The following is a 72,089-nucleotide window of genomic DNA, read 5'->3' as shown; positions in this document are numbered from 1 at the left end:
CAGAAGTTGTTAAATTCTAATACTAGAATTTACAACACAGAAGTTGTTAAATTCTAATACTAGAATTTATTATGATTAAGTTTATTATTATGTAGTATAATTGCTTTAATTGAAGAAGGTTTTGTTCTTAATTATATTATAAAGATAAAGTATCAACATGAAGGAGGAAAAACAAGTTTGCTAAATATCTACCATGCTAGGCATTATGTTTGGTGTATTATTCAAGAAATATAAATATCCTTGGGGCACCTGTGTGGCTCAGTCAATTAAGCGTCTGACTCGTGGTTTCAGCTCAGGTCATGATCTTATGGGTTGTGAAACTGAGCCCCTGGTCAGGATCCACGATCAGTGGGGAGTCTGTTTAAGTTTCTCTCTCTCTTTCCCTCTGCCCCTCCCCCTAGTCACACGTGCTCTCTCTCTCTCTCAAAATAAATAAGTAAAAATATTTTTTTAAAAAAGAAATATAAATATCCTCATTTCTTATTAGATTATGACCATACAATTAATGCCATGGTAACCATTAAATCTAATGCCACAAATTCCTTGTCATGCAGGAACTCAAGCCCCATGAAAAATGCTGCTTCAAGTTCCCAATAGATATTGTGGAAATATCCAAGGAGTGTCTTTGTTATGTTTATAAATTAGCCTTGGCCCTACCTAACATGGGAAAAATCATTGCCATCTCTACCGAGCTAAGATTCTGCTGAGCAAAGGTTCTGCACACCTGGAAATCTACAACTATAACTGTAATTTAAGCTACAGATTTGCCAATGCCAATGGGGTGGAAAGTCCTGTCATTAGCCTTCCCTGACCATTAATGCACTTGACCCTTATAGCAAACAAGATAAAAAAGAAGTCTCTTACACAAGAAGTCTTGAACCTGGGAAAATTTCTGGTTTACGTGTAGGCCCTGTCAAACCAGATGACGTAGAGGGGCACCAAGATGGCCACATTCAGGTGTGAGCCCTTTAACTGCAACTGGAAACTTTACGTCCTTCTGACCTATTGGCTTTCTAGCTTAGTCTAGCTCATTATAAGAGAATTATTTCTTGTAACTGTGAAGGTCCGGGACATTCCATATCATATAAAAACTTATTTCTTTACCAACTTCTTAGCCCCACATCAGTCCACCAACATCTGCATGTATATTTTAATCAACTCTATGAGTGAACACCCTTTTCCTTCCTTTACAAGCCACCATATAAATCATGAAAAAGAAAGAATTGATCTCTGCTTAAGAAGCTTGGGGAGAACTTTAGGGAAGAATATTACCTAAGCAAACATATCAAATGTATCTGTATCTCAAATCTCATTTAAGCATGACTTTTCCAATTTTATTATCATAATAAACTTATTTCTAGGGCTACTATAATTAATATTTTAAAGATAATGAAATTGAAGTCAGAAAACTGTAAATCATGTGTTCATAGTTACATCATTTGAGACTTAAGATTCTAAGGCCTATGTAAGTTCAATGCCTATGTTTAATTTTATTACATTAGAAAATTAGAACATTGTATGTACCATTCATCCATCCATACATACACACATGTTACATACACACATACATATAAAATTAAGCACATATCATTATTATTACTAGATAATTTAGGGAGCACTGAGATTGTCTGCTCCCTATCCCCTGATATTCCTGTGTGTTTTGGAGAGAGAGAGAGAGTGTGTGTGTGTATCTATTTCCGTAGCTGTGTGTGCTCATTTGCAGCAAGGTAAGATGAGAGAGGGAGAGGGTGCCAAGGAAGTGATGCTAATTCTTCAGGGAAGAGGAGAGAGCATACAGAATGACAAAGTGGCTCACTGCTATTCTTAGCACCTCTGACCCTCTCCCCACAGCCTAATTACATTATGCAGGAGTTCAAGTTAATGCCTGAATGCTTCTTCTCTGAAAGCTTTAACCTGAAAGCATGTTACCATGCTACACACACCTAGCATCAACAATTGATTTTTTTAAAGGTGCTTGGCCTATTTTTAAATGCACAATGTGTACTATAATAACATTTTTCCTAAAATATGAATTTTTCCTAAAATCAAATTCTTAAGAGAGCAAATAAAAAAGAATAAAGTGTCTGAGATATATTCAAATTCAAGGGAGCTATCAGGTTATCAGCAAGACTTGTACAAATGTCTTCATTGAATCCTCAGCAGCACAATACAAACTTGCACAGGGCTCACATGATGTCATGATGTGCAGAACCCAAGTTATAATAACTGCTAAGGAGGTATGTTACTTGTGGGTCAGGGGCAGTATTTGTCATAATATTATGCCACATGTTTTTGAATAGTCGAGTGCTAGACTGACTCCACATAGCTAGGCTTTGACAGGCTCAGAATCCAAGCATTCCAGTGGATAATGTGATTCCCATGGACAAATAACATAAGCCCTTCTTCCTTTCAAATCTTTAGCAAGTAGACTCCATCACTCAGAGAACCAGTGACCTCCGGGTCAAAACTGGCAACAGTGTTGTCAAACCTATTAACATATTACCACCATTTTTTCCTTTCAAGACGCTCGGTTGTAAAGAAGACTTTCACCTTTGGACAGCTCTTTCTCCCAGTGGTCTTCAATCTTACAATTCCTACAATTATACATGACCTCAGAAATATGAACAGAACTTTATCTGTCCCCAAGATATTTTTCCTATGTATGCTTCTTCATTAAAAATAAAATAGAACATGAGGGGAGGAGCAAGATGGCGGAGGAGTAGGCGACCTAAACTTCGTCTGGTCCCAGGAATTCAGCTAGATAGGGATCAAATCATACTGAACACCTACGAACTCAACAGGAGATCGAAGAAAAGAATAGCAGCAACTCTCTGAACAGAAAAGCAACCACTTTCTGGAAGGTATGACGTGCAGAGAAGTGAATCTGAGGCGATATTCGGGAGGATAGATGGCAGGAGACGGGGCCTCCGTCGGCCGCTTCTGGCAAGTGATAGAGCAGCAGAGCACAAAATCGGAACTTTTAGAGTCTGCTTCACTGAGGGATGTCATTCCAGTGGCTAACTGGGGGGGAAACCCTCGCTGGGACAGTGTGGTCTCAGGACCCTCGGGGTCACAGAAAGACCGGGGGTGCCTGAGTGTGGCAGAGCTCCTGGGTGTTGGAGTGGGGAAGCCAGCTGCAGAGATGGAGCCGAGGAGCAGGCTCTCAGCTCGGGGTTGCCAAAAACCATGATCCGCAGCACAGTCGGGCCACTGCTCTTCCAGCAGGGACCCAACAAGTGGCAGATCAGGGTAGACTCCCCTTCCTCCCCCGGGAGGAGTGGCTCGGGAGTGCACTGCAGGAATCTGCTGGGTTTGGAGACTCCACAGGGGGTTGGGTGCCAGAGATAGAAACACTAGGTCACTGGCCGGGTGAGCACAGAGTGCAGCCAGAGATGGGGAGATGGGAGTGATTGACTGCTTTTCTCTAGGGGCTCACTGAGGAGTGGGGCCCCAAGCTCTCAGCTCCTCCAGCACGGAGATTGGGAGGCCGCCATTTTCACTCTCGTCCTCCAAAGCTGTTCGGAAAGCTTGCAGGGAACAAAAGCTCCCGAGAGCAAACCCGAGTGGATTACTAAGCCTGGACCGGCAAGGGCGGGGCAATTCCACCTCCAGCAAAGACATTTGAGAACCATGGCAACAGGCCCCTCCCCCAGAAGATCAGCAAGAACAGCCAGCCAACACCAAGTTTGCTGATCAATGAGAATGGCAGAAGGCCAGCACTAAGGGAATATAGCACAGAGAATTCATGGCTTTTTTCCCCATGACTCTTTAGTATTTCAAAATTAATTTTTTTAATTTTCTTTTTTTTCTTTTTCTTTTTTCTTTTGATTTTTTCTTTTTCCCTTTTTCAACCAACGTCTTATCAATCCCTGTTTTAAAAATCTTTTTTATTTTTCATTTTTAGAATCATATACTAACCCTTCATAGAAGTTAACCTTATTTTTGGTAAATATATATAGGTTGTTCTCTCTTTAAAATTTTGGGATACAGTTTCTTCTAACAGAACAAAATACACCCTAAATCACTAGTGTATGGCTTTGTCCTAGTCTCCTGCCTGATCACATTCTCTCCCTTTTTTTTTTTAATTTCTCTTCTTTCTTTTTTCAACCAACTTCTTATCTTATCAATTCCTTTTATAAAATCTTTTAAATTTTTATCATTACAGTCATATTCCATCCTTTCATTGTATTTACCATTATTTTTGTACATATATAAGCTTTTTTTTCTTTAAAATTTTGGGAGGCAGTTTCTTCTAACAGACCAAAATATGCCCAAAATCTAGTGTGTGGCACTGATCTATTCACCAGCCTCATGATATTTGATCATATTCTTTTTTTTTTTATCTTTTTCTTTTCCTTTTTTTTCTTTTTTCTTTCTTTCCCTTTCTTTTCCCCCAGTTTCAGGTCTCTTCTGATTTGTTTGTTGTATATTTTTCTGGGGTCATCGTTACCCTGTTAGCATTTTGTTCTCTCATTCATCTATTCTCCTCTGGACAAAATGACAAGACAGAAAAAATCACCTCAACAAATAGAACAAGAGGCAGTACCAACAGCCAGGGACCTAATCAATATGTACATTAGTAAGATGTTGGAACTAGAGTTCAGAATGATGATTATAAAAATACTAGCTGGACTTGAAAAAAGCATGGAAGGTATTAGAGAAACCCTTTCTGGAGAAATAAAAGAACTAAAATCTAACCAAGTAGAAATCAAAAAGCTATTAATGAGGAGCAATCAAAAATGGAGGATTTAACTGCTAGGATAAATGAGGCAGAAGAGAGAATTAGTGATATAGAAGATCAAATGATGGAAAATAAAGAAGCTGAGAAAAAGAAAGATAAACAACTACTGGATCATGAGGGCAGAATTGGAGAGATAAGTGATACCATAAGATGAAACAATATTAGAATAATTGGGATCCCAGAAGAAGAAGAAAGAGAGAGAGGGGCAGAAGGTATATTGGAGCAAATTATAGCAAAGAACTTTCCTAATTTGGGGAAGGAAACAGGCATCAAAATCCAGGAGGCACAGAGAACCCCCCTCAAAATCAATAAAAATAGGTCAACACCCCAACATCTAATAGTAAAACTTACAAGTTTCAGAGACAAAGAGAAAATGCTGAAAGCAGCTAGGGACAAGAGGTCTGTAACTTACAATGATAGAAACATTAGATTGGCAACAGACCTATCCACAGAGACCTGGCAGGCCAGAAAGGACTGGCATGATATATTCAGAGCACTAAATGAGAAAAATATGCAGCCAAGAATACTATATCCAGCTAAGCTGTCACTGAAAATAGAAGGAGAAATAAAAAGCTTCCAGGACAAAAAAAAAAACTAAAGGAATTTGCAAACATGAAACCAGCCCTACAAGAACTATTGAAATGGGTCCTCTAAGCAAAGAGAGAGCCTAAAAGTAACATAGACCAGAGAGGAACACAGACAATATAGTAACAGTCACCTTACAAGCAATACAATGGAACTAAATTCTTATCTTTCAATAGTTACCCTGAACGTAAATGGGCTAAATGCCCCAATCAAAATACAAAGGGTACCAGATTGGATAAAAAAACAAGACCCATTGATATGCTGTCTGCAAGAGACTCATTTTAGACCCAAAGACACCTCCAGATTGAAAGTGAGGGGTAGGAAAACCATTTATCATGCTAATGGATACCAAAAGAAAACTGGGGTGGCAACCCTTATATGAGACAAATTATATTTTAAACCAAAGACTATAGTAAGAGATGAGGAAGGACACTATATCATACTTAAAGGGTTTATCCAACAAGAAGATCTAACAATTGTAAATATCTATGCCCCTAACATGGGAGCAGCCAATTATATAAGCCAATTAATAACAAAAGCAAAGAAACACATTGACAACAATACAATAATAGTAGGGGACTTTAACACCCCCCTCACTGAAATGGACAGATCATCTAAGCAAAATATCAACAAGGAAATAAAGACGTTAAATGACACACTGGACCAAATGGACTTCACAGATATCTTCAGAACATTCCATCCCAAAGCAACAGAATACACATTCTTCTCTAGTGCCCATGGAACACTCTCCAGAATGGATCATATTCTAGGTCACAAATCAGGTCTCAACCAGTACCAAAAGATGGGATCATTCCCTGCATATTTTCAGACCACAATGCTTTGAAACTAGAACTCAATCACAAGAGGAAAGACAGAAAGAACTCAAATACATGGAGGCTAAAGAGCATCCTACTAAAGAATCAATGGGTCAACCAGGAAATTAAAGAAGAATTTAAAAAATTCATGGAAACCAATGAAAATGAAAACACAACTGTTCAAAATCTTTGGGATGCAGCAAAGTCCTAAGAAGAAAGGATATAGCAATACAAGCTTTTCTCAAGAAACAAGAAAGGTCTCAAACACACAACCTAACCCTACACCTAAAGGAGCTGGAGAAAAAACAGCAAATAAAGCCTAAACCCAGCAGGAGAAGAGAAATAATAAAGATCAGAGCAGAAATCAATAAAATAGAAACCAAAAGAACAGTAGAGCAGATCAACGAAACTAAGAGCTGGTTCTTTGAAAGAATTAATAAGATTGATAAACCCCTGGCCAGACTTATCAAAAAGAAAAGAGAAATGACCCAAATCAACAAAATCATGAATGAAAGAGGAGAGATCACAACCAACACCAAAGAAATACAAACAGTTATAAGAACATATTATGAGCAACTATATGCAGGCAAATTAGATAATCTGGAAGAAATGGATGCATTCTCAGAGATGTATCAACTACCAAAACTGAACCAGGAAGAAATAGAAAACCAGAACAGACCTATAACCACTAAGGAATTTGAAGCAGTCATCAAAAATCTCCCAAAAAACAAGAGCCCAGGGCCAGATGGCTTCCCAGGGGATTTCTACCAAACATTTAAAGAAGAATTAATACCTATTCTTCTGAAACTGTTCCAAAAAATAGAAATGGAAGGAAAACTTCCAAACTCGTTTTATGAGGCCAGCATTACCTTGATCCCAAAATCAGACAAAGACCCCATCAAAAAGGAGAATTACAGAACAATATCCCTGATGAACATGGACGCAAAAATTCTCACCAAAATACTAGCCAATAGGATCCAACAGTACATTAAAAGAATTATTCACCACGACCAAGTGGGATTTATTCCTGGGCTGCAAGGTTGGTTCAACATCTGCAAATCAATCAATGTGATACAATACATTAATAAAAGAAAGAACAAGAACCATATGTTCCTCTCAATAGATGCAGAAAAAGCATTTTACAAAGTATAGCACCCTTTCTTGATCAAAACTCTTCAGAGTATAAGGATAGAGGGTACATAACTCAATATCATGAAAGCCATCTATGAAAAACCCACAGTGAATATCATCCTCATGGGGAAAAACTGAGAGCTTCCCCCTAAGGTCAGGAACACGGCAGGGATGTCCACTATCACCACTGCTATTCAACATAGTACTAGAAGTCCTAGCCACAGCAATCAGGCAACGAAAAGAAATAAAAGGCATCCGAATCAGCAAAGAAGTCAAACTCTCACTCTTGGCAGATGATATGATACTCTATGTGGAAAACCCAAAAGACTCCACCCCAAAACTGCCAGAACTCATACTGGAATTCAGTAAAGTGGCAGGATATAAACTCAATGCACAGAAATCAGTGGCATTCCTATACACCAACAACAAGACAGAAGAAAGAAATTACGGAGTCAATCCCAGTTACAATTGCACCCAAAACCATAGGATACCTAGGAATAAATCTAACCAAAGAGGCAAAGAATCTGTACTCAGAAAACTATAAAATACTCATGAAAGAAATTGAAGAAGACACAAAGAAATGGAAAAACGTTCCATCCTCATTGATTGGAAGAACAAGTATTGTGAAGATGTCAATGCTACCTAGAGCAATCTACAAATTTAATGCAATCCTTATCAAAATACCACCAACTTTTTTCAAAGAAATGGAGTAAATAATCCTAAAATTTGTATGGAACCAGAAAAGACCCCGAATAGCCAGGGGAATGTTGAAAAAGAAAAGCAAAGCTGGCGGCGTCACAATTCTGGACTTCCAGCTCTATTACAAAGCTGTCATCATCAAGACAGTATGGTATTGGCACAAAAACAGACACATAGATCAATGGAAAAGAATCGAGAGCCCAGAATTGGACCCTCAACTCTATGGTCAACTAATCTTCGACAAAGCAGGAAAGAACGTCCAATGGAAAAAAGACAGTCTCTTCAACAAATGGTGTTGGGAAAATTGGACAGCCACATGCAGAAGAATGAAACTGGACCATTTCCTTATACCACACACAAAAATAGACTCCAAATGGTTGAAAGACCTAAATGTGAGACAGGAGTCCATTAAAATCCTGAAGGAGAACACAGGCAGCAACCTCTTTGACATCAGCTGCAGCAACTTCTTCCTAGAAACATCACCAAAGGCAAAGGAAGCAAGAGCAAAAATGAACTATTGGGACTTCATCAAGATAAAAAGCTTTTGCACAGCAAAAGAAACAGTCAACAAAACCAAAAGACAACCAACAGAATGGGAGAAGATATTTGCAAATGACATATCAGATAAAGGGCTAGTATCCAAAATCTATAAAGAATTTATCAAAGTCAACACCCAAAGAACAAATGATGCAATGAAGAAATGGGCAGAAGACATGAACAGACATTTCTGCAAAGAAGATATCCAAATGGCCAACAGACACATGAAAAACTGCTCAACATCGCTCAGCATCAGGGAAATCCAAATCAAAACTTCAATGAGATACCACCTCACATCAGTCAGAATGGCTAAAATTAACAAGTCAGGAAACAACAGATGTTGGCGGGGATGTGGAGAAAGTGGAACCCTCCTACACTGTTGGTGGGAATGCAAGCTGGTGCAGCCACTCTGGAAAACAGTATGGAGGTTCCTCAAAAAGTTGAAAATAGAGCTACCATAGGACCCAGCAATTGCACTACTGAGTATTTACCCCAAAGCTACAAATGTAGGGATCCGAAGGGGTATGTGCACCCCAATGTTTATAGCAGCAATGTCCACAATAGCCAAACTATGGAAAGAGCCAAGATGTCCATCAACAGATGAATGGATAAAGAAGATGTATATATATATATATATACAATGGAATATTATTCAGCCATCAAAAGGAATGAAATCTTGCCATTTGCAATGATGTGGATGGAACTGGAGGGTATTATGCTGAGCGTGGTAAGTCAATCAGAGAAAAACATGTATCATATGACCTCACTGATATGGGGAATTCTTTTTTTTTTTTTTAAGATTTTATTTATTTATTTGACAGAGAGAGAGATAGTGAGAGCAGGAACACAAGCAGGGGGAGTGGGAGAGGGAGAAGCAGGCTTCCTGCCGAGCAGGGAGCCCAATGTGGGACTCGATCCCAGGACCCTGGGATCATGACCTGAGCTGAAGGCAGACGCTTAACGACTGAGCCACCCAGGTGCCCCGATATGGGGAATTCTTAATATCAAGAAACAAACTGACGGTTGCTGGAATGGTGAGGGGTGGGAGGGATGGGGTGGCTGGGTGATAGACATTGGGGAGGGTATGTGCTATGGTGAGCGCTGTGAATTGTGTAAGACTGTTGAACCACAGATCTGTACCTCTGAAACAAATAATACATTTAATGTTAAAAAAAAAAAAGAAGAAGAAGACATTAGGAAGGAAAAAATGAAGGGGGGGATATCAGAGGGGGAGACGAACCATGAGAGACTATGGACTCTGAGAAACAAACTGAGGGTTCTAGAGGGGAGGGGGTGGGGGGATGGGTTAGCCTGGTGATGGTATTAAAGAGGGCACATTCTGCATGGAGCACTGGGTGTTATACGCAAACAATGAATCATGGAACACTACATCAAAAACTAATGATGTGATGTATAGTGATTAAGATAACATAAAAAAAAAGTAAAAAATTAAATAAGGTAAAATAGAACATTAAACAATTTTTAAAAAACTAATTATGTCTCCCAGTAATTACAAACAATATTGATTTTGTTATACTGATCAAAAAAAAAAAAAGAAAAAGAAAAAACTTAACTGAAAAAAAATCATGTCTGTAGTCAAAAGAAATTATGTTTTTAATTTGTATATGCTTTATCTGTTATTTAAAGAGAAATGTCCTTCCAAATAAAAATAAATGCCACACCTTGTGAGTTTTTCTAATCTTCTATTCCTTTGCTTTTTTATGAAAGGAGGGTACTGGTGACATAATATATACTTTAAAGTAGCGAATTCAAATCACCAAGAAACCTGTTGAAATGCTGTCCTGGTGTGAGCCCTGATAATTTGCATGATGTCACACTCTTGGTCCAAGGATCATACTTTAAGTAGTGAAGTTCTAATCAATAGTATAGAAATTGCACTTGCTCCAAACAGTATCTGTCAGATAATAAATATATGTAATTGAGGTATCTAGTTAACAGAGTTGTTCTTAAGAAATACAAAACATAAAATCTTACATTGATGAACAGTTGCATTATATCATGGATTTATGAAAAGAGTAGTGAAAACTCTACTTATTTAATTCATTCATTCATTTAATAAATCCTTATATAATATGTATATAATTACATAATGCTTATATAATATAGTACTATATCAACCTTACATAATAATTTATGCTTATGTAAGGCCCTCTTCAATACACTTTATGGTTATAAATCTCTTTTTTTTTTTTTAGATTTTTTTATTTATTCATTTGAGACACAGAGATACAGAGAGAGAGAGAGAGGGAGAGAGCATGAGCAGGGAGAGAGGCAGAGGGAGAGGGAGAAGCAGGCTCCCCGCTCAGCAGGAAGCCCGATGCGGGGCTCGATCCCAGGACGCTGGGATCATGACCTGAGCCGAAGGCAGACGCTTAACCATCTGAGCCACCCAGGCGCCCCAATCTCTTTTCTTCCTTATAATAACCCTACAAGTTAGGCACTATTTTTATCCTCACTTTACTAGTGAGGAAACTAAGATATAGAGCAGTCAAGTGACTTATTTAACGTCACAACCTATTAACTGTAGCATCTCATGCCACATGCTGCAAAAATATTTTTAGATTTTCTTTATAAGAGTGACAATCCCACTATGCTAAAGTTTTCTAACTTCATTAACTAAAAAACATATTCAACTATATTCATATTCAAATTCAAATATATTCATATTCAACTTTTTTTTTATTTAGTACTTAATATGTGCCTCGTACTGTGCAAGTTTTTTTTCCCCTCTTAATTTTCTTAATAACCTTATGAGATATATAGTGTTATCACTAGTTTGCAGTTAAAGTGGAAAAGACCAAAACGAGTACAGTGACGATGTAAGTTATAAGTTATTGACAGCACCACGTTCATGTCTACAGAATTCACGCAGGCTTCTTTTCTTAATGTATGTTATGTTGCCCCCTAAGTAAAAATCACCCAAGAATTCTAGAAAATAATACAAAAAATAATAGAGTTTCTCCTAGGAAAAGTGAAAATTTCTTTAAATATAATGTATGTTAACATTTTGTATCTTCCAGAATTTAATTGATATTTTAACTTACACTAGTTAAACAGTACATACTTCAATGCCCAATAATTAATTCATTGATGCTTTTCTTAAAAGATAACAATTATTTTCTGTTACTTATAAAAGATTTTAAAAATAACTTGAAGATAAAGATATTTCAAATTATTAATAAAGTGGTTTGTAAATACCTCAACTACTCTTAAATTTAACGAAATTAAGCCATGTGGAGTTAAATGGATGTTTTCTTTTTTAGGGCACTATTTTGAATGCTCTTGATATTTAGTTACTAAAATCCAGTAATATATAGCTGAATTCCTTATTAGTGATTTAAAGCTTTCTGAGAATTTTGAGAAGGAAGAGACACCAGGAAAAAGCAACTAAAGAAAACTGATTTTCTTTAGTTGGTTGTAATAGAAATAAAACTGTATTCATACACAGACAAGGTAAGAGGGGACAAAATCCTGGGGAGGCCAGAGTCATTGATGGATCAGCCAGAATGGAGAGGTACAGATGCTAAATGTCTTTTACACCGGGATGGTATTACTGGAGACAAACTAATCTACAACTGTCAGTCAAAGACATAACCTTCACACTCACATTTTGCAAGTTATCAGGACCACATCCTCCTAATAACGGGCATGCTTGCCCATGGAAAGGTACTGGGAGTGACACCTGACTTAAAAGGTTAATCCACATTCTAAAATAAATGTCTCATGCTGACATTATAAACAATGAATGGTTTCAAGTGTTACTTTTCCCTTTTTTATACTTTATTACCCAACATAAATGCTGGATTTTTATCTCATTCATTCATTTCCTTTCCTCCTCTCTCCTCCCTGTCCTTGCTACTTCTTTTTCTTTTCCCTTTTCTTCTCTTTCACCTTCCCCCAGGTCCCAGGGCTGGGACCAGGATTAGACCAAGACAGGAGGACACCCAAGCAGACTCATTATTTTAGAGCTTCTGCAAACAGATGAACTGTGTATATTTTCCCAACATTTCTGGGTGGGTCTTAGGAACAATTGATTTTCTCTATATATAAATTCAAACCCTTTTTATTTGGTGTAGCCCTTATACAGGTTGTCTCCCTCTGTCTTGGCTCCTCCCAAACAAAGCTTCCCTTCTTAAGAACAGTGACAATTGATAGAGATTTACCTATACTATTAGAGAGCTTGAAGAGGGAATTGACTAACAAAACACATAATTTTGTTTCTAAAAAAAAATCCATTAGTGTCTAGACATTCTCAGCCTCCAGGCAGCAAGCTTCTGCTTTCTCTTTCTCCTCCAGCACTCAGCCTCTGGGCTCCCCATTCTTTCAAATCTTAAGAGGAATGGTGGAATATTCTAGGTCAGATTAATTTATTTTGCAATACTCATTTGAGAACTGTGTACAAGACTATTTCTCTAATTACTGTACCCATTGGATTAAATGAATATGTATTTGTATAAATATAGATATCAATCCAAGTAAATGGAAATCTCATATTGAGTAATAAATATTACATTTCTTAAACTGTTTTGTAATTAGCAAGATGAAGTCCCTTCTACTGGCATCAGTGAGTCCTATTCTTATGCCAAATGATCTTGGATTTCTGCTACTTTTTGAGGGAGGCCTGAGAAAAAAAAGGAAAGTACTCTATCACTTTTCAATGTTTGCTCTTCTTTTAAAAAGTTTTATTTATTTAAGTAATCTCTACACCTCACACAGGGCTCAAACTCATGACCCTGAGATCGAGAGTTGCACACTTTTCTGACTGAGCCAGCCAAGTGCCCCTCAGTGTTTGCTCTTTTTTTACAACAAGAAAGACTCTGGTTTGCAAATCCTAGTAAGCACTTTAAGCAATTGTGTGATAGAGGTATGGGACAGTGGATGGACAGAGTCACAATTATCTAGTTATATAGGCAAAGTATAGCTCCTACTATTGTTTAAATTAATATTTTTAACTATACATTCTTACCAATTTAATTTCCAATTGTTAATTTTCTGGTCATGAATTTTGCTCATTTATATATTGTGACATTAATAATTTTCTTATCTAAGTGAATAAAACATGTATTCAATGCATAATTTTAACCTCTTTTATAGTACTTGCTACTCATCTATATTCTCATCCATTGATTGTATTTGTTTTGATTCTTTTTTCAATATATAAGTTTTTATGATTTTATAGAATTAATTCATATCTTTGTGAATAATTCTATAATTTCTAAGTTAATATAGAAAGTCAATTTAGGTTTGAAAAATTAATACTGATAAATATTCAATTGTATTATGAGGAATAAGTGAGATTGTGTACATGTGCCTGGTATCAGTGAATTGCTTACCTCTACATACACACTTCATTGTTTTGCTTTGTGAAACTTGAACCAGGCTCTGCAAACACTTCTCCTTTGCAAGATGACACAGTGCTAAGTGTCATCAATAGAAGGGACCCTACAGGAGAAAGAGTCTTCTCTTTCTTCTGTTGTGCTTCCTCTTTTCTTGCTCCTATGTCATAGACACCAGCAGTAAGTGTACCAGAAACCCAGTGGTTATCACCCTCCAGCAAATTTTTTTACCAGTCACTGTCCCTGGTTCCAGGTTCCAACAAGTGTTTTACTGACATTTTGTTGTCCATTTTGTCTACAATTAGAGATGGTCAGAAGTAGAGTTCTACGTTGATTCATTGGCAGTTATTAACTGGCTGGCTCGATGATCTGAGACTTAGAAGAAATGGGATTAGAATACTGGTAACAAGGAAGTCAAGAAAACATATGTGGATAGAAATCTCAGACTGGGCACAATCTATGAAGATACGTGTGCCTATGTTGTAAATGCCTACCAAAGGGCATCTACCTCAGAGGGAGCTCTTAGTAATCAGGTAAAAAAATAGCAAGCTCCATGGGTGTCCATCAGCCTCTTTCTCCAGCCATCCCAGCACTTGCTCAGTGAACACATGAAGAAAAGTGACTTTGGGGCCATGGCCTCAACAACATAGACTTACCATTGCCAAAACTGACCTGGCTAACACTAATGCTCACTGCCTAATCTCTATAGAAGAGACCAACTAAACTCCAGTATGGTACCAGTTAATCGATGAGATATTCCCCTTTAAGTACCAAGTTGTTAAAGATTTAAAGCTGTGAATGTAAGCAGGTTGGCAAATCTGGAGAAATAAGTTCTAATTCTTCCTGCCAGTGGTTGTGTATGTTGGTATAATTTTCTGGTGGTCAATTAGGAAAAGAGCCTCCTTTTCTAATGATCTAAGGATCTTCTTTCAACAACATACAGAGGCAGATTAGCTGTGAAGCTAATGATATTGAAACTTCACAGCCTCACACTGTCCTGAAACCCTTCCAAGATTGGGAGGGCCTTAACAAGGTATTAACATGGTCAAATGGTTTTGAAAATTTGAGAAAAAGATATTTTATATTCTTATTCATTCCATTAAAAATGCCCACCACACAAAACTGTATCAGCTAAGGCCTCACAAAACTGGATCTGACCTGAAAGTATATTCTTATTAAAAGAAGAAAAATTAGAAGAAAAGAAAGGAAGGAAGGAAGGAAGGAAGGAAGGAAGGAAGGAAGGAAGGAAGGAAGGAAGGAAGGAAGGAAAGAAGGAAGGAAGGAAAGAGGGGTGCCTGGGTGGCTCAGTCGATTAAGCATCCCACTCTTGATTTCAGCTCAGGTCATGATCTCAAGGTTGTGAGATCAAACCCTGTGTTGGGCTACACGCTGGGTGTGGTGCCTTCTTAAGATTCTCTCTCTCTCTTTCTCCCTTTGCCCCTCTCCCCTCCCAAAAAAATAAAATAAAAGATAAAGATTAAGTCAGAAATTCCTCAATGCAATTATGTTTAGTAGATCATTTTAATGCACACTTGAGAAGGTTGTAGGGCTTTCTGAAAACATTAAATGTCGTTTTCTTTTATTTAGCTTATTTTTATATCAGTTTTACTATATGAGCATTCATTCTTTGATTCATGTGACCCCTTCCCTAAAATTCATTGAGACTAATCCTACATGGGCTAAGTTAAAAAAAATATCAATATATAAGAGATAACCAGATATCTTGAATTTATATGAAGATTCATCCTTTTCTATGAAGAAATAGATAGAGGATTTCTCTAAAAATCCAGAATGTTAACAGCATCAGTATTCATGGAGGCACATATGATGAGAGCATAAGGATGTTTTGACTTCTGTTGAAGAATGACATTAACTACATCCATAAAAACAGAATTAATTTACCACAAATGAGTTTATAAATACCATGGAAAATCAATCTTGCCATTCTAAATGCCTACAGAATCTGAAAGTCTTATGGAATGTCAGGCACTACTAATGTATAAAATAATTTTAATGCTAGCATACAATTTTATAAAATGTTTGATCACATTGTCTTATAAATATTCATAAAAATATCTCCTGAGTTTACCAAAATATCAGTGGTTTCTTATTTACAGCAGGTAACATGAAGCTAAATTGGAAGTGCCAATGCAGTCAGAACTACCCTTTGGGAAGAGCGAGTGAAAACAGCTTCTTTTGGAGGAATGTTCCTCCATGTTGCAGAGGTCTAGAACCCAGAAGAGTACTGGCTCTTCCCTTATTTCATGTAGACTTCTCAAGCTACAGACTGGCTTTGTGAACTCCTTCTTTTTTCTTTTTCCTTCTAGACGGCACTGGATTTCCTTTTAACTAATTGTACTGGTATAGTAATAATAATAAAAATAATAATAATAAAAGTGTACATATCTTTTTGAATTAGTGTATTCATTTTCTTTGGGTAAATACCCAGAAGTGGAATTACTGAATCATATATTATTTCTACTTTTAATTTTTTGAGGAACAGCCATGGAGAGGGGATGGGCAAAATAGTGAAAGGGAGTGGGAGATACATACCTCCACTCGTGGCATAAATAAGTCACAGAATAAAAAGCACAGAATAAGGAATATAGTCAATGGTATTGTAATAGTGTTGTGTGGTGGTTGATGGTAGCTACCCTTGCAGTAAGCATAACATAATGTATAGACTTGTGGAATCATTATGTCATATACCTAAAATTAATGTAACATTGTGTGTCAACTATATTCAAAATAGCAATAATAATAATAATAATAATAATAGGATCAGAGGGAAAAAAGGTGATTTACACTAGAACCTATAGCTTTTCAGAAATAGCTTTAAATACAACCATAATATCATACAAATAGCAGGCAGTGTTCCCATTTTTAAAAAGCATGGATTGTATCCCATAATCCAAGTGGGTGGAAAAATCAAAAGAGAGACTTATTCATGAAAGTTAATTTTTAAATCAAACACCTACATTGAATGTATCTTTCTCTGTGCAGTCCAGTTGTATTCAGTATTACATTAGTTTCTATTATTTGCAATATTCAGGTAGATTTTGTCGACTACCTCAAAATTATCATTCTTATACAATAAATCTATAAATGAATGATATGAAGAGACTAAACAATCCATAGAGAAAAAAACCTGTATTTTCTAGTATAAGCCTTCAATACATTTAACAAATTATCATGAAAGGACATATTTTTCAAAATGTGTCCATATATTTCTAAAGTTCAGTGGAAGTATTTGGTTCTTACAATTCCTGTTTGGTCAAATGTTGCAGTTTTGAATAGAAAAACTTAAGATAATAAAAAAACAAATGAGTGAGTTACATATTAAGCCAGTGCCTTTGCTAGATATGAAATCTGAAGTTTTGGAAATCTCCCCAGACTAAAACCTAGTAAAAATTTATATTAAATTACCACAAAATAAATAATAGAAAAGCATAGCATATTATAGGATAAGAACAGTTATATTGAAAAGGATCAGATGAAAATATAATTATCTCCCAGTGAACACACACATACACAAAAGAAATATAAATCCATATCACCTGCCAGATCATTTTTCCTTTTTATGAAACAGGAAATTTAAAACACACAATTTATTTTACCTGTTGAAGTAATGTAAATGAAGGTGGGTTTAGCCCTATGATAACTGCATTCCTCTTTAGATTTACCAAGTGGAAACTAGGCAACCATTGGGTATATATGCTATCAAATAAAGCTGACATTCAATCAAAATCTTGTAAAATATCATGTATCATAGGAAGAAAAACATAAAGCACCAACTGTAGCAGCTAAATAATAAATTATGAGAGTTGGAATGTTTTAGCTTTTCTGAAATAGGAAGGAAATATATATGTAGTTTTAGTATTTGTGACAAGCTATGTGACTTTTTTTTTTTTATGAATCAAGCTATGTGACTTAATCACTCTAAGAGTTAGTTTCTATATCTGTAAGATGGATTTGTTAATATCACCTACCTCATAGGATTATTGTAAAGATACATAAAATAAAAATTGTAAAGAACTTAGCTTTGTTAGTGGAACTTAATACACACTTACAAATGTTAATTGTTGTTGTTTGATATATTACTTTGTTCAGAAAAAAAGCTAGCTCTTTCTGTTCCAAATCCATGATTTTTTCTGTGGCTACTATTGATCAGAATAAAAATGTATTTTTTTTTAAGATTTTATTTATTTGACAGAGAGAGACACAGCGAGAGAGAGAACACAAGCAGGGGGAGTGGGAGAGGGAGAGCAGGCTTCCCACTGAGCAGGGAGCCCGATGCGGGGCTTGATCCCAGGATCCCGAGATCATGACCTGAGCCGAAGGCAGACGCTTAATGACTGAGCCACCCAGGCACCCCAGGATAAAAATGCATTAAAGATATATCTGATTTTGTTCTCTTTAAAATCAGATAATAAAAAAATAAGCCTGAGTCTAACTAGGATATTTCCATTATAAGAACCATCTGGAATTGAAATGATCTGTCTTCTTCATTAATCCACATATTTTTTTGTTATATACACTCCCTGTGTACTCTCCACTTACTGAAATATATCGAAGAAATTTAGAGTTAATAATTCAATATGAGCTTGTCCTGTATGAAGCCAATCCTAACAGGTATATTTGTCTATTTAGTACAAAAAGCACTATTGAGCACCTACTATCTACAAGCACTCTGTGAGACATCACATAGCAACATTCCAAAAATATGATAACACACTCTATTGGTGAGTATGTGGGAAATAGGCCACCCTCATTCATTACTAAGGATAAAATGATACAACCTCATGGAGGCCAATTTGACTACATTCATGGAAAATTTAAATGAAAATGCCCTTTGAAAGAGCAATCAGTATTTTTTTTTTATGCTACAGATTTTGCAGGATAGTGGCATTATTTGTAATAGCAGACATGAGCATACTAAATATACATCAGCAAGGGAGATGATATGTAAATTATATTATGACCATGTAATTGAATATAAGGCATCTGTAAAAGGAAGAAGAAGAAGAAGAAAGAAGAAGAAGAAGAAAAGAAGAAGAAGAAGAAGAAGAAAAAGAAAAAGAAGAAGAAGGAGAGGAAGAAGAGGAAGGAGAGGAAGAAGAAGAAGAAGAAGAAGAAGAAGAAGAAGAAGAAGAAGAAGAAGAAGAAAGGTACATTGTGTGTAGTAATAGGAAAATCTCTCTAAAGAACAGATTCATTGCTAACTAGTGTGATAGTGTGAAAATAAATAAATAAAAATACACAAAAAGTCCACATTTACATTTCTCAATAAATTCAAAAAAATAAATTTTGAATAATACATAAGATGTAAGAAGAATGATATCAAATGGGAAGGGGAGTAGGAACTAGATCAATGAAAGATCAGCTTTTCACTGTATGCTCTTTTTATATTTTCTGCATTTGGAATAGGGTGAATATTTCACCTTTTCAAAATAAATCTGAAAAGTGACTGCTCTGGCTTCTCCTGGCTGCTGTTGGGGAATAAACTGTAAGAGAATAAAGTAGAAAGCAGAGAGACCTGTTAGGATGCTATTGCAATGATCCAAATAATAGATGGTAGAGTTGATTCTGGATGTATTTTAAAGAAAATCAGAAAGGATTTGATGATTATTGGATGTGGGAGGAGGAGTTAATATGGCAGAGTAGTAGGGGGACTCTGGGCTTGCCTCATTTCTCGAACACACCTAAATCAACTCAAATCATTTGAACAACTAGAAAATCATCTGAGGATTAAGAAAACAATCTGCACAATTGGAGGGAGACAACATGGTGGATGCAGGGTTCAGAGCCGTTAACTGGGGGAGAGAAAAGCCACAGTGCTGCAGAGAGGAGGGAGTCCTTTTGGTGGAGAGAAGTCAGGGAGAGAGGGAGAGAGCAGAAGAGAGAGAAGTGCTTAGGGTTCATGCAAGATGCTGTGGTGTGGGGATCTCATGGCTTGCACTGGGAAAGAACTCTTTCTCTTCCTAGAGCACATTTGGAAGAGGGTATATTGCCTCTCCAAGAACAAAAGACCCACTAGGTGCCACTGAGCAGCCATTCAACTGAAGGGGACAGAGGCACACACAGAGGACAAATAATCTGGTCAGAACTTTATGCTGTGCTTCAACATAGACTTTGTGCACCCACACACGCTTGCAGTTGCTTTTCTGGAACAGAATGGTGCCAGGCGCAGCACCATGAAGTTCTTCTCCCATGGAGAGGAGTGGGTCCATGCCTTGCCAGGTCCTTTAAGATTTGGAGTTTTGAATCTCAGTCACTGACCAGAGATAAAACATAGGAGAACTGTGGTGCCAGGCATTTTGACAGCCTGGGCACAGGCAGGTTGAGGGTGGGGATCTGACCAAAAGCCTGGGATACAGGAGTGGAGATTGTTCACTTTTCTGTGAGGACCTTCTGAACAGCAGTGGCCCTGAGTTCCCCTCCCCTGGGATGAGAGGGCACAGTGATACCATCTTTCACCACCACCTCCACCCCACTCCCCCACCTTATCCTTGCCCACCAGCATGGTAGGACTTCAGAGAGAAACCCAGCATCTCCAGTGGAGGCTTGAGTCACTTATGCCTAACCCTGCCCCAATGTGCCCCAATCTTTACAAGAACAGGTCTAACCATGAGCCAGCACAGTGGGCTTCTCCCTCAGAAGAATGACACAGCCTCCCCACATGTACCAAGTCTATTGATCATAGAGCGCTCCAAAGCATTAGCTTCAATTCTGATGGAAATAGGACCAGGCTTTCCTTTTTTTTAATTTTTTTTTATATCTTATATTTTATTTTTGTTTTTTTATTTATTTATGCTTTGGAATCAGGCTTATAGTTTTTAGTTTGTCTGTTTGCTTCCTTTTTTGTTCCTTTTCCTTTTCTCTTCTCTTGGATCAGGATTTTTTTTTTTCTAATCAGGCTAACCTAAACAAACAAATCAAAGCACATCTACTTAAAGGTCCAAACACTCCCCACTACAAGCAAAGAGGAATTCTGCAGAGAATTGACCTGTGGGAAAGAGCAGCCAAAACACAATAGCAGAGTGAACACAGCACACACCAGAAACACTTCCTGAAGCTCCAGGCCCTGAACAGTGTGAGACCCCTTCTTAATATACTATTACTCTCATGAGCATAACATGCAAAAGACAGAAACCAAGACATAATGACAAGACAGAGGAATTCTCCCCAAAAGAAAGATCAAGAAGAAATCACAGCCAGGGATTTGCTCAAAACTGATATAAGCAATATATCTGAACAAGAATTTAGAACAAGTCATAAGAATACTAACTGGGCTTTAAAGAAGCATAAAAGACACCAGAGAAACTGGATGCAGAGATAAAAGACCTAACCACTAGTCAGGCCAAAATAAAAAAATGTTATAACTGAGATGAAAAACCAACCGGACATAATCACAACGAGGATGGAAGAAGCAAAGCAACAAATAGGTGATACAGAATATAAAATTATGGAAAATAATGAAGCTGAAAATAAGAGAGAAAGAAAACTATTACATCATGAATATAGACTTAGGGAACTCAGCAATTCCACAAAGTGCAATAAAATCCATATCATAGGAGTCCCAGAAGAAGAAGAGTGGGAGAAAGGGGCAGAACGTTTATTTGAATAAATTATAGCTGAGAACTTCCCTAATCTGGGGCAGGAAACAGGTATTCAATCCAAGAGTTACTGAAAACTCCCCTCAAAATCAACATAAACAAGTCAACACCAAGACATATCGTAGTGAAACTTGCAAAATACAAAGATGAAGAGAGAATTCCGACAGCAGTGGCAGACAAAAGGTCCTTAACCTACAAGGGTAGACACATAAGGTTAGCAGCAAATCTGTCCACAGAAATTTGGCAGCCCAGAAGACAGTGGCATGATATATTCAACATGCTAAGTGGAAAAAATATGCAGCCTATAATACTATATCCAGCAAGGCTGTCATTCAGAATAGAAGGAGAGATAAAGAGTTTCCAAGACAAGCAAAAACTAAAGTGTTTATGAACACTAAACCAACTCTATAAGAAATATTCAAGGGGACTGCTTGAGCAAGAAAGAGAGACCAAGAGCAACAAAGACTAGAAAGGAACAGAGAAAATCTACAGGAACAGTGACTTTAGAGGTAACACACTGGCGCTAAATTCATACTTATCAATAATTACTCTGAATGGAAATGGACTAAATGGTCCAATAAAGAGACATAGGGTATCAGAATGGTTAAAAAAAGAATTCATCAATATGCTGCTTCTAAGAGACTCATTTTAGACCCAAAGTCACCTCCAGATTGAAAGCAAGGTGGTGGAGAACCATGTATCATGCTAATGGACATCAAAAGAAAGCTAGAGTAATCATACTTATACCACACAAACTAGATTTTACCAAAGACTGTAATAAGAGATGAAGATGGATATTATATTATAATGAAGGGGCCTATCTAACAAGATCTAACAATTGTAAATATTTATGCCCCCAACTTGGGACCATCCAAATATATAAATCAATTAACAAAAAACTTAAAGAAATTCAATGAGGGGCACCTGTGTGGCTCAGTTGTTAAGCATCTGCCTTCAGCTCAGGTCATGATCCCAGAGTCCTGGGATTGAGCCCCACATCGGGCTCCCTGCTCAGCAGGAAGCCTGCTTCTCCCTCTCCCACTCCCCCTGCTTGTATTCCCTCTCTCACTGTCTCTGTCTCTGTCAAATAAATAAATAAATAAATCTTAAAAAAGAAAAGAAAAGAAACTCATTTTTAATAATGCAATAATAGTAGGGGACTTTAACACCACACTCACAGCAATGACAGATTATCTGAGCAGACAATCAACAAGGAAAACAAGGGCTTTGAATGACACACTATGGACACAGATGGACTTAACAGATATATTCAGAGATTTTCATCCTAAAGCAACAGAATACACATTTTTTTTCAAGTGTACATGGAACATTCTCAAGAATAGATCAAATATTGGGTCATAAATCAGGCCTCAACCAGTACAAAAAGACTGAGATCATACCATACATATTTTCAGACCACACACTATGAAACTGGAAGTCAACCACAAGAAAAAATTTAGAAAGATCACAAATACATGGAGGTTAAAGAATACCCTACTAAAGAATGAATGGGTTAACCAGGAAATTAAAGAAGGAATAAATAAAAAAATACATGGAAGCAAATGAAAATGAAAACATTTTCCTCTGGGACACAGCAAAGGTGGTAATAAAGGGGAAGTATATAGCAATACAGGTCTTCCTCAAGAAGCAAGAAAAATCTCAAATATACAACCTAACCTTACACCTAACAGAGTTGGGAAAAGAACAGAAAATAAAGCCTGAAACCAGCAGAAGAAGGGAAGTAATAAAGATTAGAGCAGAAATAAATGATATAGAAATTAAAAAGAAAACAAAAACAGTAGAACAGATCAACAAAACTAGGACCTGTTTCTTTGAAAGAATTAACAGAATTGATAAACCCCTAGCCAGACTTACCAAAAGAAGGGAGAAAGGACCCAAAATAAATAAAATCATGAATGAAAGAGGAGAGATCACAACCAACACTGCAGAAATACAAGCAATTATAAGAGAACATTATGAAAAATTATATGCCAACAAATTGGGCAATCTGGAAGAAATGGATAAATTCCTAGAAACATATAAACTACAAAAACTGAAACAGGAAGAAATAGAAAATTTGAACAGACCTATAACCAGTAAATAAATTGAATCAGTAATCAAAAATCTCCCAACAAATGAGTCCAGGGCCGGATGGCTTCCCAGGGGAATTCTACCAAACATTTAAAGAAGAATTAATACCTATTCTTCTGAAGCTGTTCCAAAAAATAGAAATGGTAGGAAAACTTCCAAACTCATTCTCTGAGGCCAGCATTACCTTGATCCCAAAACCAAAGACCCCACCAAAAAGGAGAATTACAGACCAATATCCCTGATGAACGTGGATGTGAAAATTCTCAACAAGATACTAGCTAGTCAAATCCAACATTACATTAAAAAGGATTATTCACCATGATCAAGTGAGATTTATTCCTGGATTGCAGGAGTGGCTCAATATCTGCAAATCAATCAACATGACACACCACATTAATAAAAGAAAGGATAAGAACCATATGATCCTCTCAATAGATATAGAAAAAGCATTTGAAAAAAAAAAAAAAAGCACCCTTTCTTGATAAAACCCTCAAGAAAGTAGGGATAGAAGGAACATACCTCAACATCATAAAGGCCATATATGAAAGACCCTCACCTAATATCATCCTCAATGGGGAAAAACTGAGAGCTTTTCCTCTAACGTCAGGAACACGACAGGGATATCCATTCTCACCACTGTTGTTCAACATAGTACTAGAAGTCCTAGCCTCAGCAATCAGACAACAAAAAGAAATAAAAGGCATCCAATTCAGCAAGGAAGAAGTCAAACTTTCACTCTTCGCAGACATGATACTCTATGTAGAAAACCCAAAAGACTCCACCAAAAAATTGCTAGAATTGATAATGAATTCAGCAAAGTCACAGGACACAAAATCAACATATGGAAATCTGTTGTATTTCTATGCACGAATAATGTTCAGAAGACAGTGAAGTTAAGGAATAGGTCCCATTTATAATTTTACCAAAAACCATAAGATACCTAAGATTAAACTTAACCAAAGAGGTTAAAGATCTGTACACTGAAAGCTATAGAATACTTATCAAAGAAATTGAAAAAAAAATCAAAGAAATGGAAAAATGTTCCATGCTCATTGACTGGAAAAACAAATACTGTTAAAATGTCTATAGTAACCAAAGCAAACTACACATCTACACATTCAATGCAATCCCAACCTAAATAGTCACAGCATTTTTCACAGAACTAGAACAAACAATCCTAAAATTTGTATGGAACCAGAAAAGACTACAAATAGCCACAGTAATGTTGAAAAGCAAAGCAACGCAAGGGGTATCACAATACCAGACTTCAAGCTATATTAGTATACAGTATTATATACAGTATAGTACTGACACAAAAACAGATATATAAATCAATAGAACAGAATAGAGAATCCAATAATTGACCCACAACTATATGGTTAACTAATCTTTGACAAAACAGGAAAGAATATCCAATGGAAAAGAGACAGTCTCTTCAACATATGGTGTTGGAAAAACACTTTTGTACACCATAAACAAAAATAAGTTCAAAACGGATGAAAAACCTAAATGTAAGATAGGAAACCATCAAAATCCTAGAGGAGAACACAGGCAGCAACCCCTTTGACCTCAGCCATAGGAACTTTTCACTAGACATGTCACCAGAGGCAAGGGAAACAAAGGCAAAAATGAACTATTGGGACTTCATCAAGATAAAAAGCTTCTGCAGGGCAAAAGAAACAACAAAACTAAAAGGCAACGTATGCAATGGGAGAAGATATTTGCAAATGACATATTGGATAAAGGGCTAGTGTCCAGAATCTATAAAGAACTCATGAAAATCAACAGCAGTTGAGGAATGAGAAGACATGAACAGATATTTCTCCTAAGAACACATACAAATGGCTAACAGACACATGAAGAAATACTCATCAGGGAAATACAACTCAAAATCACAAATGAGATACCACATCACACCTGTCAGAATGGCTAAAATTAACAACTCAGGAAACAACAGATGTTGGCGGGGATGTGGAGAAAGGGGAATCCTCTTACACTGTTGGTGGGAATGCAAACTGGTGCAGCCACTCTGGAAAACAGTATGGAGGTTTCTCAAAAAGTTAAAAATAGAGCTACCCTAGGACCCAGCAATTGCACTAGTGGGTATTTATCCAAAGGATACAAAAATACTGATTTGAAGGTGCACATGCACCCCAATATTTATAGCAGCACTATCAACAATAGCCAAATTATGGAAAGAGCCCAAGATTCCATCGACTGATGAATAGATGAAGAAGAAATGGTGTGTATATATACAATCGAATATTACTCAGCCATCAAAAAGAATGAAATCCCGCCATTTGCAACAACATGGATGGAACCAGAATGTATTATGCTAAGTGAAATAACTTAGAGAAAGACAAATATATGATTTCACTCATATATGGAAATTAAAAAAAAGATAAACATAGGGGAAGGGAAGGAAAAATAAAATAAGAAAAAAAAACAGGGGGAGTCAAACCATAAGAGACTCTATATTTAAAAGAACAAACGGTTGCAGGAAGGAGGTGGGTGGGGGGATGGGGTAAATGGGTGATGGGCATTAAGGAGGGCACTTGTTGGGATGACCACTGGGCACTATGTGTAAGTGATGAATCACTAAATCACTAAATTCTACTCCTGAAATCAATACTATATTATATGTTAACTAGCTTGAATTTAAATTTATAAAAAAAGAGAGAGAGAGAGAAAAGTAAGACAAAATGAATGATAATACAGAAGACCACTGGAGAAATAAAATTGTAAAAAAAACAAATGCCAAGAAGTTTGTGTTTTATACATGTGATGCTAAGAAATTTTTTTAAATGAAAAGATGGACTAGGTATTTACCCCAAAGATACAAATGTAGGGATCCGAAGGGGCACCTGCATCCCAATGTTTATAGCAGCAATGTCCACAGCAGCCAACTATGGAAAGAGCCCAGATGTCCATTGACAGATGAATGGATAAAGTAGATGTGGTATATATATACATATATATACACACAACTGAATATTACTCAGCCATCAAAAAAATGAAATCTTGCCATTTGCAATAATGTGGATGGAACTAAAGGGTATTATGCTAAGAGAAATAAGTCAATCAGAGAAAGACAATTACCATATGATTTCATTCATAGGTGGAATTTAAGAAACAAAACAGAGGAGCATAGGAGAAGGGAGGGAAAAATAAAACAAGATAAAATCAGAGAGGGAGATAAACCGTAAGAGACTCTTAATCATAGGAAGCAAACTGAGGGTTGCTGGAGAGGAGGGTGGTAACCAGCTGATGGACATTAAGGAGGACACGTGATGTAATGAACACTGGGTGTTGTATAAGAAAGATGAATCACTGAACTCTACCTCTGAAACTAATACACTGTATGTTAATTAATTGAATTTAAATTTTTTAAAGAAATGAAAAGATGGCATCAATGTATAGAAAGAATTAGATAAAATAGAGACTAAACATAGAACAACTGAAGATTACTTTATTCAATAATTTATACTTCTTGCACCCTTAACCAGAGTGGTGGAAGTTGCAATGGAAAGTAAAGAATTAAATGAAAGAAAAATACATTTCAAGGTATTATAGAATTGTTCAACTATCCATTTATATATTTATTTATTGTACTTTTTGCTTACTTGTTTTCACATACTTTGAGGAAAGTATTATATGCTTCCACAGTTTGAATTTGTGGCAAGGATGTTGTTTGTTGGTTGATTTGGAGTTCTAATATACTATAATATATTGAAATAATTTTAATTTTAATGTCTTTGGATAGGGAAGTACTCTTGAGTTCCCAGAGTCTTTCTTTTTTCATTTTCTTAACAGCTAGTGTTTGTACATGGCTGTCCCCTCCATCCATGGGCATTGAGTTTATTTGTTTTTTTTAAGATTTTATTTATTTATTTGAGAGAGAGAGAGAGAGAGAGCACAAGCAGGACAGACTGCGAGGAAAAACACGCCCCACTGAGCAGAGAGCCAGATGCAGGGCTCAATCCTAGAGCCCTGGGATCATGACTTGAGCCAAAGGCAGACACTTAATAGACTGAGCCACCCAGGTGCCCCAGGCATTTAGTTTTTGACCCCAAGTTACACTCTGCCTTTCCCCAAGGATTAGGAGACTTTAAAAAGATAGATGATAGATAGATAGATAGATAGATAGATAGATAGATAGATAGATGATAGATAGATGATGATGATAGATGATAGATAGATAGATAGATAGATAGATAGATAGATAGATATGATTTCATTCTGAGAATAGATTCTATATGGGAGAATATAAATTTGGCTTTGAGCTTGCCAGTTACCACTGAGGAAGGAAATACATGATTCACAATGCCCACAGGATAAAAACAACTGAATTGCCATAGAAAAACTAATGAAGAAAATCTAACTCAAGAAATAAGAAAAAAAGGAGAAAAAAACCCCAAGTTTTTCCTAAATTACAATTTTTAGAGAATTCTGTAATGGGTCTTTATATATATCATCAATAAAATTTCTGCCATGAATGCAGTAAAACATTTGGATACGCATAGTTCTTAAGATATCTTTCAATATAGAGATGTGAAAATTCAATTTCCCAGTTGAAATTATGTAAAGGCTCAAAATAATACGTCGTTTTTTAAAAAAAGATAAAACTGTGTGGACTGGGGCACCTGGGTGGCTCAGTTGGTTAAGCATCTGCCTTCAGCTCAGGTCATGATCCCAGGGTCCTGGGATTGAACCTCGAGTCGGGCTCTCTGCTCAGTGGGGAGCCTGCTTCTCCCTCTTGTTCTGCCTGCCATTCCCCCTGCTTGTGCTCTCTCTTGCTCTCTCTCTATCAAATAAATAAATAAAATCTTAAAAATTTTTTAAAAAACCATGTGGACTAGAAATCTTTTAGATATTTGTCAATAGACATTATTTATTAAAACCACACTTTTATAAAATTTGGTACACCAAATCTTTGAAAAGTATCTGGAAATATTTATTTGCAGATTAAGGGCAGATTTAAAGTTTTTAAAAGGAAGGCATGATAGATGAAAATTAAATGCTGGAGATAAGAAAGAAACCTGTTCATAAAACTACCAAAGTCCATGTCACCTCTGCAGGAAATGGCTGGGGAAAATAATCTGTGTCTGCTTCAATTTACTGAAAAATCTAATGGGTAATTAAGGTTCCCAAATTCCAACTAATATAGCTACATTAATCAAAGTGTTGGCACGATATGATGCATTGCTATTAATTTTAAGGTATAATGTAAGTAATTTGTTAAAATATGAAGTGCAAAAGCTTGTGAATACTTGATGAAAAGAGTGAAATTTTACATAATCTACTGATAAATTTAAGCTAACACTTCAGTAGAGTTTCCTAGCTGAAGTTTTCAAATGGCATATTTCCAGTTCCCTATTCTATCCACCAACTCTTTTGTTTCGCCTAAGGCCAAGTCAGTTGCCTTTTATCCTAATGCTTACATTATTGTTTCTCTTAAAATAGGGAACTCTTATCAATAGTTAGGTTTCTATCAAAAGAGGAAAAACAAGATGGAAGTAGAGAGTGACAAAAATTCAAGAAAAATGAGCTCTGCATATTTTTTTAGTTTAATATACATGTATTGAAGCATCTTCACTCATTTGCATTGCTTACTTGGTTCCCACAGACATTTGAAATTGTCTATACCTTTTCCAGGCAAGGGATAGAAGCAGCTAAAAGAATGCCATGTGGCTGGACATTAATGGATGAGGGTGAGAGTATCAAGAAGGCAAAAGGAAATGCAGATATCTAGCTTTTAAACCATCATCATAGCCAAAATATGCAAAATAAATCAACTGTGACCTAATATTACACAGGACTTCCAAGGAAGGTTCCAGAGAGAATGGTAACCCTGGACACTCTTTCTTATAGAGTCTAAAGCTTTTGGTACATCCAGAATCAAAATGACCTGCAGGTGCTGAAGATTTGAGTAGTCAGTTCCAGCTTGCATTAGCCATGGTCCTCTGGAGAAACAGAACAAATGGGATGCATATTGATATATAGGAAGAGATGTATTTTAAGGAATTGGTTCATAAGATTATGGAGGCTGGCAAGTCCAAAATCAGCAGGGTGAACCCGCAGGCTAGAAACCCAGGAAGAGCTGATGTTATAGTTCAAATCTGAAGGCTGGCTGCTAGGAGAACTTCCTTTTGCTTAAGATAGGTCAGTCTTTGTTCTAGTTAGGACTTGAACTGATTGGATGTGACCCACCCACATTATGAAGACTAATCTCCTTTAAATGTCCAAAGTCCACTAATTTGAATGATAATCTCATCCAAAAAAAACCTCCACAAAAAAATCCAGATATGTTTGACCACATATCTGGCATCATGGCCCAGCCAAGTTGATGCATAAATTTAGCCATCACGTATCTCATCTTAGGGAATTCTGTATCAGTCAACAGTTACGCTCTAATAAAAACTCACACATTGGGGCGCCTGGGTGGCTCAGTCATTAAGCGTCTGCCTTCGGCTCAGGTCATGATCCCAGGGTCCTGGGATCGAGCCCCACATCGGGCTCCCTGCTCAGCGGGAAGCCTGCTTCTCCCTCTCCCACTCCCCCTGCTTGTGTTCCCTCTCTCGCTGTGTCTCTCTCTGTCAAATAAATAAATAAAATCTTTTTAAAAAAAAAAAAAAAACTCACACATTTTCTTTATGTAGAATTCATTTAATTTTTATTTTCTTTTCTTTCCTTTTTTTTTAGAGAGAGAGTGCAAGCAGGGTGGGGGGCAGATGGGGAGAGAGAAAGAGGAAGAATTTTAAGCGGGCTCCATGCCCAGCACAGAGCCCAACATGGGACTCAATCTCACAACTTTGAAATCATGATCTGAGCTGAAATCAAGAGTTGGATGCTTAACAAACAGAACCACCCAGGCACCCCCCACTTTTTGATTTTACAGGACAATGTGAAGAAAAATATTCAGCATAGAAAACTATCAACCATCCAGAAATAGTTAATTTGGACCACCCCTGAAAACTTGAAGAAATATAGTTCGTTTATTTAGCTGACTCTGATTTGCGGCTTTAAGTGCTTGTGAGCTATAAAAGATTCAAAATAACATCAACTTATGAATTTATTATTACCAGTAATATTTACCTTTCTGAGAATGTCCAAGAGAATTTGTTATAAATTGTATCTGCATATCTAATTACAACAATAGTTATAGTATGTTTCCCTGGCCCAGTTACTAATGTGAAAGATTTCCCAGTGGTTTGAAATGAACAATTGTAGAAACCAGATCAATTTTAATGTGTGTTTTTGTTTTGGAGATGTTAGCATTTCCACCAGTGCCTGTTGTATGTTAAAGCTTAATCATATTTACAAATATCTCTCTCATAAAGTTATGCTGTGTGGCAATCATTAGTTGTGATAACTTTATGTCACTTGGGCAGAACTTTTTTATGTAGATCCAATATTATTTAGATCTAGTAGACTTCTTGCTTCTAATTTTCAGCAGTTTGAGATGTGCTGCAAGAGTTTGTATCCAGTTACTTTGGTATATAGTATGAAATGCTTCAAACACCAATATTATTTAGAATGGCAATATTACTGAAAAGGATACTATCATTCTTTTCATTTTTAGAAATGACTGAGATTTCTTAAAGATTATTATGTATTAGTTCTTATGGTAAATTCAGTTAACTTTGTGGATAGTAAAACCACATTTTTAAAAATTATTCTGTAAAGAAAAGATATTAAATGAGTAAATTTTACAGCAGGCTAGTGCAAAGGAATCTCCAAAAGTACTTTAAAGGTTATTTATTATGCCCACCAGGATGTAATGTATAATTATTAGCAGTAGTCTATGAAAGGAAGAAAGAAAGAAAGAAGAAAGAAAGAAAGAAAGAAAGAAAGAAAGAAAGAAAGAAAGAAAGAAAGAAAGAAAGAAGAAAGAAAGAAAGAAAGAAGAAAGAAAGAAAAAAAGAAAGAAACTTCTATTGTCAATTGCTACTTTTGTATGGATGTATTCACATAAAAGGATTTTAAGAAAGTAAATCACTCAACTATTTTCTAATATATTTTTCCATATGTTTGCTTCCTTTTAAGATTGTCTTGCTGTAAGCAATTTTATAGGATATTATGGATTTATGAGCATCACATAAAAATCTTTGAGAGCATGCTAATACAAGGTTTGAGTCTCCAACATATGATCTTTTTAAACAAGAGTTACTCTCTTTAATATAATAATAAACTTTCTCCTCTAGTTTTTTACTTTAAAAATTAGATTTCTAATTAAATTAAAACTGAGTTCCTTTTTGTATCTATTTAGCTTCCCCGTGTTAGAATATTTATGGAAAAATTATTATTAGTCAAGTTATCAATTCAGATTTTCATTATTATATAAATATTTTTGGTCTGAGAAGATACAGAAAAAAGTTAGAAATACATACTTATCCAATTTAGTTGGCTCAGTTATATCCAAAAGGAATAAAAATTATACTTCACTTAAGAAATCTTATTTCTCTTGCTGGTGTGTGACTAATGACTCATCCTTTTATTCTTTTCAATCAATCAATCATAATTCAATCAATCAATATCCAAAGGCTAAATATCCAAAAATAAGAGAAGAGATTGGCTAAGTGAAAATGTCCTAAGTCTCTTCAAAGCCAAAGAAAAAATAACTGCTGTCTGTGAAAGTAATATTAAAACTCAGCATATTGCAAAATAATAATACTAAGTGAACTTCAAATAAATGTTGTTTTCATAGTTTATTGCTCAATTTAGTGGGTATTTTAAACTGATTTTCAAATACATATCTGTCTGCATATTTGTCTCCTAGTATTAAGATTCCTTTTTAGGTAAATTTTTCTTTGACTCAACTATTTAGCCCATAATTATATTTTTGCATGTAACTATTTAAGACAGTGATTTGATTAACATATTTGGATAGCTTTAATACCTGTCATCTTTTGTATCAATGAGCAGCCCAGTTTGCTCAGATTAATTAGTATGTATTTTTTCTTTTGAAAATTGTATATAATAATTTTGGTTTTTTAATTTATCAAGAATTTATTAGTAGCTTGCATTACAAAGACTTTCAAAGTGTCTTTTAAAAAGTGACACTCCTGATGTCAAAATGCTCATTGCTTATAGCCTCTGAGCTCTGTCTAATTAAAGATTCTCCATGTGAATCATTCATGTTGGTGGTCCGATGAAGCCAATGAGAACTAAGTAATGACATGGAGTTAACAGTATAATGTATTTTGTCATATGCACATTTTTAATTGAATGTTCAAGGTCATATGAATTACCAATTTGACTAATTTATCTTATACAAGTGTGGGGAAAACAGAATATGCATCAAATGCATATGGATGAAGGAACGATGTTCATTGTAATGCATGTTAAAATTCTTGAGTCACAACTTTTCCCACAAAAATGTACATTCAAACATAAGAAGAAACCATTAGAAAGTAAGAATCAATGTCTCAAACATTTTAAAGTATATTGTGTGTAATGTATCTTTTATATGAAGCAGAACACATATTTTAGGTAAAGTAAAAATGTCTTTATAGTGAAAAATATATTATAATTTCACTTGATGATTCAAATTAAATTTGATGTTTTCAAAAACAAAAAATATGTTGATTAAAGAAAATAATAAAAAATGTGTGTGTGTAGATGGGTGGATGGATGAGCATGGAGATACATGGAGAAATAGATGTTTCAGAAATATAAGTAAAAAGTACTCTAAGAATGGAAAGTTGGGATAAAGATGAATATTTCAATATATCGACACAGCTGACATATTAACATTTAAAGAAATTGAAATGGTAAATAATATTATATCATACCCACTTCTTGGCAAACAAAATAAGAATAACACAATTTTATCACCAAGTTTTTTTTTTTAAACATAGAGTGTTTTTATTTTTTTTAAAGATTTTATTTATTTATTTGACACAGAGAGAGATAGCAAGGGCAGGAACACAGCAGGGGCATTGGGAGAGGGAGAAACAAGTTCCCCACTGAGCAGGGAGCCCACTGTGGGGCTCGATCCCAGGACCCTGGGATCATGACCTGAGCCGAAGGCAGACGCTTAAGGACTGAGCCACCCAGGCGCCCTCATCACAAAGTTTTAACAGACATTCAAGAAACAAATAATTCTTTTATATAGTATTTTTGCAGACAGTAGAGTTTATTGATCACAGGTTGTTATAGCCTTGATATTGAAGTTTGATAAAGGAATTAAATAAATGAAAAATAACAAGTTATTTTGCAACAAGGTTGCAAAAATTTCAAGTATAATTAGTCAACCAAATCCTTCAATGTATTAAAATATAATTAATCATGTCAAATAGAATTTATTCCAGAATGCAAGATTGGTTTAAGATAACCAAGATAAATCAATAAAATTTATCTTATTTTGAAAAAAGAAGAAAATTTGTATATAGAAACTAAATATAGAAACAATAGTAGCTTTCTTGACTATCTACAACTATGTATGATAAAATGTTTTAAAATATCAAAATGATGTAAGAACTCTCTTAGCCTGTAAATTCTATTTGACAAAATTATACAGCAAATATGCACTTAATATAATTCTAAACTTGAGAAGCATTTCTTTAAGATTGGGACTAAAACAAAAATATCTACCATATGTATTAGTATTTAACTTAGAACTAAAGGTCTGGCCAAGGTAATACCCCAAGAAGAAATAGGTAACAAAACTGCTGCAAGAGAGAAGCAAAACCTTCATTATCATCTGATACAAAATATTTTATACAGAACATACACAGAAACAATATTTAAATTAATATAAATTTCTGAAAGGTAGTCAGATAGAAGATCAAGAAAAACAATATTTTTCCTCTTTAATAGAAAGAGTCAAGGGGTGCCTGGGTGGCTCAGATGGTTAAGCATCTGCCTTCGGCTGGGGTCATGATCCCAGGATCCTGGGATCGAGCCCCACGTCTGGCTCCTGGCTCAGCGGGGAGCCTGCTTCTTCCTCTGCCTCTCCCCCTGCTCGTGCTTTCTCTCTCTCTCTCTGTATCCCTGTGTCTCGAGTGAATAAATAAAATCTTTAAAAAAAAAAAAGAAAGAGTCAAATAGAAGATGTAATCAACAGGAAGAGATCATTGGGTATAATTTATAATCACCACAAAAAATAAAATAGGATTTCATAAGCATGAAACTTATGCAGAACATTTAAAAATATTTTATAGGGCACGAAAAAGATTTGTATAAATGACATATGAACTTTACTAGTTGATTGAAAATTGGAAGGTTATAAATATACAATTTGGGGACCAATTAATAAATTGTATTTATTCTAATAAAACGTCCTTCACTGTTTTAGAGAATTTTGATGACATAGTTATAAAATGCATATGGAAATCCTTTAGGGGCACCTGGGTGACTCAGTTGGCTAAGCGTCTGACTCTTGATTTTGGCTCAGGTCATGATCTCTGGGTCATGAGATCAAGCCCTACATCAGGCTCTGCATTGAGCATGGAGCCTGCTTAAGATTCTCTCCCTCCCTCTCCCTAGGCACCTTCCCCTCTCCCCTGCTCATACTCTCTCTCTCTCTCTGTCTTCCAAAAAAAAAAAAAAAAGAAGAGAAAGGAAAAGAAGAAAAGAAAAGAAAATCCTTTAATAGCTAAGATAATTTTTAGAATATTAAAAAAAAAGCTGACCAGTGTGTCACTTTATCAATATGAAAAAACTCAAAGCTATTACAGTAGTAGGTATAGGCAGAAGAACAGATAAATAGATTCTTGGAACAGATAGTAGTACCTGTGATAATAGGATATATGTGGATGGTATATCATAGAAACAGCATCAAAAATCAGAATGAAATCTACCAAATGGGAGAAGATATTTGCAAATGACATATGCAAAATATATAAAGAACTTATACAAGTCAACACCAAAAAAACAAACAATCCAATTTAAAAATGGGCAGAAGACATGAACAGACATTTCTCCAAAGAAGACAAACAGATGGCCAACAGACACATGGCAAGATGCTTAACATCACTGCTCATCAGGGAAATTCATATCAAAACTGCAATGAGATATCACCTCGCACCTGTCAGAATGGCTAAAATCAAAAACATAAAAAACAACAAGTGTTGGCTAGGAGGTGGAGATAAAGGAACTCTCATGCACTATTGGTGAGAATGCAACTGATATAACCACTGTGGAAAACTATGGAATTTCCTCAAAAAATTAGAAATAGAACTACCCAATGGTCCAGTGATTTCACTACTGGGTATTTACCAAAAAAATACAAAAACAGTGATTCAAAGGGATATATGCACCCCTATGTTTATTGAAGCATTACTTAGAATAGCCAAATTATGGAAGCAGCCAAAATGTCCATCAATAGATGACTGGATAAAGAAGATGGAATATTATTCAGACATAAAAAAGAATGAATTATTGCCATTTGGAACCACATGGATGGAGCTAGAGCATAATGCTAAGTAAAATAACTCAGTCAAAGAAAAACAAATACCATATGATTTCACCCATATGTGGAATTTAAGAAACAAAACAAATGAACAAATGGAAAAAAGAAACAGAGAAAAATGAAGAAACTGACTCTTAACTGTAGAGACAGAGGGGAGGGGGTGGGAGGATGGGTTAAATAGATGATGGGGATTAAAGAGTACACTTATCATAATGAGCACTGAGTATTGCTTAGAATTGTTGGATCACTATATTGTACACCTGAAACTAAGATAACACTCTATGTTAACTATACTGGAATTAAAATTTTTTAAAAAATGAGAATAGAAAAGATAAATCACCTAATACGAAGTTGTAGAAAATTGACCTGTTTTATGGGGAAAAAATAAGTTATATCATATAAAAAAACAAACTGTAGGTGGGTTAAAGACTTAATCATAAAAGGCAATTTTTAAAAATTATTTGAGAAGGACACCTGGGTGGCTGAGATGGTTGACTGTCCAACTCTTGGTTTCAGTTCAGGTCATGATCTCATGGGTCATGGGATTGAGCCCTGTGTTGGGCTCCCTGCTCAGTGGGGAGTCTGTTTGAAAGATTCTCTCTCACTATCCCTCCCCCCACATGCTTGCTCGCTCTCTCTCTCTCTCTCCAGATAAGTAAATAAATCTTAAAAAAAAGTAATTGAGAAAATATGTGAACAGTATTTATGGCATTTGTATAAAAGCACTGTTGTTTAAAAAGAAGAAAAAAATGGTAGGAAGAGAGGGAGGGAGAGAGACAAAGGGAGAGAAGAGAAAAGGAAGAAGGAGGAGGAGGAGGAAGGAAGAGGAGGAAGGAAGGGGAACAGGAGGAGGAGGAGGGAAACAGAAGAGGAGGAGGAAAGGAAGGAAGGAAGGATGGAAGGAGGAAAGAAGAACAAATTAAGCCCAAAGTTAGCAGAAGGAAAAAAATAACAAAGATCAGAGCAGAAATAAATGAAATAGAGAGTAGAAAAACAGTAGAAAAGAACAACAAACTAAGAGCTGGCTTTTTTGAGAAGATAAACAAAATTCACAAAACTTTAGCTGGACTAAGAAAAAAAGACCCAAGTAAAATAAAAAATGAACTAGAAGACATTACAATTGATACCACAGAAATATAAAGAATCATATGAGAATACTATGAACAATTAAATGCCAACAAATGTGATAACCTATAAAAAATGGATAAATTCCTAGAAACATAACAACCTACAAAAACTGAATCATGGAGAGCTGTAAAATCTGAACAGACCAATAACTAGAAGGAGATTGACTCAGTAATGAAAAATCTCTCAACAAAGAAAAGTCCAGGACTAGATGGCATCACTGGTGAATTCTTCCAAACATTTAAAGAGCTAATACCAATCCTTCTCAAATGCTTCCAAAAAATTGAACAGGAAGGAACATATCCAAACTAATTTGATGAGGCCAGCATTATTCTGATACCAAAGCCAGATAAGGAAACTATAAGAAAACAAAATCACGGGCCAATATCCTTGATAAACAGAGATGCAAAAATATTTAACAAAATACTAGCAAACCAAATTCAAATGCACATTTAAAAAATCATATGCATGATTAAGTAGGATTTATCACTGGAATGCAAGGATGGTTCAACATATGCAAATCAATAAACATGATAAACCGCAGTAACAGTGGATAAATGAGGGATAAAAATCGTATTATATCAATAAATGCAGAATAATCATTTAATAAAATTTATAATCCTTTCCTGATAAAAACTCTCAACAAACTATGTATAGTGGGAACATAGCTCTACTTAAAAAGGCCAAATATGACAACCCACAGCTGACGTCATATTCATGATGATTAAAAGCCAAAAGTTTTTCCTCTAAGATCAAAAACAAGACAAGGATGTCCACTCTCACCATTTTTATTCAACATAGTCCTGGAAATCCTAGTCAGAACAATTAGGCAAGAAAAAGAAATAAAAGGCATTCAAACTGAAAAAGAAGAAGTAAAATCATCTTTGCTTGCTGATGATATGATTTTGTATACAGAAAATCCTAAAGACACCACCAAAAAACTATCAGACCTAATAAACAAATTAAGTAAATAAAATCAATATACATATATCAGTTGCATTTCTATACCCTAACAAGAACTATTGGAAAGAGAAATTAAGAAAACAATCACATTTACAATAGCATCAAAAAGAATAAATACTTGGAATAAATTTATCCATGGAAGTGAAATACATATATACTGAAAACTATAAGACATTGATGAAAGAAATTGAAGAAAACACAAATGAATGAAAAAATATTGTGTTCACAGATGGAAAGAATTGCTATGTTAAAATATTCATACTACCCAAAGTAATCTATAGATTAAATGCAATATCTATTAAAATTCTGAGAAAAATAGAGAGAGGAATATCTTATATATTCAAATACTATTTATGACAACATGGATGAAATTGGAGGATATTATGCTAAGTCAAATACACCAGACAGAGAAAGACAAATACTGTATGGTTTTATTCATATGTGAAATCTACAAAAATTTAACTTATAGAAACAGAGTAGAGTAGTGATTGCCAGGGGCTTGGAGGTGGAGGAAAATGGGGAAATTTTGGTCAAAGATTACAAACGTTCTGTTATACAATGAATATGTTCTGAAGATCTAATGTCCGGGATGGTGACTATCATTAGTAATTAAAAACAACAGGAAGAAGAAAAGCAAAAGAATCTCAAAGCCACAAATGAAAATATTAATGGATTTCTCTACTGCAATATTAAAGGTTCTTGTTCAACAAAAGATAATATAGAAAAGTTAAATATAAGTATATTTAATATTCATAAATATTCATATAATGGCAAATGTTTTGAGAATCAACAAGAAAAAGAAATCTAATTAAAAAATGGGAATTCACACAGAAAAAGGGAAACCTAAAAAGCAGTAGATGTATGAAAGACAGTAGATATATAAAAAGATTCTCAACATCATGTATAAGCAAAAGAGGAAAATTTTTAATGCTTATTTTTGCCATCAGGTGGACAAAATTTTAAAGTGTATTATTTCCAGGGGCTGATGATAATACCCCCTTACACACTACAGTGGCAATGGAAACTGGTCAGATGTTCTAGAGTAGTTTGGGAACATGAATTGGATATGAAGAAACACTACAGCCCAGTAAGTCTGCCCCCACGTTAGACTTTAAATTTTTTTCTCTGCCTTGATTAAGCAGACCTAGAGAGGATGAGTTTTGCTGCACTCTTTTAATAGTGAAGAATTGGAAGTAGGATGGAGAAGTCATTAGATACATGTGGATTTCATATATAAAAATATATAAGACAGTAAAGTAAGAATAAACTATGTCTATTCATCAATCTGTAGGAATATGAAAAACCTAATAATGAAGGAAGAAGACAAAGAATATTTAGCATTTATGTAAATTAAATACTAGGAGCTAGAAATGTATAGAAGGCTATATGATTAGAGAGGGAGAAATATGAGTTAAAAACTAAAACAAAATAAAAACACAAAAGGAGTGATATATAGTTAACAGTGTGTCATAAACTGTTTCTCATTAATCCCTCTAGAAATATATTGCTCGTGATCTAGTTAGTACCTTACATGTGGGATGATATTTCATATAATGTCATGTGACTTTAAAAAAATACATATGGATAGCTTTCTCTGTCCGAACATAGAGAACCATGACATTTTTTTGAGGAGGTATTTGTAATAAATTATATAGATGAATCATTTTAATAAATCATTTTAATAAATCAAATTATATAGATGAATCATTTAATGAATCCCCTATGGTAAACATTTAAATTACATAATATTTTGCAAAATTATAAAACATAGCTTCATTTTGCCTACTTACATGATTTTAACAGTGGAATAAATGCCTAAACACTGATTGCTGAGTTGAGGAATATATGAATTTTAATTTTGGAGGATATTACCAAACTCTTCCTTAGGTTTTACATAAAACTCAGATAGACTTTTCCATTTGAAATTTTTAAACAAAACACTATTTTTAACACATTTATAGTTTCTTTCTTATATTTAAATCTCTGAACCATCTGGAATTTATCTTAGCATAAAAAGAAAAGTAGGGATATGGTTTTACTGGGTTAGCCAGTTGCCCCAATACTAGGTACTAAAGAAATCAACGTTTTCCCACAATTACCATAAGCCATATCTTTCTACGGATTTCAGTCTCTCATTGATTATCCTTTCCCTTGACAACACAAAACTTACTACAGCTTTATGCTGTGTTTTTAAATGTGGTTGTTCTAATTGCCTCTCATAAATACTATTTTGAGTAATTTCCTTGATATTTTCTCATAGTTGTTTTTCCAGATGAATATAATGTAATTTTATCACTCTTGAAAAACAAATTGTTAGTATTTTTATGTGGATTACATTCCATTAATTAGTATATGAAAAATTGAAACACTAAAAATACTATTTTTATGTAAGAACAGACATATGTTAAATATATTGTCTTCTTTTATATCCAGACAGTTCTAACATTTCTTCATATAAACACTTTGAATTTCTTATCAAGTTTATTGCTATGTATTTTATCTATAAATTACTTCAATATATGACATTATTCTGACATATTACTAAATTGTTGTTTAAATCACAAAACATAAACCTCTTTGACATTGGCTGTAGTAACTTCTTACTAGATAATGTCTCCTGAGGCAAGAGAAACAAAAGCAAAAATGAACTTTTGGGACTTCATCAAAATAAAAAGCCTCTGCACAGCAAAAGGAACAATCATCAAAACCTATGGAATGGGAGAAGATATTTGTAAATGACATATCCAATAAGGGGTTGGTATCCAAAATACATAAAGAACTTATAAAACTCAACACCCAAAACACAAATAATCCAATTAAAAAATGGACAGAAGACATGAAAAGACATTTTTCCACAGAAAACATTCATATGGCTCACAGACACATGAATGGAAGCTCAATATCACTATTGTCAGGGAAATACAAATCAAAACTATAAGGAGATATCACCTCCCATCAGTCAGAATGGTTAACAGCAACACAGGAAACAACAGAAGTTGTTGGGGATGCAGAGAAAGGGGAACCCTCTTACACTGTTGGTGGGAATGCAAATTGGTGCAGCCACTCTGGAAAACAATATGGAGGTTCCTCAAAAACTTAAAAATAGAACTACCCTATGATCCAGCAAATGCACTACCAGGTACTTACAAAAAGGACACAAAAATACTAATTCAAAGGGATACATACACCCTGATGTTTATAACAGCATTACCAACAATAGCCAAATTATGGAAAGAGCCCAAGTGTCCATCGACTGATGAATGGAAAGAAGAGGTGATGTATATATATATACAATGGAATATTACTTGATCATAAATAATAATGAAATCTTGCCATTTGCAACAACGTGAATGGAGATAGAGAGTATTATGCAATGTGAAATAAGTCATTCAGAGAAAGATAAATACCATATGATTTCACTCATATGTGGATTTTAAGAAACAAAACAAATGAACACGGGGAGGATAAAAAGGGAAAGCAAACCAAGAAACAGACTCTTAACTATAGAGAACAAACCAAGGGTTACTAGAGGGGAGGTGGGAGGGAGGATGGGTTAAATAGGTGATGGGTATAAAGGAGTGCCCTTTTGATGAGCACCGACTGTTGCGTTTAAATGATGAATCACTAAATTCTGCACCTGAAATTAATATTACACTGTATGTTAACTAGCTGGAGTTAAAATTAAAACTTGGAGAAAAAAATAAAATCGCAAAGTAACAATTTTTTATATTAATTTTGAGAACAAGTAGCTTAACAAACACATCATTTCTCTTGAATTTTCCAATCATTAATTATATCATATGCAATAAGAATAATAATTTTGCATTCTCTTTCCCATTTTCATATGTATTCTATCTTCCTGTTGACAAGTTTTATTGGAAAGAATTTTTAAAACAATGTTAAATAATGGTGATAGTGTTCTAGTTATTTGTTGCTATATAACAAACCATTGCAAACTTTAGTGACTTAAAAACAATCACTATGTTTCTCTCACAATTCTGTGGGTTTTCTGGACTTCACTGGAAAGTTCTACTGCTCTTATTTGAGGTTGCTTATGCAGTAGTCTTCAGATAGCACCTAGAGCAAGAGTCATCTGAAAACCTGGTTGGAACACTGTCACAGCAAGGCTTCTCCTATTTTCATGTATCTTGAGGCCTTTCTACTGCTCATAGTCTTTCAACATAGTCTCTTCTGCACTATAATTAGGCTTCTTAAATGGAAGTTCAGAGCTCTTCAAAAGTATAAAAGTGAAAGAGAGAGCAAGATCTTCTTAAGTCTTAAACTTGGAACTAGGTCAGAATTACTTTGCCACCTTCTATTGGTTAAGCAGTCACAGAGACAACCCAGATTCAAGGGATAAAGAAATAAACCTTGCCTCTCAATGGAGAAGTGAAGAATATGCAGTCATTTTTAATTTTTCACAGTATTCCTTTGGCCCACAAATTATTTATAGTTCTCTTTCATGTAAAGTACCCTAACACACTTCTACGACTCAAACAGATTTCATCCTAAGTTCTAAGTTCAAGAAATCTAAATCAGGTCTAAATGTGGTCCAATTTCCTTAGCAGTAATACTCTTTAACTAAAAATCTTAGAATTAAGAAAGTTTTATCTGCATATACTCAACATTCAATGATAAGATAACCTAAACATACACTTTCATTCAAAAATTGGGCAAAGTAAAGGCACATAGTAGTCACTGGTCCATGGTAATTCTGAAATTTAAGTAGGTACATGGAACCAATCCCTTGATTAGAGCATACCCTTACTCCTTAGGAGTGGTCCTCTGTCACTAATAGTTCTAGTCTCTGGACTCTTGGTTTATCCTATGAGTTACTCTTTCTTTTTACAAGAAATAGCCCATGTAAGCAACCGGGTAGCTTGGTTTTTCAGTCTGCTTCCTGCTTGTAGGAAATTTTTGGTTCCAATGCCTCTTTTGCTTTTGTCCCCTTCAGAGCATACAATTATAATTCCCTTAAAAATTATGCATGTTTCCTGTGTATCATTTAAAAGCTACTCCAGGAGATCCTAGTGACACCCACATGTCTTTTCAATTCAAGCCCCTCTCTATCTTGGACTGAGAATCAAAAGACTATGGAACAATACCTTTAAGAACCTTAGACTCCTATAGTCTAGCAAAGAGGGTCTATGAGGCAACATCCTAAACCCTTCTGATACCTTAACAGAGAATCTTACAGTTGTAAGTTTCAATATCTTGATCCTGAAGTCATATATATAATTTTTTTTTCAGTGTCATGGATTTGATCTTTACCCTGAGGCTCTCTCACATCAAGAATCTTTTGGTGTTCAGAGAATCTGGGAATAAGAAACAGTTTTATTTTCCAAAAAGCAAACCCTAGGTTTAAAATATTTCTTTTAGGTCTGCTTGAAATCTGCTTCTTCTTTATCATACCTAGACAAATGAAATAAATTGTCACTACCGGCATTCTATCTGGAAATCTTATCCCAGTTCACAGATAGGTATGTACACATAAATCAATTCTCATTATTTGCAGTAGTTATGTTCAATAAAATCCCCATGAACACTGAATTAGCAAATACTGAATCATTGCCCCTAGAGGAAATACAGGGTCAGGTTCCTATGAGCCTCTAGTCACATTTCCATCAGCAAATCAGTCCATAATTTTGATGTGGGTTTCTATTTAAGTACTCTAATATACTTTGTAATGTATTAACATTGACCTTGCAGCCAACAGTTCTATAACTCATTTCTGAACTTAAGTTTATCTCATATACACTTGCTCCATAAGGCATATTTCATACTTCTTGCACTTAGGGACACTAGACAGTATGGGAATACTATGCTTCAGACCATATAAAAATAGTAAAATCACCAAAAAAAAGAAAATGTGAAAATTGTGGTACTAAATAGATGACAAATAGGACACCTGTTTACAATATGAGAGCTGAAACAAGACATAATGTTGCCTTGTTCAACTGGGACCATGCTTGTCCTGGGTGACTCAAAATTTCACTACTCTGTGCAGGCTCATAAATGACTGCAAAAGTGTCATGCTGTTTTATATGTAATATATTAAAATATATGTCTAATTTTTCACATTACACTGGGAGATCCCAATGCCAAACTCTGTAGAACTCATATTGCAGGTTGCCTTTTCCTAGTTTCCAATTACAATGTTTCTTTGTCCTTTCCAGCCTTTACCAACAGTCTCCTTGAGACCCTTCTGACTTCTGCTCATGACCAGGGCCCAAAGCCAATACAACATGTGTTTTTTGTTACAAGAACAACTTCTAAGTACCAATTCTTTTTCAGTTGTTTTTTGAGGAAAACGGTAGAAGTAGATTGTAACACTCTACTTCAAATCATTAAGGCTTAAAACAAAGATCATTTCTATATCTTTCATATATGTGGGTTGCCATAGATCAGCTGGACAGTTCATCTGCTGGTCTTGCCTCGGGTCCCTCCTGCAACTGTAGTCAGATGGCAACAGTGAGAACTGGAGTCATTTGGAGGCTCAATTGACAGGCTGGGTTGGTTGCCCCATACCGTCTCAAAGCCTTTCCTTCAAGTTTCATCACTTAATCTCTTTATGTGATTTCTTCAGCAGGGTCGTCGTATTCTCACATGACTTCCCTTTGCAACCCAAAAAGTACAAAGCAGAAGTTGTCAGGCCTTTTTTAAGCCTCATATTGGAACTAGAACACTGTCACCTCACAGTCTTCTATTAACTAAACAGTCACAGAGCTAGCCACCCCCCCCCAAAAAAAAGAAATAAGCTTTACCTCTTAATGTGGAGTGAAAAAATGTGTGGTCATCTTTAATTCAACAAAGAGAATATAGCTGCTTTATTTCTCACTTCAGTTGAAATTTTTGCATTTCAGCATTAAGCAGGATGCTTTCTTTGTTTTGAGTTAAAGAGGTTTTTTTTCTTTTCATCATGTTAAGAGTTATTTGAAAAGAATTATATATTTTACATAATATCTATTAAGATAATAATATCTTTTCTCTTTTGATGTATTAATATGTAAATTTATAAATGGATGCCCTTAATCTGAACCATCCTTGCATTTCTGGAGTAAAACTCTTATGATTAATAAATAAAATTCTTCGGTGTATCATGGATTTTTAAATTCTTTGTAAGATTTCTACATCAGTAATTGAACATGAGGTCACTCATTCTGTAATTGTGCAGTGGGTATGTGTGATCTTTCTCAAGTTTTGGTAGCACTGTTATTCTAGCTTTGTGCAAAGTATTTTGGAAGACTTCCTTCTTTTTCCTCCAATCTCAAAGAATTTAAATTACATCCTGATTATTCCTGGGAATTGTGAAAGAGATCATCTGTGAACCCATCTGGGCCTGCCTAGTAGTTTTTACATACTTAACTGTCAAAAATTTCTTGTTTCATTCCATAGTTATTTCTCTATTGATTTTTTTTTATTTGCACTGGATTGTTTTGCTCATTTTTATGAAAATGTCAATATAAACATTAAAAAGTCTATTAAAATCATTTATAGGAATGAGCAAAATTCTTCCAATCTCTGTCATAATAAATTTACCCATTCTAAACTATAATTTTATATATTTTGGCATTCTCCAATTTTTATTAGATTAGGAAGCAGTTTATCTATAGGAGAATCTCATCATTTGTGATTTTATAAGGTAAAAATCTGGAATATGAAATTTTATCCTGGAAAAATCTTTTGGGAATGTTTCACTAGAAGCCCAATCTATCATTTCTCAATAAATCCAAGAGAGCCAAATTTTCCTCAAGCTTTGGAAGAAATTTCTGTTTCTTTGAGTACAAGATAAAATATTGGCTTATATTTGAAGGCCATGCTGTATGAAAAGTAAGTACATTTAAATCCTAGAATCATAATCACATGCAGTGGACCAAGATGCTCATATTATGAAAGGTAGGAGGGAGGTGTGATTAAGTTAACAAAAAATTCTTCTAAGCAACACATGCTCATTTCAAGGCATATTCATAGATAAGAATGGAGAAATGAAAACTGGAAACCTTCAAATTTTCAGACTTACAAAAAAGTTTTAGCCTAAGATCCAAAGGGAAGACTGCTTATCCTGGATATTCTTTCTCATTTTGGCTCAAATTCCATGCATTTGGGACATATCCTTCATAGTTTAGGATCTGAGGTTATGGATATTTCTTTGTTTCATTGAAGACCACATTTTTTCTTTTGCTTTTGTTTGTTTTCTGTTGTTTTCTATGAGTTTTAGGAGACAAAAATCAAATTAAAATGCTTTATTCCTTCACATTTAAAGTCAAGTTTATCATTCAATTTTATTATTTTTATTTTAATAGTGTCTAATATCTTATTTTATCAGAAAGTATAATGTATTAGTAAACTCAATCTATTGAATTATAATAGTCCCTTATTGTCCTAATCATTAATTTTCTAACTGCTCTTTTACATTTGATTCTTAAAGTTCAACTTGTATCAACATTAGAATATCTGCAATTTAATGAAATTATGGCTTTTAAAATGTTGGTATATCAAAATAATGAATAAAGTAAATTTCAACTTTATTGTTTTATTTCAAAAATATTAACAATATTTAAAGCATTTAATGCAATACTTGCTGAAACAAGCATGATGATTTAACGACATTAATTAAATAAGAAAAATATGAGGAACCCAGAGTTCAAATATGTACATCTGTTCTCAAGTCTATAATCATGCCAAAATCTATTGCTGGTTTTATTTAAATTACTATGGTACAAACTCTTCCTTCTGCCATGTGCAGTCACCCTAACTTAGTTTTCCAATTAATTTCTATATTTACTCATGTTTATAATGACAAGGATTTGAATATAAATGAGGAGGATTTTTAAAAATATTTTCTTAAAAGTAAATTTATTTTTCATATAACATTTTCCCTTATTTTCTTAGAATACTTTTCATTTCTTTATTCATTCAGCTCTTTATGTGTAAATGAGAACTTAGCTTGGGCCAAAATCTGTGCTCATTTGCTGTAAATACAATGTAGAGCAAGATGATACAGTCTGTCCCTGTAAGGAAATTAAAATATAGTAAGAAAGTTATAATAAACTAAACTTAAAATTATAATATAGTTTGATAAATGCTATAATGGAGGAAGTACAGTTTCTAAGATATACAGAAAGAGTTTACCCAGAGTTGGGGGGCCAGAGACAATAAAAAATAAGGAAGAGTTTATGAACAGATTATCTTTACATAAAGGAGCTATGTTAGTTTTTTTTGTATAGTTCTAACCTTAGTGCAATCTCTGGCCTGCCTGGGCAAAGCTTGTACTTTAATTGTGAAGTCTGATTGTTAATTCACTAAGTAGTAAACTCTCTGTTTCTATTTTTCCCATTAGTTTTGTACATTAAAACAATTGTTTCCTCACAAAATGAACTTAATGTAAAGAGATAAAGCACTGGAATCAGCCAAAGTTGAATGAAGAAACCACAATTTTGTTAAATAATGAAATCACTTTTTCTCCAAATGGGATCCCAATTTTAAGGTCCATGTCTATACTCATGGAAGTCCACTAGATTTTGTTTTGTTTTAATATTGGAAAAAAAAATCTGATGTATGTTTTAATAATAAGATTTTATAGACTAACGCCAACATTGAATTTCTGGCTTTCTATTTCTGGACTTTTTGCAAAATTAGTTCTGGTGTTTTGATTAATGAAAAAGGAAAACATTAATTCAATTTTTTTAAAAATCTAAGGAGAGGTAATTTCAAAATATAAAGTCTCTGGTAAAATAGTAAATGGGATAATAATAATAAAATAACTCAATTTATATTCTAATTCAGCTTAACAATCAGATTAACATTTTTAGAATTAAAAACAATAATCTCTATAGACCTAGATACTAGAAATAAATATAACACCTTATTTTCTTTAAATCATACATTCTTTTTATAAAAACAACTGATTTCTAGTTCTCCGTTAGAAGAAACAATTTAAAGCCTAGTTGCTTATTTCATATATGTGCACTAGGCTGATTTCATTATTTGTGTCTTTTAGCATTTTCTAGATAATCTGTTTCTAGGTAAATAGTTCTTTCTACTGACATAAATTTGCTACTAAGTAAACAATTTTGATTCTAAATTGCAGAAATCAAATAGAATAGAATATATTCACCAAAAAGCTCAACATATCTCAAATATATCTCAAAAGGCTATGATAGCAGTCTATGATAAAAACATGTTTCTCTGGAAGATTTTGACATTCCACAATGGCCTCACCAGCACAAAACTCTACCGAGCCCAGATAACTGGCCCAATGACATCAACACTAACCTTATTTTTTATTCTATGTACCAACCTACTTTACTATATTGTTTTGAAGGTCAAATGAGAAGGCATGTATAACAATATTTTTCAAAGTCTAAGTACATGGCAATTTTATTGAAAAATTTCAACTCAGAATAATATATTAAATATTTTCCTATTATTGATTTTCAACTATAATCGATAAATTTTTTCTCATTTTTGTCATCTTGGGAATTTTCTACAAAATTTTGAATTCCTATAGTTATTTAAATTTTAGTCCACTTTAAAATTTCAATTTCAAACTCAATTTAAGGCTTGCAATTACCCATGGCTGCTTTGATATGGATGGACTGATCATGATATCACCCTGACCTACATCTACCTTTTCCCTTTAAAGCACTGGGAAGTATAACTGAGCCTGGATAGCCCAGCTGGTTAATTGTCTGATTCTTGGTTTTAGTCCAGGTCATAATCTCAGTGTCATGAGCTAAGGGTCAAGAGATCAAACCCCGCTAAGGGCTCCACACTCAGCACAGAGTCTGCTTGTGATTCTCTCTCCCTTTCCCTCCCTCTATGCCCCTCCCACTCTTTGGTGTTCTCTCTCTCTCTAAAATAAATAAAATCTCAAAATTAAAAAAAGACTATACTTTCCAGAATTGCAGGATTATTTTTTACCTTCTGTGCTGGCCATTACTGCTCTTGAACTCTGACCTGCCCATTAAAACTCTGTGAAAGTCAGGCAACCAAAAGCAGATGGTTGTCTCATTTGGGAGTTATCTGGATCCTTAGGCAACCCCAAATGGGACTCAACCTCTTTGACTCCACTCAGTTGTGTATTATCTGCTAGGTTCCTTTTACTCTACCTAGAACTGTATTATGGAGTATAGTTATGGGGAGTTGAGTTGGGTATCTTGGTTGTGTTCCTTGATCCTGAGGAAAGTCTCACATGCTGGCCTCAGCAAATGGTGAGAATGTGGGCTGCCCCACAGCATGTCTGTCTCTTGGTCTTGCCACCCCTCTCTAATTCTTTTCTCTCCTGCTCACATAGCATAGTCTGATCTTTAGGTCTTTGCCTAAGCAGAGACCCAACTGGGGAATGGATGTAAATCTATAGTTTTGAAAGACATCTTTAACACTTCTCTTAGAGTTTCTCTCTCATTTTGCAAGAGGAAGATTCTAAGCAGATGGGAACAAATATCAGTCTTATAATTAAAGCTACAGACATGGATTGTATCTCTCAAAGATAACTAATTGATTCTGCATTTGCCAAGTAACTCATCAAGTGTCAGCCATGGGTCAATAAAAAAATACCAGGATCTGGGGGTAAAATAAGTAAAGTTAGACATGGTTACTATCATAAAATCAATAGTATGGGTAAGTGGGTGGCAAATACTGACCAAATCATACAATAAAGGCAAAATTATACCTAGATCATTTTATTTCTTCTAATGGCAAATTACTAAACAGCACCATTAAATAAAATAATTTAATTATATCAACAACATGGATAAATCTAATAAACACAACTTTGAGAAAAAATAAAGCCAGATAGAAAAAAATATGAACATAGGGAAAACTAACTATGGCACGAGAAGTAAAATGGCAGTTTCCTTTGAATGATGGTGGGAGGATTGAGAAGGGGCCAAGGGGCATCTGAGATACTGGTAATGTTTTAATTTTTGGCTGGTTGTTGGTTTTATGGATATATTTCTTATATCAGATTATGTCAAATTGCCCTCTGCTTCATGCATTATTCAATATGCATGTTTGCATATGGGGAAGTGATATGGACTAAATTGTGCTCCCCCCAAATTCATATACTGAAATCTTAAACCCGATGGAACTATATTTGGAGAGGGCCTATTAGGAAATAATTAAGGTTAAATGAGGTCATAAGGGTAAGGTCCTAATCCAATAGCTTTAGTGGTATTATAAAGAGAGGAAAAGAGAGAAATTTCTCTCTCTCTCTCTCTCTCTCTCTCATTCTATAAGCACACAGTGAAGAAAGGCCATTTGAACACACAATGAGATGACAGCCACCTACAAACCAAGAGAAAAGACCTCAGATTGAAATTTACCTTCATGGCACCTTGTTCTTGGGCTTTCCAGCCTCTAAAACTGTGGAAAAAATTTCTATTGTTTAAGTCACCCAGTTCCTGGTATTTCATTATAGCAGATAAAGCTGACTGAGACAGAAGGTGATCCTGAATATGGTTTCCACGTATTAAGTTTAGGCTGGCTTTAAACTAAGAAAAGTTGTCTAGGAGAAAGTTAAAGAAACAACTCTAGAACTCAGAGATGTTGATGTCTACAAATCTATTTAAAAATATGTTAGTGAGTTAACTTTGACACTGTGGTAATTGAAGAGATGGGTTTCAATAAGATTACACGGGAAATAATATAAAGTGAGAAATTTCCTAAGAAGCCAGCCTCAAGAAATGCTAACATTTAAAGCTGGATAGAGGCTGAGACTAGACAAGAGATGAAGAAGGACATGCCAGAAAGTTAAACCGACTAAAAAGTGCTAGTTATGTTAAGAAAGAGAAGATACATGACCTAATCAAAAGCTAATTGAGCACAGAGCAATAGCAAGGTATCAAATTAGAATGGGTCAAGAAGTGGTTTGGAAGTGAGGAAATGGAGACAGCATATAGAGACAATATTTTTAGGAAAAAAATTAAATATTTGGATTAGCAAGAAAGAGCAGAAGTGAAGAACCCAATGTATTCTATACATTAGAATATTTGGAGAAAGAAAGTGTAATCTTTAGTGTGAATTTCCTGCAACAAAGTTGAGATGCCAAACACCAGTGGAAGCAACACTCTTAGATAAGGGTCAGTAGCAGGAAGAAGCACAGGATATGGACAGATATAAGTCATTTTTTTTTATATTTCTTATCATGAAATTGAGGGAGGGCTCCTCTAACAGATTCTCTTTTTCAGTGAATCATAGGGTAATCATAAACACTGAGCAGGGAAGATAGGAAGATCAAAAATTTTGGTACAATGGAAAGGTTTGAAAAGGGCATTATTTAAATAGGAGAATGTATGTTTTTCAAAGACATACAGCAAGATCTCTGAGCAGTGTTGAAAGACCCACTTAAGGCCACTGACCATGAATTTATAGTGAAACCAGAAGACCCAATTGGGTAATATCTTGCCATATTGCTTGACTACCTGGGTTCAAGTGCAGAGAAATTGGGTGGTTGGTTTCTTCCAGCGTTCGGATTTTGCCAAATGGATGCCACTAAAACAGAATCAAGAAAGTTGGTGATGCTGGAAAAAGAATTATTTGAATAATAACTAATTAATCTAAGCTGAGTCACAAGAAAATAAAAAAGGAGAAGGCCAATGTATTAGGATAACGAAGTCAGGGGACTACAGTTTGACTGCAATAAAAATTAGACACAAATATTTAGATAAACAAATTCTGAGAGAAGTTTGTGGCCAGAATGAAATGCTGAAGATACTTGGAGAGATAGACAGACTAAGAGGTTGAAAGGGGATAAATGTGGATGACTCTGGAGGTAAGAAGGTCAAGAACTACAAAAGAAGATGGATAAATCACTTGAGTGTTGAAGTGACCTGGGAAGATGGCAAACTTCTGTTCTTAATGAGGTCTGTTAAATATATGTCAAATTCTTTGAAAAATTAGAAAGAATTGTCTGAAAGCCACCAAATGACAACAACAGAAAGCAATTAAGTGATATTTATGAAAGACTTAACCAAGTTTTTATGTTTAGTTTTACAAAAGAGTTAATAATAATGATCTGGATGGGTGGTACAACAAGGAGTATGAATAAGCCCAATCTCACGTCAAACTTGAGGTTTGAAAAAATAGTCACTTCTTGAAAGTCTTCTGCCAGATACATTTATCTGCCAGATACAGAGAGAGTTTCACTTAAAACAAGGATATTAAGAACACACTCATAGAAGAGTTTGCAAGTTGAAGGGAGTTTGTTAATTATGAAACTTGATTCTACTGGGTGCGGTAAAAGGATTTGTGCAGTGGGCAATAGGTTGGGTGTGGGGCTGGGTCAGACACGATGAAGATTTTAGGTTATGGTGTTTTAGAGAACCCATGATAAGAGGATTGCATGTTTTTGCTGACTGATGAAAACAGAAATAGAGAAAATGTATGAATTTAGTCTTAAAAGTTGCTTGAAGGAGAGTAGACACTAAACCTAGAAGTGGGTAAACATGTCATCTGAAATGATGAAGAACACAAGAGCTACATTCCTTCTGCTAGCATGCTCACTATTAGATCTAGAATTCAGGTTCACATTCTGGGTGGGCTGAATTGTTAATGGTGAATTCAAATGCTATCAGCAGTATCAGTATCCATAACATAGCAGCCATAAAAAAGAATGAAATCTTGCAATTAGCAACGACATGGATGGACCTAGAGGGTATTACACTAAATGAACTAAATCAGACTGAGAAAGGCAAATACCATATGATTTAACTCATATGTGGAATCTAAAATAAATAAATAAATAAATGAACAAACAAAAAGCAGAATCAGACCTATAAATACAGAGAATGACCTGATGGTTGCCAGAGGGGAGGAGGGAGGCAGAATGGACAAAATGAATGAAGGGAAGTGGGAGGTACAGATTTCCAGTAATGGAATGAATAAGTCATAGGAATAACAGACACAGCATAGGAAATATAGTTAATGATATTGTAATAGTGTTGCATGGTGACAGGTGGTAGCTACACTTGTGATGAGTATAGCATAAAGTATAGAGATGTTGAATCACTCTGTCATACACCTAACACTAATGTAATATTGTGTGTCAACTATACTCAGATAAAAATAATTAAATATAAGCAAATGAGTAATATATCACATACTATGTACCATGGTGATATTCTAAGTGTATTATAAATATTAACCCTCTCAATGATTCAAGAAGGTATGGTTCACATTATTTTGATAATCACCATTACCTTTTATGGGACAAAACTGGAGAATGAAGAAATTAAGTTACTTTTCTGCGATCCCAGAGCTAGTAGGTGGTCAAGCTGGAATTTAAAAGCTGGCAATATGGTTATAGCTATTCTAAGATAGAAGAGAATTTAATATATTTAAATTTTGGTTTTAAGAAGTTACTATAAAAGGTGAGGTTGTAGAGGCTGAAGAGAGAGGACATATGTAACGGAGCAAGGATGCATAGTTGCAATCAGTACCTCCTTTCTCCTTTTTAAAAAGAACTTCAATTATATTCCAGTAGGTGATTTTATTTCCCAGGCTTCCTTTTCTTAGCCATGACCATATGATTATGTTTCTCAAGAGTAGAATGTGGAGTAAGAAGTTAGCTTAAAGTTGGAAGTTGACTCAGTTGGAAGGAAGAGCACTTTTATCTTACCATCTGGCTTCTCTTTCTGGCCTTCAATGTAGACATAATAGCTAGAACTCTAGTAGCCACATTGGACCAGAAGATGGCCTTGTGGAGTGGCATGGAAAAATAGGATCCTGGATCTGCAATGATATCTTGGAGATGCCAGACCCCCTACACTACCTAACTCTAGAACTATTTTAGATGAGAACAAAATGTATTTCTTGTTTTAGCCATTATTTTAGTATTTTTCTGTTAAATGCAGTTGATCATCATCTAACCAAGAAAGCATGGTATCCAAAAGCCAGTGAAAGAGACTACCTTAAAAGTGAGGGAAATGCTAGGTACTTTCTCAGAGATGAAGTAAGTTGTTAACTGAAATATGCTTATTGATTAATTAGAGTAGGCCATTGAAGAACTTAATAAGTTTTATGACCAATGGAGTTTAAAGATAATAGCAAATTGAGAAGAAATAGAAAATGAGAAAATGGAGACAATTTGAGTATATAATGGAGTAGAAGCTTGTCTCTGAAGAGCAGTATAATGATAGGGACAGCAAATGGAGGGAGCATAGCACTCAAAAATATTGATGTTTTTTGGTTTGTTGGTTTTGTTTTGTAGTAATAAGGAAATAAATTAGAACATATTTGTCTTACATTCTGCATTAAAATCCTGTGTATTTTCTTTTGGCGTTGGGGAATTCTATCATCCATCTACCTACTTACCTATCTATCTATTCATCCAGAGAGAAAGAAGCATTTTTTAAATGGTGTGAATTTCCACTTATGTGTGATGCCATAAGTGAAATTTCTAAATAAAGTAAATCAACTTAAGGCAGTTATAAAATAAATACATCATGGGGATTTAATGTATGGCATATACATTATATTATAATGTAATATAATTAATTATATTGTCATAACATTGTATAGTGACAGATGGTAACTAGACTTATCACGGGGATCATTTTGTAGTGTATAAAATATCAAACCACTATGATATACACCTGAAACCAATAGGAAATTTTATGTCAATTACACTTCAATAAAAAAAATCAATTTAAGGATCTCTCAAATGAAATAAATAAACATAAAAAATTAAACAGAGACAACTGCCACACCTTATAGCACAGAGTATAAAATAAGTTTACACCTGTAAAGCCTTACTTTATAAATTTTTGATAGTTATTGTTAATTATATAGAATATTTTAAATAATAGATATATTTAGCTTTATGATCAGAATCATTTTAAAGTTTCACTTGGCTTCCAGCTTTGAAATGAGAGTCATCCTAAGAGAATATTTTAGTAGTGAAATATCTGAAATTGAAACTGAGACCTTCATGGTGAATTTGAGAAGGAAGATTTCAGGAAGATTTCTATGGCAAATTGTTTATGTGCCAATAAATTCTGTAATAGACATTTTCACCAGTCCGCTGAAGTTTCATCCAAGAAAAATAGTATAAGGAATGAATTTATCTCATGTTCTGTTCCCTCTCAAAAGAGTAATTATATATGTATATTAAAAACCTACAATGTATACCATATGCTTCTCAGAACATCTTTATACCTAAGGCCCTGAAAAAGTATAAAACCATTGTTGAGGAGAGACAAGCAATCTACACATTAAGCTCTCTGCAGAATTAAATGTATATCTTTGTATTTTGAAATTATGTGAAAAATACATTAACCATTATAGAGTAAGGCCCTAATGGGTGCATCCAGAGGGTGATGATAAACAGAAATGTAATTTTCCATACTTAAACATTATGACTGAAATGCTTTAAAGTATGGAATAGTTTTGGAGGAAAGAAGTCACTTTTCCTTATTACTGATTCTACCAACTTTCAATCAATAAACCCTTCAATAAAGTTGCTGGAGCCTCCCCTAAGCCTGTGTTATCACCCATGCACATGAAGGCATGGATGTGAGGCATCAGGCCTCTTGTCTGTTATGGCCTATCTCATTACACCTACTAAATAAAATCAAAATGGACAAAGAATACATCAACAGTGATTTCCAAATTGAGATATAATTTCAATTTTTCTGATATCCACATATACTTCCACTTTCAAATAAGATTACTCCAAAAATAATGTTTCAGTATGAAGAAATATTTTATGTGAAATTTTGTGTCATGTATTTTCCCAAAAGGCATTTTCACCTAAACAATAAAACTATTACATAAAAGTAGAAATTTCTCTTTTTTTACTTTGTTAAAAGTATTATCTTAAAATTACACCCAATTATCACCAACATGTAAGAACTGGTCACATTAGATTTCTAAATAGATATGAATTTATATATTTATATTAATTGATTTATTTACATTTTTGTTACTTATCTTCTACTATCAGAATAAAAGCTTCTTGAAGGCAGTAACTCTTTCTTTTTACTATTTAAATCCCTAGGGGCGCCTGGGTGGCTCAGTTGGTTAAGCGACTGCGTTCGGCTCAGGTCATGATCCTGGAGTCCCTGGATCGAGTCCCGCATCGGGCTCCCTGCTCGGCAGGGAGCCTGCTTCTCCCTCTGACCCTCCCCCCTCTCATGTGCTCTCTCTCTCTCTCATTCTCTCTGTCTCAAATAAATAAATAAAATCTTTAAAAAATAAATAAATAAATCCCTAGTACCTAGAACAGTGCACACCTGATGTTTTTCAACCTCGTTCTCTTCACTGAACAATGCATAGAAAATACTTTTACCTGACCAAATGACATTTTATTGTATGAATGTACCATACTTTATTAGACTAGCTACCTAATAATGGTGGTTCACATTATTTTGATAAGACAAACAATGCTGCAATGAATCTATATATATATATTTTGTTGTTGTTGACATGTGGGTGTAGGTATAACTGTTAGATAAATTCCTAGAGTAGACTTGCTGAATTGAAGGTCACATGTATTTTTATGTTGATATATATTGCCAAATTACACTCTTGAGATTGTTCCAATTTAAAGTTTCTACAACAATGTATGAGAATGAGTGTTTTCTTTCTTTTTTTAAGATTTTATTTATTTGTCAGAGAGAGAGAGAGCACAAGCAGGGGGAGCAGCAGGCAGAGCAGGTGAGGGAGAAGCAGGCTCCCCACTGAGCAAGGAGCCCAATGCGGTACTCGATCCCAGGACCCTGGAATCATGACCTCAGCCCAAGGCAGACACAACCAACTGAGCCACCCAGGCATCCTGTGAATGACTGTTTTCAAAGATTCTCATTGAAATGGAGCAAATAATCCTAAAATTTGTATGGAACCAGAAAAGACCCCGAATAGCCAGAGGAATGTTGAAAAAGAAAAGCAAAGCTGGCGGCATCACAATTCCGGACTTCAAGCTCTATTACAAAACTGTCATCATCAAGACAGTATGGTACTGGCACAAAAAGACACATAGATCAATGGAACAGAATCGAGAGCCCAGAAATGGACCCTCAACTCTACGGTCAACTAATCTTCGACAAAGCAGGAAAGAATGTCCAATGGAAAAAAGACAGTCTCTTCAACAAATGGTGTTGGGAAAATTGGACAGCCACATGCAGAAGAATGAAACTGGACCATTTCCTTATACCACACACAAAAAATAGACTCAAAATGGTTGAAAGACTGAAATATGAGACAGGAGTCCATCAAAATCCTAAAGGAGAACACAGGCAGCAACCTCTTTGACCTCAGCCACAGCAACTTCTTCCTAGAAACATCACCAAAGGCAAGGGAAACAAGGGCAAAAATGAACTATTGGGACCTCATCAAGATAAAAAGCTTTTGCACAGCAAAGGAAACAGTCAACAAAACCAAAAGACAACCAAAAGGATGGGAGAAGATATTTGCAAATGACATATCAGATAAAGGGCTAGTATCCAAAATCTATCAAGAACTTATCAAAGTCAACACCCAAAGAACAAATGATCCAATCAAGAAATGGGCAGAAGACATGAACAGACATTTCTGCAAAGAAGACATCCAAATGGCCAACAGACACATGAAAAAGTGCTCAACATCGCTCGGCATCAGGGAAATCCAAATCAAAACCTCAATGAGATATCACCTCACTCCAGTCAGAATGGCTAATATTAACAAGTCAGAAAATGACAGATGTTGGCGGGGATGCAGAGGAAGGAGAACCCTCCTACACTGTTGGTGGGAATGCAAGTTGGTGCAGCCACTCTGGAAAACAGTATGGAGGTTCCTCAAAAAGTTGAAAATAGAGCTACCATAAGACCCAGCAATTGCACTACTGGGTATTTACCCCAAAGATACAAATGTAGGGACCCGAAGGGGTATGTGCACCCTGATGTTTATAGCAGCAATGTCCACAATAGCCAAACTATGGAAAAAGCCCAGATGTCCATTGACAGATGAATGGATAAAGAAGAGGTGGTATATATATATATATATATATATATATATATATATATATATATACAATGGAATATTATGCAGCCATCCAAAGGAAGGAAATCTTGCCATTTTCAACAAGGTGGATGGAACTGGAGGGTATTATGCTGAGCGAAATAAGCCAATCAGAGAAAGACATGTATCATATGATCTCACTGATATGAGGAATTCTTAATCTCAGGAAACAAACTGAAGGTTGCTGGAGTGGTGGGGGGTGGGAGGGATGGGATGGCTGGGTGATAGATATTGGAGAGGGTATGTGCTATGGTGAGAGCTGTGAATTGTGTAAGACTGTTGAATCACAGACCTGTACCTCTGAAACAAATAATACATTATATGTTAAAAAAAAGAAAAAGAAGAAGAAGAAGATAGCAGGAAGGGAGAAATGAAGGGGGGAAATCTGAGGGGGAGATGAACCATGAGAGACTATGGACTCTGAGAAACAAACTGAGGGTTCTAGAGGGGAGGGGGGTGGGGGGATGGGTTAGCCTGGTGATGGGTATTAAAGAGGGCACGTACTGAATGGAGCACTGGGTGTTATATGCAAACAATGAATCATGGAACACTACATCAAAAACTAATGATGTAATGTATGGTGATTAACATAACATAATAAAAATAAATAAATAAAATAAAATAAAATACTTCAGTGACCAAAACAGACAAGATTCTCTGCTCTCAAGAAGGAGCTTAAATCAAAGTAAGTCAATCAGAGAAAGACATGTATCATATGACCTCACTGACATGAGGAATTCTTAATCTCAGGAAACAAACTGAGGGTTGCTGGAGTGGTGGGAGATGGGAGGGATTGGGTAGCTGGGTGATGGACATTGGGGACGGTATGTGTGAGCGCTGTGAATTGTGTAAGACTGATGAATCACAGACCTGTACCTCTGAAATAAATAATACATTATATGTTAAAAAAAAAAAAAAGATGGAAGGGAAAAACGAAGAGGGGGAAATTGGAGGAGGAGATGAACCATGAGAGACTATGGACTATGAGAAACAAACTGAGGGTTCTAGAGGGGAGGGGGGTGGGGGAATGGGTTAGCCTGGTGATGGGTATTAAAGAGGGCACGTACCGCATGGAGCACTGGGTGTTATACGCAAACAATGAATCATGGAACACTACATCAAAAACTAATGATGTAATGTATGGTGGTTAACATAACATAATAAAATAAAATAAATATATAGTATGGGTAAAATTGTGTTATTTTAATGTTTTCTTATCATGACTGAGTTTGAGCAGATTTTTACATATTTTCTGTTGCTAAATTGTCTTTTACACATAATGTTTTCAAGAGCTTGTTAATTTATGGATACTATTATAAAAGTGAATAAAATAGCTCATGTGTTTTACTTTGACTAGATTTCAGTCTTTTTCTATACCTCCACAATTTTAATTTTTGCATAGTCATATTGGTCACTTTTTATTTTATGACTGTTCAAGTTAGTTTTGTGTTTAGCGGCTATTCCACTTCAAAACCATAAGAGTATCAATCATATCTTTTCCATTATTTTATGGCTTCATATTTTTTACTATAATTGTGGATCATCTGAAATTTCTCCCAGTAGGAGATGATGTTAGAATTCAAGTTTCCTTCCCCCCACCCCATACAGGTAACCCCTAATCCCAGTTCTATTTATTGAATGATACTTCTTTTCCAATCAGTGTGGAACTCCATTTTAATTGTGAACTAAACAATTAGGTTCAATACCTGGATTCTCTTTTTGTTCTATTTTATTTTTGGTTTTTACATAAGATGACCATAGTTATATACTATTTTTCAGTTTCTCCCAAAGTTGGTCCCCTCCCATTAAATTTTTTTTAAACATTTTCCCAATGATATTTGCAATTCTGAACTTAAGAAACAACTTGGCTATATTCAAAAGTATCTTGTTGATATTTTATTTGTATATATTTAAATATATAGATTAATTTAGATATAATCAACATCATTATAACTTCAAAATATTCTACAAGAATAAAACATGCCTTTCTATAAAATTACTTTTTATCCCTCCATATTATTTTAACTTTAAATTTTGTCCTTTACTTAAGTATATTTTTACTTTTCTTTTTTTTTTTTTTGCTTTTATAAGTAAGATCATTTGTTCTATTATATTTTTGAATTGCTTCCCATTGGCAGATGAGGTTACTGATTTCTGTATATCAATTTTCTATTCAGTAAACTTACTATATTCTCCAATTCTCAGTTTTTCAGTTGATTCATATATTTTTCTTTTCCTTTTTTTCATATTTTAAAAAAATGAAGATATTTTAAAGATATTTTAAAATACATTTTAAAAGATGAGCCAAATTTCAGTACATTTATGGTGTACATATATCTGTTTTAATTTTATTATGTTCAACTATATAAATCTTTCTTCTCTTTTTGACATATCCTTTCATGTCCATTTGGACCTTATATAATGCCTAACTATTAATTCTCAAACATTTCTCAAACATATTCTCAAACAATATGACACAATAAAGAAATCACTAAAAATAGTTACTTAGATAACTCCAAACATCTGAGAATTGGCTACAAACTTAATTCATTACACTCCTTATAAGCCTAATATATATAATTCTCTTAAATGCTTTAAATGTTTAAAATGCAGATAAAATCATCATGTACAATTAGTATGATTACAAATGATTACAAAATTGCTAATACGTGGGATTACATTAATGTCTTCATTTTATGTTTTTATTTTTATTCTTATTTTTCTTGCAATTACAACTTTACTTACTTAACCTAGACAGTTAGTGACCTACTCAGAGTAGGTGAGGTAGCACATAAAAAATGATGGATGTTTTTTATGAGCTACCTCAGAGATAACACAGTTTTAGTTCCTGACCACCACAATACAACAAACATTATGATAAAACAAATTTCACAATAAGGTGAGTCAAATGAATGTCTTGGTATCCCAGTGCAAGTAAAAGTTATGAATACACTATACTGCTGCATATTAAGCGTGCAATGTTATGTCTAAAAAATGTACATACTTTAATTTAAAAATACTTTATTACTAAAAAAATGCTAACCACCATCTAAGCCTTCAGCAAGTCATAGTCCTTTTGCTGTTGGAGGGTCTTATCTTTGTGTTGATGGCTGCTTACTGATCAGGGTAGTGGTTGCCGAAGGTTGCAGGGGCTGTGGCAATTTCTTAAAATATGACAACAACGAAGTTTGCTGCAGTAATTGATTTTCTTTCCTCAAAGATTTTTCTGTAGCACGGTCTGCTCTTTGGTGGCATTTTACTCACAATAGAACTTCTTTCATGATTGGAGTCAATCCTCTCAAACTCTGCCACTGCTTTATCAACTAAACTGTTTGTTGTTTCAACAATCTTCACAGCATCTTCACCAGGATAGATTCCATCTCAAGAAACCACTTTTTTTGCTGATCCATAAGAAGCAACTCTTCATCTGTTCCAGTTTTATCATGAGATTGTAGAAATTCAGTCACATATTCAGGTTCCACCTCTAATTCTAGTTCTCTTGCTATTTCCACTACATCTGCAGTTACTTCTTCCACTGACGCTGTGAATCCAAAGTCATCTATGAGGATTAGAATCAACTTCTCCCAACTCCTGTTAAATTAGATATTTTTACATCTTCCCATGAATCATGAATGTTCTTAATAGCATCTAGGATGATGAATCCTTTCAGGTAGGTTTTCAATTTACTTTGCCCGGATACATGGAAGGAATAACTATCCATGGCAACCATAGCCTTACAAAATGTATTTCTTAACAAAATCAGATTTGAAAGTTGAAATTACACCTTGATCTATGAGCTGCAGAATGTATGTTGTGTTAGTAAGCATTAAAATAATATTAATCTTGCACATCTCCATCAGAGCTCTTGGGTGACTGGATGCATTATCAATAAGCAGTAATATTTTTAAAGGAATCTTTTTTTTCCTGAGCAGTAGGTCTCAAGAGTGGGCTTAAAATACTCAGTAAATCATGTTGTAAACAGATACCCTGTCATCTAGGATTGTTGTTCTATTTATAGAACACAGGCAGACTAGATTTAGCATAATTCTTAAGGACCCGAGGACTTTCAAAATGGTAAATGAACATTGACTTCAACTGAAAGTCACCAGCTGCACTAGCCCTAAGAGAGTCAGCCTGTCCTTTGAAATTTTGAAGCCAGGCATTGACTTCTCCCCTCCAGCTATGACAGTCCTAGATGGCACCTTCTTCCAATATAAGGCTGTTTTGTGTACACTGAAAACCTGTTGTTTAGTGTAGCCACCTTCATTAATGATCTTTAGATCTTCTGGATAACTTGCTGCAGCTTCTACATCAGCATTTGGTGCATCACCTTGCACTTTTATGTTAAAATTCAAGAGTCAGCCTCTCCTAGCTTCAAACTTTTCTTCTGCAGCTTTCTCACTTCTCTCAGCCTCCATAGAATTAAAAAGAGTTAGGGCTTTGCTCTAAATTAGGCTTTAGTTTAAGAAAATGTTGTAGTTGGTCTGATCTCCTCTCCAGACTAACATTTTTTCCATCTCATCTATAAGACTATTTCACTTTCTTATCATTTATGCATTTACTGGAGTAGCACTTTTAAGTTCCTTCAAGAACTTTTCCTTTACATTCATAATGTGACTAACTATTGGACACAAAAAGCATAGCTTTCAGCCTATCTCAGCTTTCAACATGCCTTCCTCCCTTACCTTACTCATTTCTAGTTTTTTATTTAAAGTGAAAGACATGAGACTTTTCCTTTCACTTGAAAACTTAGGGGCCTTTGTAGTGTTAACTGACCTAATTTCAATATTATTTTGTCTCAGGGAAAATGGACGCCCAAGGATAAGGAGAGAGATGGAGGAATGGCCAGTTGGTGGAGCAGTCATTTATCAATAAAGTTCACTGTCTTATCTAGGTGCAGTTTGTGGTATCCCAAAACAATTACAATAGTAACATCAAAAAGCACTGATCAAGGTCACTATAACAAACATAATAATGAAAAAGTTTGAAAAAATAGTGAGAATTACCAAAATGTGACACAGAGACATGAAATGAACAAATATTGTTGGAAAAATAGCATGAATTGAGTGACTTGATGCAGGGTTGCCAATTGAAAAAATAAATAAATAAATAAATATATATATATATATATATATATATATATATATATATATAGTGAAACACAAAAAAATGAGGTATTTCTGTATTTAATAAAATCCCTACTGAATATCCCTAGAGGTAATGGATTAATTCAATTAATATTTGACTCAGTGTATGAATGCAGAAGTTTTTATCTAATTATTCTCCTATTCTATATTTAGGCTGTTTCTAGTATTTCTCTGTTGCTTAAAACATGTGTTAAGTTCTATTAAAAACTAGAATGGATTTGTAAAAATTAGGCTCCCACATTTTTACTTTCCTTTTTATTTAACTTTATTTTCCCCATATTATTGCCTGTATTAACTGTGAAGCACAATAAAGAACAGTAAAGAAAAAAAAAAAGGTATGCCTGTACTTAACTAAGGATGCTAGATTTGTTTGTGATTTCCATTATGATTCCATCCAATCTGGTACCCACCTGGACAGCCCTTTTGATAAACTAAATAAGAGACTAAATAAGAACTGTCTACATGTTTGAATTTATTAACCAAACTTACACACATTTTTGTGACTTTGATCTTATTATTTCTGTCTGGGGTTTGATTTGTAGCAGTTGAATACAAACTTTTATCAATTCCTTTACCAAACCTAGATTTTTGCCCTCTGATCAACTATTTTATTGTGATATTGACATACTTACGGTTTTGTTTTGGTAACCTGTTCAAGAAATAACTTCATTATTCTGAATCCATAAAAATATTAGGTGGTAATTTCTTCTAAAATTCAATGTTAACATCTTGCTTTTTATATTTTAGTCTTTAGCAATACTTGAATTATTTTGCATATTTATGATGTAAGGCAGGAATCTAATTTTATTTTTTCCCATATGGAGAGCCAATTATAAAGCAACATTTATTAACAAATTCATTACTTAACAGCTAATCTGTTTGGCATCTCTATCATTTGCTAAGTTTTCCAAAATATATTGATCTGTTCTCGTGCATATCCCTGCAATAATACTAAACTAAATAATATTACTAAATTAATAAACACTAATACTAAACACAGCTAAAGTACTGTTCTTTAGAACTATAACTTAACATAAATATTGATAGTTACACCTGGGTGGCTCAGTGGGTTAAGTGTCTGACTTCAGCTCAGGTCATGGTCTCGGGGTCCTATGATCCAGCCTTGTGTCATGCTCCAAGCTCAGTGGGAAGTCTGCTTGTCCCTCTCCCTCTCCCTCTGCCCCTGCCCCCACTCACACATGCATGTCCATGCTCTCTTTCTCTCTCTCTCAAATAAAGTCTTTTAAAATCAAATAAATAATAAATTTCATAAATGATATCCCTACAATATCTTATTTTTCTTCAAAATTGTTTTAGTTATTGTTGACCCTAATTCTTTGATATAAATTCATTAAGTCGATCAGTTCCCATAAAATCCTCAAACTAAATTGAATTTCTAGATCCATGTCTTCAAAACTAATATCTATATAAAATGCTTCTAATGTTTTATCATTTTGTATGATGTTTTCTTAGATTTTTTTTTTTTTATGAAATTAAGGTCTCTTTTATTTCTAGTTTGCTAGGGATATATATCATAAATTTTCTCCATGATTTCAAATTGTTTTTTTTTTTTTTTTCCCTTTCAGCCTATTGGTTTGTGTTTTAGTTCTGTATCTTTTATTTCATGAATTTTTGTTCTATTTCACGGGTGTTATTCCTTCAGTCATCACTTAGAACTCTAAACATTCTTATTCTAAAGATTTTTTCAAATTGCTCATTTTTTAGTCCTTTCTAGAGTGAATTCATATTTTTATGATTAGTTTTTACTCATTTTTTATAAGACTTATTCACATGCTTTGGAATTATGTTGGCATTCTCATTTCGACTGGCAGAATTTTAGCTTTTCTCTGACCTGGTTAAAATTTCACTTTGCTGTGAATAAAGAAGAAAACAGAACCTAAACAACTGAAGGGTTTGTTTTTCCCACATAAGATGCACAGAGACAAGATGCCATCATTGGTGTAAAGCCCAAGAATGTCATCAAAAAAGCTGGTTCTATCTGTCTTCATGCTCTGTCATCCATAATGTGTGGGTTCATCGTTATGGTCTCAATACAACAGCTGCACCTTGAGATATCATGTTACATTTTCATGGAGAAATAATAAGGATGGCCCTAGGATTTCCCTTTAACAAGATTATGTTCGGGCCAAAAAGTCCTCATCCAAAACTAACACTTCCACACCAAGGATTAGAAAGGTATCATGATCTAGCTTTAAAGGAGTCTGAGAATTAAAATATTTTTATTTATGTAACTATTAGAAAAGAAAGCTAAGGAGGAAAGATTGGGAGTGGCTCTTTAAGAATCCAGCCTATAATCTCTCTGTCTTTTTATCTCTTTTCTGTGGTTCCTTGTTTCAGTGACTGGATTCATTGCCTTACTCATATGAAGCATTATTCTTTCCCATTACCCTGTTTTAGCCACCTAGACCTATTTCTAGACCCAGAGCTCAGGTTGTGGTTCAGCCCTCTTAGACACTTCTCTTGTCTATTTTTGATCCAGGAGAAGGTTTTTATATTTTGGGAAACTGATATTATAATTTGTATAATTTTTATATTTTATCAATTCTTTTAATGGTCTTAGAGTGATGAGAAGGGTTGTTGAAACATGTTCTTATTGGCCTAGCTTGACTAGAAGCACATTTTATTTTTTGAAATAATTTAGTCTTATATAATACATTAAAAAGCAGTATATCCTTTATCCAGTTTTCCCTTATGTTAATAACATACAAAATCATAGAATAATTATCATAAATAATAAATTTACATTGAGGAAATACCATTAAACTACAAAATTTCTTTCTTTTTCTTTCTTCCTTTCTTTCTTTCTTCTTTTCTTTCTTTCTTTCTTTCCTTTCTTTTTTTTTTTTTTTTAGAGAGAGAAAGAGAAGGGGGCAGAGGGAGAGGGAAAGAGAGAATCTTAAGCAAGCTCCATGCCCAGCATAGAGCCCAATGTGAGGCTCAATCTCACCACCCTGAGATCATGACCTGAGTCGATATCAAGAGTTGGATACTTAACTGACTAAGCCACCCAGGCACCCTAAACTACAGAATTTCTTTGAATTTCAACTTTCCCTCACTAATGTCCTTTTTTTCATTCCAGGATTTAGCTTAAGATTTCACATTGCTGGGGGGCGGAGCAAGATGGCAGAGGAGTAGGAGACCTGGATTTCGTCTGGTCCCAGGAATTCAGCTGGATAGGAATCAAACCATTCTGAACACCCACGAACTCAACAGGAGATCAAAGAAAGGAATGGCAACAACTCTCTGAACAGAAAAGCGACCACTTTCTGGAAGGTAGGATGTGCAGAGAAGTGAATCCGAGGCGATATTCGGGAGGATAGACGGCGGGGGGGGAGGGACTTTCGTCGGCCACTTCTGGCAAGTGATAGAGCAGTGGAACACAAAATCGGAACTTTTAGAAGTCTGCTCCGCTGAGGGATGTCGCTCCAGTGCTAAGCAGGGGGTGGAACCCTCACTGGGACAGTGTGGTCCAGGACCCTCGGGGTCACAGAAAGACCGGGGGCACCTGAGTGCGGCAGAGCTCCCAGGTATCGGAGCGGGGAAGCCGGCTGCAGAGATGGACCAGAGGCGTGGGCTCTCAGCTCGGGGCTGCCATAGACCTTGGCACAGTTGGGCCACTGCTCATCCAGCAGGGACCCAACAAGCAGCAGATCCAAGGAGACTCCCCTTTTCCCCTGGGAGGAAAGGTGCGGGAGCACACCGCAGGAATCTGCTGGGTTTGGAGACTCCACACGGGGTCGTGTGCCAGAGATAGAAATGCTCGGTCACAGGCTGGGTGAGCACAGAGTGTGGCTGGAGACAGGGGAGAACGGAGTGATTCACTGCTTTTCTCTGGGGGCTCAGAGGAGTGAGGCCCCGAGTTCTCAGCTCCTCCGGGGTGGAGATTCGGAGGCCACCGTTTTCACTCTCATCCTCCAAAGCTGTAGGGAAAGCTTGCAGGGAACAAGAGCTCCCGAGAGCAAACCCGAGCAGATGACTTAGACGGAGGGTAAGGGCAGGGCAATTCCGCCTCCGGCAAAGACATTTGGGAACCATGGCAACAGGCCCCTCCCCCAGGAGATCAGCGAGAACAGCCAGCCAAGACCAAGTTTATGATCAAAGAGAACGGCAGAACTCCAGCGGTAGGGGAATACTGCACATTAGAATCCATGGCTTTTTTACCATGATTCTTTAGTCTTTCAAAGTTAATTTTTTTTTAACTGTCTTTTTTTTATTTCTTTTTTTTTTTGAATTTTTCTTTTTCCCTTTTTCAACCAACATCTTATCAATCCCTTTTTTAAAAAACATTTTTATTTTTCATTTTTAGAGTCATATTCTATCCCTTCATAGTAGTTACCCTTATTTTTGGCATATATATATAAGTTGTTCTCTCTTTAAAATTTTGAGATACGGTTTCTTCTAACAGACCAAAATATACCCTAAATCTCTAGTGTATGGCTTTGTTCTACTCTCCTGCCTGATCACATTCTCTCCCTTTTTTTTCTTATTTTTTTAAATCCTCTTCCTTCTTTTTTCAAACAACCCTTATCAATTCCTTTTATAAAATTTTTTATAATTTCCACCTTTACAGTCATATTCCATCCCTTCATTGTATTAACCTTTATTTTTGTACATATATGTTTTTCTTTCTTTAAAATTTTGGGAGGCATTTTCTTCTAACAGACCAAAATACACCCAAAATCTAGTGTGTGGCACTGATCTATGCACGAGCCTGATCATATTTGATCATATCCTGTTTTTTTTGTTTTGTTCTGTTTTTGTTTGTTTTTATCTTTTTCCTTTTCTTTTTCTTTTTCTTTTTTCTTTCTTTCCCTTTCTTTTCCCCCAGATTCAGGTCTTTTCTGATTTGTTTAGAGTATATTTTCTGGGAACGTTGTTACCCTGTTAGCATTTTGTTCTCTCACTCATCTATTCTTCTCTGGACAAAATGAGAAGACGGAAAAAATCTCCTCAACAAAAAGAAGAAGAGGCAGTACCAACTGCCAGGGACCTACTCAATAGGACATTAGTATGATGTCGGAACTAGAGTTCAGAATGATGATTTTAAAGATACTAGCTGGGCTTGAAAAAAGCATGCAAGTTATTAGAGAAACCCCTTCTGGAGAAACAAAAGAACTAAAATCTAACCAAGTCGAAATCAAAAAGGCTATTAATGAGGTGCAATCAAGCATGGGGTGCTAACTGCTAGGATAAATGTGGCAGAAGAGAGAATTAGTGATATAGAGGACCAAATGATGGAAAATAAAGAAGCTGAGAAAAAGAAAGATAAACAACTACTGGATCACGAGGGCAGAATTCGAGAGATAAGTGATACCATAAGATGAAACAACATTAGAATAATTGGGATCCCAGAAGAAGAAGAAGAAAAAGAGGGGCAGAAGGTATATTGGAGCAAATTATAGCAGAGAACTTCCCTAATTTGGGGAAGGAAACAGGCATCAAAATCCAGAAGGCACAGAGAACCCCTCTCAAAATCAATAAAAATAGGTCAACACCCCGACATCTAATAGTAAAACTGACGAGTCTCAGAGACAAAGAGAAAATCCTGAAAGCACCTTGGGACAAGAGGTCTGTAACCTACAATGGTAGAAACATTAGATTGGCAACAGACCTATTCACAGAGACCTGTCAGGCCAGAAAGGACTGGCGTGATATACTCAGAGCACTAAATGAGAAAAATATGCAGCCAAGAATACTATATCCAGCTAGGCTGTCATTGAAAATAGAAGGAGAGATAAAAAGCTTCCAGGACAAACAAAAACTAAAGGAATTTGCAAACACAAAACCAACCCCACAAGAAATATTGAAAGGGGTCCTCTAAGCAAAGAGAGAGCCTAAAAGCAACATAGACCAGAAAGGAACACAGACAATATACAGAAACAGTCACCTTACAGACAATATAATGGCACTAAATTCATATCTTTCAATAGTTACCCTGAATGTAAATGGGCTAAATGCCCCAATCAAAAGACACAGGCTATCAGATTGGATTAAAAAACAAGACCCATTGATATGCTCTCTGCAAGAGACTCGTTTTAGACCCAAAACACCCCCAGATTGAAAGTGAGGGGGTGGAAAACCATTTACCATGCTAATGGACACCAAAAGAAAGCTGGGGTGGCAATCCTTATATCAGACAAATTAGATTTTAAACCAAAGACTATAATAAGAGATGAGGAAGGACACTATATCCTACTTAAAGGGTCTATCCAACAAGACGATCTAACAGTTGTAAATATCTATGCCCCTAACATGGGAGCAGCCAATTTTATAAGCCAATTAATAACAAGAGCAAAGAAACACATAGACAACGATACAATAATAGTGGGGGACTTTAACACCCCCCCTCACTGAAATGGACAGATCATCTAAGCAAAAGATCAACAAGGATATAATGACACACTGGACCAAATGGACTTCACAGACATATTCAGAACATTCCATCCCAACACAACAGAATACACATTCTTCTCTAGTGCCCATGGAACATTCTCCAGAATGGATCAAATCTTAGGTCACAAATCAGGTCTCAACCAGTATCAAAACATTGGGATCATTCCCTGCATATTTTCAGATCGCAATGCTTTGAAACTAGAACTCAGTCACAAGAGGAAAGTCAGAAAGAACTCAAATACATGGAGGCTAAAGAGCATCCTACTAAAGAATGAATGGGTCAACCAGGAAATTAAAGAAGAATTTAAAAAATTCATGGAAACCAATGAAAATGAAAACACAACTGTTCCAAATCTTTGGGATGCAGCAAAGGCGGTCCTAAGAGGAAAGTATATAGCAATATAAGCCTTTCTCAAGAAACAAGAAAGGTCTCAAGTACACAACCTAACCCTACACCTAAAGGAGCTGGAGAAAGAACAGCAAATAAAGCCTAAACCCAGCAGGAGAAGAGAAATAATAAAGATCAGAGCAGAAATCAATGAAATAGAAACCAAAAGAACAGTAGAACAGATCAACGAAACTAGGAGCTCGTTCTTTGAAAGAATTAACAAGATTGATAAACCGCTGGCCAGACTTATCAAAAAGAAAAGAGAAATGACCCAAATCAACAAAATCATGAATGAAAGAGGAGAGATCACAACCAACACCAAAGAAATACAAACAATTATAAGAACATATTATAAGCAACTATATGCCAGCAAATTAGATAACCTGGAAGAAATGGATGCATTCCTAGAGATGTATCAACTACCAAAATGAACCAGGAAGAAATAGAAAACTTGAACAGACCCATAACCACTAAGAAAATTGAAGCAGTCATCAAAAATCTCCCAACAAACAAAAGCCCAGGGCCAGATGGCTTCCCAGGGGATTTCTACCAAACATTTAAAGAAGAATTAATACCTATTCTTCTGAAACTGTTCCAAAAAATAGAAATGGAAGGAAAACTTCCAAACTCGTTTTATGAGGCCACCATTACCTTGATCCCAAAACCAGACAAAGACCCCATCAAAAAGGAATATTACAGACCAGTATCTTTGATGAACATGGATGCAAAAATTCTCACCAAAATACTACCAATAGGATCCAACAGTACATTAAAAGAATTATTCACCACGACCAAGTGGGATTTATCCCTGGGCTGCAAGGTTGGTTCAACATCCACAAATCAATCAACGTGATACAATACATTAACAAAAGAAAGAACAAGAATCATATGATCCTCTCAATAGATGCAGAAAAAGCATTTGACAAAGTACAGCATCCTTTCTTGATCAAAACTCTTCAGAGTATAGGGATAGAGGGTACATACTTCAATATCATAAAAGCCATCTATGAAAAACCCACAACGAATATCATTCTCAATGGAAAAAAACGGAGAACTTTCCCCCTATGGTCAGGAACGTGGCAGGGATGTCCACTCACCACTGCTATTCAACATAGTATTAGAAGTCCTAGCCACAGCAATCAGACAACAAAAAGAAATAAAAGGCATCCAAATCAGCAAAGAAGTCAAACTTTCACTCTTTGCAGATGATATGATGCTTTATGTGGAAAACCCGATAGACTCCACCCCAAAACTGCTAGAACTCATACAGGAATTCAGTAAAGTGGCAGGATATAACATCAATGCACAGAAATCAGTAGCATTCCTATACACCAACAACAGGACAGAAGAAAGAGAAATCAAGGTGTCGATCCCATTTACAATTGCACCCAAAACCATAAGATACCTAGGAATAAATCTAACCAAAGAGGCAAAGGATCTGTACTCAGAGAACTATAAAATATTTCGTCATGAAAGATATTGAGGAATACACAAAGAAATGGAAAAACGTTCCATGCTATGGATTGGAAGAACAAATATTGTGAAGATGTCAATGCTACCTAGAGCAATCTACACATTCAATGCAATCCCCATCAAAATACCGTCAACTTTTTTCAAAGAAATGGAGTAAATAATCCTAAAATTTGTGTGGAACCAGAAAAGACCCCGAATAGCCAGAGGAATGTTGAAAAAGAAAACCAAAGCTGATGGCATCATAATTCTGGACTTCAAGCTCTATTACAAAGCTGTCATCATCAAGACAGTATGGTACTGGCACAAAAACAGACACTTAGATCAATGGAACAGAATCGAGAGCCCAGAAATGGACCCTCAACTCTACGGTCAACTAATCTTCGACAAAGCAGGAAAGAATGTCCAATGGAAAAAAGACAGTCTCTTCAACAAATGGTGTTGGGAAAATTGGACAGCCACATGCAGAAGAATGAAACTGAACCATTTCCTTACACCACACACAAAAATAGACTCAAAATGGCTGAAAGACTGAAATATGAGACAGGAGTCCATCAAAATCCTAAAGGAGAACACAGGCAGCAACCTCTTTGACCTCAG

This window comes from Halichoerus grypus, chromosome 1, assembly GCF_964656455.1.
Source record: "Halichoerus grypus chromosome 1, mHalGry1.hap1.1, whole genome shotgun sequence".
NCBI lineage: Eukaryota > Metazoa > Chordata > Mammalia > Carnivora > Phocidae > Halichoerus > Halichoerus grypus.
The sequence above is the reverse complement of the archived record's forward strand: the minus strand, read 5'-3'. Positions refer to the sequence as shown.